The following is a 72,089-nucleotide window of genomic DNA, read 5'->3' on the forward strand; positions in this document are numbered from 1 at the left end:
TCACTAGTCCTAGTCCTCACTTTCACCTCTTAATACTGGAAATAAATCTCATGTTTTAGGGAAGCAGTGATTTCCTTCTCATATAACCTGATCTTGATTCTTATAAAGGCAATACATTATATAATATCCCATAGCATTTCTTTCAAGACCTCTCAGTACATTAGTTAAGGTAGTAATCAATTAAGAACAATCTCCTAGATTCTTAAACTTGAGAAAAAAATCATTATGATGCCAAACTTTAGACAAAGAATGAAAGAAATTTCTAGCAGCGCAAACTTATAAGTGAGTTGTATGATATAACCAAAAAGCCGGGCAAACAAAATTGAAGTTGAAGATCAAGAATATTAACACAAACCTTTTCTATCTTCACTGTTTTCCTTCGCCATGGCAAGAAGCTCGTTCCGATTTTTACCAACAACATGAGACATGTCCTACAAGTAAAATGTGATCACTTCAATTATAGCAAACCACAATAGAAGAAGTACTACAAACGAACTGACTTTTATCCATTTCATAACCCCATACCGGGAGAGGGAAAAATGGCGAATTCAAGTATACACTTCTGTAATGGTTAATGCACTGCTCTTTATTCTTTGTGCCAACATGCTCTGCAACCTCCGCCCAGTTTCCAAGACCGTACATTTCAAGACCCTTTAAACAAAATATTCAAAGATAAGAAGATGCAATCACACTTGGTAATATCCTATTACCAAGGACTAATAGCTTCATCCTTAACAATTACAAATCAACAACTAAGAAACTCATCTAAAAAGGTATGAAAGCATTCAATACCTCCAAGAGCAATATCTCTTCATCTGCATTCCAATCAGGAGAAATCAACGGGAAGGATAAACTATCCTGTCATTTAGATAAGCAGCAGAAGTCACCAGCAGCCTCAACATCAAATTTTATGCTCAAGTAACAATCATAATATGTCATTTATATATTCTAACATACTAGAGGAATGAAAACTTCAGAATATCTGAATCATCTGATAACTAAAGAAGGAAGACTTTACTAACCATAACCCTGTAAGCATGATTACTTTTGTGAGGAGTCATTTCAGCTCCAACAGAAAAGCACTCTATGCATAAGTCGAAGTCCGGGCACATAGCACACTTGATACGAATTCGACCGGTAATATCTTTGTTGCAGTAGTTGCAATGGTATAAAGCCCTCTTTCCATCACCTATCCCTTGTCCTGACTCACCAGAAAACAAGCAACCAGCATAGTCAGTATACTCACATATTGTAACGTATAGCCTGATTTGTAAATGGATTGTTGGCATCTTTGTTATTGGATTTTAATGTGGCCAAAATACCAAAAAAAAAACAAAAAAATTGTTTGGCATTTCAATTTTCCAAAACGCTAACTTTTTGGCCAAAAAGGAAAAGGCCAGTAGCAGCTTTCAACTAAATATCTGTTTAGCGCAAAAGTTGGCTATAGCTTATAAATTGTAGATTTTACCAAACAATTATTCGAACAACCAATGCTATCAACGGAATAAAGAGTTGGTACATTAGCAACTATCAAACAAGCCAAGTGAAGCCATCACCTGAGGTTGTGGAGATCATTATTATATTTTCCTGTACAGATTCAGGTTTTACCATCTAAGAATGATATGATCATACGATTCTATATATCTCATTCAAAACATGCTTATTCAGATGTCTTGGGGAAAAGTAAATACCTCCTAGAGCTGATTCTATGCTTTCTCCACTAGAGGCATTCTTTTTCCTTCTTGATCTGCAAAGAAACTACAGATAAGTAATACAAATTTCCAGGCCAACCACAAACAAAAAATGTCGTAGTTAATTAATTCGCAGTGATAGAACCACAAAAATCTACACCCCCCTTTTCATAGCCATTCGATTTTAATATGCAAGTTTAAAAGGTTAAAGGAATCATTTTACAATTGCTTACCAAGTTACTAGCAACAAACCCTTGACATGAAGGTATACTAAGACAGACATCATTACAAGTTACCAACAAATTTCATTAAGTCCACTGAAATTGTAATAACGTAGGAAGTAGCTTCTAAACTTAACTGATCAAGAGCCATTCATTTCGCCAGAAACCAATACACATAATCAAGCAAGATAAACAAATCTCAATAACAAAAATTACAAACTCTACTGATTTTTTCTCATAATCTATTGCCAAATTCAATCAAAACTCAACAGAATATAACCAAGCAAGATAATAAATCTCAATAAGCTAACTAATGTTGCTAGAACAAACAGAAATATGATAATTATATTCATATTATAATCTTAAATTAATCAAAGATCGCTTCTTTCATATCAAATTAAAAATAGGCTAAAAATTACGCAAATAATTAGTTGAACAAAAAGGGAAAAGATTAAACCTTTGAGTTGGGTCTTCATCAGAATGAAAAACACGAGAACGACCCATTTGATTGCTTCTTTTAGTTGAAGCTCGCCGCCAACAATAATGTATTGATGAAGAACCCTAGAAATTCGAGAGGATAAAAGTCCAGGCTCAGCCAATTTAAATATTGTGCTTAAATTACAGGCATTTGGTGGATTGAATCTTCAATTGAAGCAGATAAGATTAGTTTTCAGGCAAAAATGGAAACAAATCACCGGTGACGCTTTTGCTGACTTAGATATGAATATGAGTAACATCATGCAACGCAAAACTCAGCAAGCACTGTTCATGAGTTTGATTATTGATGAACTACTGTGTTCGGTGAGGAAACATGGCTGATTTGTGTTATTTTATTTTCCTATGGTCGAGGAGCGAAAACAAAGTCACATGAGTTGATGATTCATGAATCATGTATGTTCCAGTGTTCAACATTAAGTTTCCATTTTACTAATTGGAAAAATTAGACTAGCATCTCAAGGGGACAAGTAGGGGTGTAAATGAGCCGAGCCGGTCAATAAACTACTCGGGCTCGGGCTCCTTTAAAGCTCGTTCATGTTCGTTCATTTATTAAACGAGCCGAGCTTGAACAACTTTTGAAGCTCGCTTAATAAACGAGCTTGAACATGAACATAGGTATGCTCGTTCATTTAAGTTCATGAACAACTCGTTCATTTATGTTCATGAACAACTCGTTCATTTATGTTCGTGAACAAGTTCGTCTAGTTATGTTATGTATCATATTTTACCATATATACGTTTTTCAAATATAAATAAAAATCATGTTTTTGACTTTTGAAATCTATAATAGAATAAAAATATTTTGAAATAAAATTTTAATTGCTAAATTAGTGCTCTTTGACTCTTTTTCAATTATTAGTTTGTTTATCAAATAAAGTAATGTACTTTAATCTTTATTATTAGATATGATTATAATTTGTTAGATTTTCAAGTGGTTATACTCTAAAGCTCGTTTAAGAATGCTCGTTCATGAAAAAAGCTCGTTTATAAACTCGGCTCGATTAATAAATGAGTCGTTCACGAACAGTTCGCGAACACAAAATCTTTTAAACGAACCGAGCTTGAACAGATTTTTGAGCTCGGTTAAAAGCTCGGGCTCGGGCTCGAGCTCGCATAAGTTAAATGAACATGAACAGGGTAAAGCTCGGCTCGGCTCGGCTCGTTTACACCCCTAGGGACAAGAAAGGAGCAATTTTGATGGTGCAGGTGTGTGCACGTAGCTCTAGGTGTACCGGGATCAAAACGACCAACATTAAACACAAAAATGCTGCGTTTTTATTAAATCCCGAGAAAAAAAGAACAGTTCCCTTGAACAAAAGAATACTAAAGGCTCTTTTCTTTTCAGCTATTTTTTTCGCGTTTTTATTTGATTCACTGTTATTTTTGCGATATATATTCTTCTGGGTTTTATGTTTTGAATTCAAACTGTGAAGAGGAGAGAGAAAGTGTGAACTAGGTTTTCTTAAATGGTTTTTAGAGAGAGAAATTTATTAAAATTCCCAAAAATTCGTTGATTTTTCTGCTTCAACATCAAATTAAATTGATTCTTCTTCTTCAAATCTGAATTCTGCAACCGATAATCAGATTTAGGGAGGTAATTTTTCAAATTTGTAATAATAAATGGTATGTTTTGATGATTTTGATTTTGTAATAATCGTGTTTTTTGATGATTTTGATTTTGTAACAATCGTGATTTTTGATGATTTTGATTTTGTGATAATCGTGTTTTGATGAATTTGATGATTTTAATGAATCAAATTATGTAACAACACGTTGATTTCATTGAAATCGCTGATTTTGATTATGTAATTACGAATTTTTTTCCCAGAAAATAATAGTTTAACGTATTTAAAGAACATATGCTTGTATTAAAAGAACAATTTCATTATAATACAAAAAATAGACCATTTGCGTTTCATAATTTGTTCTTTTATTTTATTGTGTTCTTCTTTTTTATTATTTTCAATTTCATTTTAGTTTCATAATTTGTTCTTTTTATTTTATTGTGCTAATTTTCGTGTTACTTTTTTATTTATCCTTTGTTCTTTTGATTGCGTTCTTTTTCTGTTATTATACATGCTAACTTATTATTTTTTCAGATATTATGAATATTCTGCTTGATAATTCATAACACAATGATGCTAATGATGATTCAAAATCATACTTTATTGTGGGACAAAGTAATTGACTTGTTCTTTTAGTCTCTATATTTGTTCTTTTAGTATTTTCATTTGTTCTTTTTATAATACTCTGTTAAAAGAACAAAATAAAAACACGTGCACGGTTCTCATTATGCACTCTTAAAGAATTTTTCCTTTCTCCTTCTCTGTTTTTCTTTGATTCTACTTCCTATTTTTTCATTTTCTATTTTTCAGCAACTATATATATAATAATTGTACTTATGAATCATAACCATTAGTCATTTTAGAATTTTAGAATACGTTTTAGAGAGAGAAAGAGGAGAGGATTTATATTCTCTCAACATAATAGAGATCTTTTGAGAGAGAAAGAGTGAGATGGTGAGTGAAAGAGTAAAAAGTATATTTTCTCCTTATTCTCTCTCTAAAATTCCTTCTGAATGTTTCTCTTTTGTTGAAAATGAGTGAAGTTAGAAAAACACTAGTTCAATTTGGCTAGTTTTCGAAGCAAGAGAATCTCTGGAGAGCGTGATATTTTCCGAGGATTGAGATCAGTTTTTGAAGATTTATTTAAAAGATATTGTTGCTCCTGATAAATGTTGATCAAGTGTTTAAGGTATGTTTCCTTGTTCTTTCCTCTATATTCTTTTAAAATTGTAATGTTCTTTTCACAACTTTACTTTACTGTGTCATCAACATAGTTTGTTCTTTTATATCAACGTACATAGATTGTTAAAAAAAACATATAATGGTTTGAAAAGAACAAATAACACTCAAAAAAGAACATTGTCTGATTTGTGGTAAAAGAACAAAAATACTTTAAAAAATATATATAGATTTAGTTTTAAGTGCGTCAAAAAATCCTTGTCTCGTCTTTTTAATTAGAACATAAAATCGTTTGAATAGAACATATAACACTGAATAAAAGAACATAGATCGATGCGTGGGATAAGAACAAAAATACATTTAAATAAAAATATAGATCTAGTTTTAAGTGCATCAAAATATCGTTGTTTTCGTCTTTTTAATTAGAACACTAAGTGGTTTGAAAAGAACAAATACAACTAATAAAAGAACATAGATTTGTTGTTCCTTTCGTCCCTTTCATTATGTTCTTTTGTTTGATAAGGAAAAAGAAAATGTTGTTCTTTTTCATGTGTTTTGTTCTTTTTTTTTTGTCATTTTTTTTTTAATTTTGAGTTTTTGTTATTTTCTTTTGATTTTGTTTTTAAGCGATTTCCTTCAATATTGCTTAAATAACGTCAAATTCCCAAAATGCGCCACTTTCTAACTTAATTCCCACCATACCGTCCACGTCAACCTTAAAACCGGTCTATTTTTTTAAAAAAAAGCGGCACTAAACCGCTATCTCAAGTAGTGGTTGACATAAGTAAACCGCTATCTCAGATAACGGTTTAGATATTCCCTAAATCAAAACTTACAGTGAGCTTCCAAAATAAAAACTTACAGTACCACCGTTATGTTTTAAAGCAACCCGCCATCTGAGATAGCGGTTTTGTTTTAAAGCAAACCGCTATCTCATATAGCGGTTTATAACATTGAACCGCCATCTGCGATGGCGGTTTGCTTTAAAACGAAACCGCTATCTCAGATGGCGGTTCAACGCTGAACCGGGAAAAAACTTCTCTTTCTCCCTTGCTAACGTGGACGGTATGGTGGGAATTAACTTAGAAAGTAAAGTATTTTGGGAATTATTGGATCTTTATGCAATATTGAAGGAAATCGCTCTTTGTTCTTTGTGTTTTGTAGAAAAGTTGTTCTTTTTACCGTTTTTTTTTATTTTTTATAATATTATCGATAATATGTTTTTTTGTTGTTTTTCTGTTGCATTTTTCACATGATGTTCTTTCTGAAAAATAGTTGTTCTTTTTATAGTTTATCAGGAGAGAGAATAAGTTCTTTTCATTTTTGTACCTTTTCTTTAGTTTTTTTATCATTAGTGTTCTTTTCAGGCTTTTGGTTAATGTTCTTTTCGTTTACTCTATTATGTTCTTTCTGTTTAGTTTCTTATGTTCTTTTTTGTTTTATTTTTTGTTTTTGTGTTCTCTTTTAATGTTTTTGCGTTTTGGTGGAGTGATGAATTAAAAAGTGATACCGCAAGTGCACGACGTCTGTTGTTAGCAGATACTTAGCAAATACGGGTCGATCGCACAGGGAGACAAATTCTATTAGTTTTTCCCCAATTATTGTAAACTATTTCAATAAACGAAGTGTAAATTTTGGTTTATAAACTAATGAAACTAAAACAATAATATAAATGTATAATTATCAATGAATTAAAGGTCTAGGGCGTATGTTCGGTTCACCATGCTTATACCAATCCAAGAACACAAATAAATCCGGGAATAAATAAACTAGGCCGAGTAATTAAAGTACATGTTAATCCTACGGTCGGGTCTTAACACTTTCAATCCAACATATGCAGTACGGTCGCTAACATAATCAAAATTGCCAGTTGTACCAAACCTCTTAGAATACGATCTTTCAATTCTAATTCATTTTAGCTAGATAATCAATTCACGATATTGGTCAATTACATAAATCAACAATTAAGAACAAATCAATTGGAATTACTCAAGCATAATCTATAAATTAACAAACTTTAATGCATAATGATTATGGTATAAACATGGCTTCCCTTACTTAGCCCTATAAAATGACTACTCGCTCATAATTAAATTAACAAGCATGAAATAAATAATAAGAATGAATTTCATAATCAAAGGACAAATTAATCTAAGGAACGAAAATAATAAGAATGAATTAAAGCAAGAGAAATTTTGAAATTACCTTAGATTGATGAATGAAATAAATCAGAAAAATAGCGTTCAACAATGGAAGAGAGAAAAGTAGTAATAAGGGTTTAAAAGAATTCTAAGGAAAAAATAACATGAGAAAAATAAATTAATTCTCTTGAGTATTTATATGCTCCCTATTTTCTAAAATAAAATAAATAAATAAGAAAATAAAAATAAAAGTCGTCAATGATTGGTCAATGGAGCGATGACGTGGCAATGAAACCCGAGCACGACCGAACCGTCCAAGAAATGCATAAGGGCGTGTGTGTGAGGAGCAACGAAGCGGAAAGCAAGATCTCTCGCTAGCTACATCGAGCCAGCGCTCGCTGGGAGAGTGCGCGACGAGGAGCTGTAGCAAGCGTGCATAGGCGAGGCATCGAGTAGCAAGGCCAGGTGCATAGGCGCGAGATCTCTCGCTGGTCCATCCCTCGCTGGGAGAGAGATCCCTCGCTGACCCGAGAAGCATCCTTCGCTGGGATTTGTGCGCGACGAAGCATGGTTGGCGGCAACTCCAGCGCCTACGCTGGATAGCCAGCGGGCGAGGTAGAGACTTTCCGTGCAAGGGATGGCGAGAGATCTCTCATTGGCTGTTTCAGCGTTTTGTCTATGTCATAACTCTCGTTCTACAATACCCCTAGGGACGTGTAACCTATCGTTGGAAAGCTCTTTAAGCCTGCTTTCTAGACCAATCAAAATCGTCTCATTCGATACGTAGAACTTGAGATATCATCAAAAGAGTGAACGCTTGTACGCTTTGATGCTTAGAAAAATAACGTTTAGCTTCGTTGTTGACTCAAAAGCTATCCCGAGAGACATGTAATGATCCTCGAGTCAACATCTCATTCGTTCATCATCCAAATCAACTTTGAACACTTCGAAAGCATCCAAATGACCGTAAAATCACCTGAAATATTAAAGAAAGCACGAACGGGACGTAATAGAGTACAATAACGACAACTTATGCAAATGCGACTCTAAATGCAACTAATATGAGAGGAATGCCTAGAAATGCAACCTAAATTCTCCTAAAATACCCTATACAAATATGATTCATCATGCAGGTGCACTTAGATCTATGTGCAGGCCCCTGCACCATGCGCGTTGCAAGAAAGGGGCTAAATTCTAAGGAGGCTAATTAAAAATGATTGGGCTACTAAAACTTTTTAGATGCAAATGAGTCATAAGTGCAATACTTTGTATCTTAATCCTAAACCCTTTTATAAGAAAAGAAGCTCTTTCTTGGAACAGTGAATTAACCGCCTTACCCCTCAAATCTTTCTTTGAAAAAATCAAAATTTTCTTAATAATAGTGTATTGGCGGATTAGCCTTTACACATTCCAATTACAATTAAACTCTTTGTTTAGACACATCCCTTGCCACTTTTGTTTAGTCACCTAATTTTTTCTACCCTCCCACTCTCTTCACATTAAGTTTCTCTTTTACTCATAAAGAACACAAATACATCATCAATATGTTTATTAATGGTGTACCTGATTTCGTTTACTCAAATGCTATAATTTTCATATGAATGGTAATATCACTCACTACTTCACAAAAACATATATTGTTCATTCACTTTGTCAATGTCATATAAATATAATCAAGAAATTAAAACAATAATACAATAATCACCAAAAAAAAAAGCTAATCTAAGTCATGCTGCATGGGAAGAAGATAGCAACGACAATACCAAGGGAAACAAAAATCCAGTAAATGGCGCAAACAATACATCAAGGTTAAAGGGTTTAATATACAACTAAAAAGTAATAAAAAATTTTTTATAGAAAAAGTAGCAGAAAAAAAAAAGTCCATGTAACACATTTCCAAGCTCATACGAATTTGCTATTACTTTACTCGGCAAAATCGAATTTGAAATGAGCCATGTTGATTTGATACAGTATTTCCTTTGGGTTTAAGAATTTAGATTTGTTGTTTGTTTCTTCCTCATAAACCAAGGTTGGTTGGTTGTACTATACTCCGTAATTCATAAAGGTGTCATGTGCTAATATTAGGACAAGAATGTGTGTTTCTACTCAAAACAAGGTCAAATGAAATTGTTTTTGATAATAGCACTATACTTTTGGATCCAAAAAATTACTACCTTTAAAACACGCGCGCGATAAAGAAACATTAGTAAATTATAAAAACACGACTACTAAAAGTTGAGGTATATTGTAACCAGTGACTATTGAAAGTTGAGGTGTACCATTGTTGAATTGCTTATAAGGATGATAGTGTGGGAGAACTAAAAATATACTTGCAATCTAATCTTCATTAGTCATTGGTTGTCCACCTTTCAATGACCTGGATTAAGGATCCTTTGTGACTACAATATTCAAGTTCACTTATGGGTGTTTCTTTATCGAAGAATCCATCTTGACATCCCATTTGAATGTTTTGAATCACATGGACTTATCATTTAATACTAAACAAAAATTAAATGAATATGAAATAATAAATTTCATAAATATGAAATAGTTAAACCAATTGTTTTAAACACAAATCTAACAGATGTTCTAAAACAAAACTTAGAAAATCAAAGCCATCCTCCAATATGCTTGATTCCCATGGTTTCTACATGTGCGTTGTGCTTCGCTTGTGGAAACGGTTTAGTCAATGGATCCGCGACGTTGTCGTCAGTTGCAACCTTGCAAATCTCGATTTCTTTCCTTTCAACGATTTCTCGAAGTATATGAAATCGCCGCAGTACGTGCTTGGACTTCTGGTGGCTCCTAGGCTCCTTTGCCTGGGTAATGGCTCCGCTATTGTCGCAATACAAAGCCACTGGTCCGTTAATGGAGGGGACAACCCCAAGTTCTTCGATGAACTTCCGAATCCAAACAGCTTCCTTTGCTGCTTCTGAGGCAGCAATGTACTCGAATTCAGTTGTAGAATCCGCAACAGTGCTTTGCTTAGCACTTTTCCAGCTTACTGCTTTGCCATCGAGGAATAACACAAACCCAGACTGTGATCTGAAATTATCTATGTCGGTTTGAAAGCTTGCGTCTGTATAGCCCTTAACAATCAACTCATCTGTACCACCATAGACCAGAAACTGATCCTTAGTCCTTTTCAGGTACTTTAGGATATTCTTGGCAGCAGTCCAATGTGCCTCACCTGGTTCTGACTGGTGCCTGCTCGTTGCATTGAGTGTGAACGAAACATCCGGCCTTGTACAAATCATAGCATACATGATGGATCCAATAGCCGAAGCGTATGGAATTCAACTCATGTTTCTACGCTCATCAGATGTTTTGGGACAATGAGTCTTGCTTAGATATGTGCCATGTGACATGGGTAGATGGCCTCTCTTGGCTTCCATCATATTGAACCTAGCTAGCACCTTGTCAATGTAAGTGCTTTGGCTTAGTCCAATCATCCTCTTAGACCTATCCCTATAGATCTTGATGCCCAATATGTACTGTGCCTCTCCTAAGTCCTTCATTAAGAAACACTTTCCAAGCCAAGTCTTTACAGCCTCCAACATAGGAATGTCGTTTCCAATAAGTAGTATGTCATCTATATACATACAAGACTAGGAATGAAATTTTACTCCCACTGACCTTCTTGTATACACAAGATTCGTCCTAATTCTTGATGAATCCAAACTTATTGACTGCTTCATCAAATCGTTTATTCCAACTCCTTGATGCCTGCTTCAATCCATAAATGGATTTCTTAAGCTTGCATACCTTTCCTTGGTTCTTTTGATCGACAAAACCCTCCGCCTATGTCATAAACACAGTCTCTTCAAGAACACCATTCAAGAAGGCAGTTTTGACATCCATTTGCCATATTTCATAGTCATGAAACGCGGCAATCGCAAGGATTAAACTTAAGCATCGCGACTGGAGAAAAGGTTTCATCGTAGTCAACGCTGTGAACTTGCCTGTAACCTTTTGCTACCAATCTAGCTTTGTATATGTATACAATTCCATCTTTGTCTTTCTTCAATTTGAAGACCCATTTGCATCCGATAGGTGTAAACACATCCGGCAAATCTACCAAATCCCAGACTTGATTTTCAGACATGGAGTCTATCTCGGATTTCATGGCCTCTAACCATTTAGTGGAGCTTGGGCTCGTCATAGCTTGCTTGTAAGTCATAGATTCATCACTACCTATTATGAGAACGTCTAAGTTTTCAGTCAAGAGGACGCATGTCCATATGTCCGGCTGAACCTTAGTTCTATTTGACTTACAAGGGGCAACAACGTTTTGAGGAACTACTCCCACTGGCTCTTCTAAAGACCTTGGAGGTTCTTCGTCCTGAACTGGTTCTAAAGAGTTCTTGGTTCTTTGTTCGTCTCGAATCTCTTCAAGGTCTATTATTCTCCCACTTGTAAATTTGGAAATATGATTTCTTTCTAAAAAGACACCGTCACGAGCAATGAATACCTTGTTTTCTGACTTGTTGTAGAAGTAATACCCCTTTGTTTCTTTTGGATACCCAACGAAGAAACATTTGTCAGATTTTGGTTCGAGCTTGTCCGAAATTAATCGCTTGACATATTCTTCGTAACCCCAAATCTTTAGAAAAGACAACTTTGGAAGTTTCCCAGTCCATAATTCGTATGGAGTCTTTTCAATAGCTTTTTACGGAGCACGATTCAGTGTGAGTGCTGCTGTTTGTAACACATGTCCCCAGAATTGTAAAGGAAGTTCGGCTTGACCCATCATTGACCTGACTATATCGAGTAAGGTCCTGTTTCTCCGTTCCGACACTCCATTCCATTGAGGTGTCCCCGGAGCAGTCAATTCAGAAAGAATACCGCATTCTTTTAGATGGTCACCAAACTCGTGGCTAAGATATTTACCTCCTTGATCTGATCTTAGAGCTTTGATTTTCTTGCCATGTTGATTCTCTTCTTCATTTTGAAATTCTCGGAATTTCTCAAACGATTCAGACTTGTGTTTCATTAAGTAAATATAGCCATATCTACTGAAATCGTCCGTAAACGTTATGAAATAGCTGAAATCACCTATAGCTTTCGTACTCATAGGCCCACATACGTCCGTATGTATTAGCCCTAGTAGTTCTCTTGCTCTTTCTCCCACCTTTGAGAAAGGTTGCTTTGTCATTTTGCCAAGTAAACAAGATTCGCATTGATCAATCTTCTCTAAGTCGAATGATTCTAGAATTCCCTTCCGTTGAAGTAATTCCATGCGCTTTGTGTTTATATGGCCTAATCGACAATGCCACAGAAATGTGAGATCGGAATCACCAGTTTTAGCCTTTTTAGTATTTATGTTATAAATGTGTTTGCTCGTATCTAGCACATATAGACCATTTTCTTGTTGTGCTGAACCATAAAACATTCCATTCAAAGCAAAATAACAACTATTGTCTTTAAATTGAAAACTAAAACCTTTAGAATCCAAACTTGAAACGGAAATAATGTTTCTGGTGATACTAGGAACATAGTAACAATTTTCTAATTCCAAAACAAAACCACTAGGCAAAGAAATAAAATAAGATCCTGCGGCTAATGCAGCAATCCGTGCTCCATTTCCCACGCGTAGATCCATCTCGCCTTTATCAAGCCTTCTACTTCTCCTTAGTCCCTGCGAATTGGAACATAAGTGTGAGCCACAACCAGTATCTAATACCCAAGAAGTAGAATTAGCAAGATTACAATGTATAACATACATACCTGAAGGAGAAGCAACGTTTCCGTCCTTCTTCTCTTCCTTTAGTTTAGGGCAATTTCGTTTGTATTGACCAATTTCATTACAATTGAAGCATTGCGATGTTGAAGGAACCACCAAGTCTCTCAATTGTGAAAAATAATCCAGACATCATATGCTCATGAGACCGAATTGGTGTGGTTTTGTCCATCTTAATTGAGTAAATGCACTTTTGTGCCTCTAGAAGTTCGTTCTCTAGACACGAGCTGTGTGGGGTAATGAGTTTGAGATTGCTCATTGGATTAGCCAATTCATCAACCCTTTTTCCACCAGTTTGGCCCTTGGGTTGAAACCCCGCACGACATCTATCCCCAAGACGACTTATGAGAGTATGAGGCTCAAAAGTGATGAACCTCCCTCTCCAATTTTCGGGAATAGACTTTAGGATAAACTCCGTGACAAGGTACTTGTGAAGTGCCCAACTTCTGTACCTTTCTGGAGTCATACCCTGCGCATCATAGCTAGGAAAAGGTTGTTCAATGACATAGTGCATGTCATTAACTTTTAAAACTTCGATAAGTTTCCTTTCCCATTCAAGAAAGTTAGTCGAGTTTAACTCGGCATCCAGAATTTTCGATGATTTGATTGTTGTTATGTTTGCGGCCATTTGATTACTACATTTGAAAATAATTCGCAATAAATAACCATTCATAACTTAATAACTTTGAAATAAATGCTAGCATGCAATCATTAAAGATATTAATCATTTCATTCATGCAAAAGCAAAAACATGGTCCAAAATGAATGAAACGATTTAATTCCAAGACCCTAAAAGTCCTAAATCCTTAAGCAGCTTTGACATGTCTTAAGTAGTTTAAGATTCTAGGTAAGCAAAACCTATTGCTAGTAATCTCCAAATTACTCTTGGTTAATAAATTTATACCATAATTTATCTCATTGCCACAACATAATGTCATTGTTGTTTGAGTTGAAACCACAATCAACGTGCTCCTTTGGGACGCCTTACCATCTAAGTCAACTAATATAGCACCTCGCTTTGGCGTAAACTTACTACGTTAGATCCTTAGATTTTTGTAAGTGCTTGATTTGGAAGGCAATTTTTTTGAACTCAATATTTCTTTGGACCTAGTTGTTTCTATGTTGGTTCGATTATTTAGTGAACTAAATCTAATCGAGTCATGCAAACAACGCATTCATGCATAATATACATTCATTCAAGCATAATATATATAGTGCATAAATAAATTGGTGAACTAGTATGGCCCAAAACCCTTGTCTTGAAGCATCCAATCTTCTTCACCATGTTGTTAGCTTGGCATCGTCTTGAATCTTCATTCAACGCTAACTTAAAGTTCTAAACTAGAAATACTTGAAATAATAAAAATTACATCAAAATTTCAATGGTTCGCAGACCATATTTAAAACTTTACATTCAAAGATAAAACGATTCGCAGACCATATTTAACTATCCTAGAATGGCCATACTAGTCACTTGGAGTACCTGCATTACATAAAATATACATTCTATGCATTCACCCATTCGTATGCTAAAACGAATGGCCCATATTAATTATGCAAGTATTTACGTGAATTAATTAAAATTCACGTTCACATAAACGCGTCCTAAAAGATTAATTAATTTCCAAATTATTAATCCTTAGACTTTATTCTAATTAAAATTGAATTTAATTAAAATAATGCGACCTACGAAAATAATTAAAATAATTATTTCATTTTTAATTTTATTTAGCGGCTCCCACTCAAACCAATAATTATTCCGGATAATTAATTATTTAAATATTAAATTAAACTCACGGCTCGGCCCAAGTTAAATAAAATAATTATTAATTATCCTGTTAGCCAATTTTAATGCAAACATAAATGTCAAGCCCAACAAAACAAAAAAAAATTGTTCGAGTGCAATGCGGGCTAGGCTTGCGCCCAGCCCAGCAATGCGCGCTGTGTGGCCTACGAGGCACACGAGCAACTTCCCATGCCCCCGCATCCAACGCCCCACGTACCGCAGCTCTCGCTGCCCCGTGTGCTGCTTGATGTGCTCGACGCTGCGCGAGGCAAGGCAGCCCTTGCTTGCTCGCAGCTCGCAAGCCAAGGCGTGCCTGCCTTGCTTGCCCCTTTCCTCGCCCAGCGCGCGCGGCACGCAGCACGTTTGCTGCTGCCCGCGTCGCTGCTGCTCGGCACAGGCGTGGCAGCCCGCATGGCTCGACGAGCCACACGTCCACCCCAACCTTGTGTTCGTGCCTTTGGTTCGTGCCTACGACCAACTAATTAAAAAATATATATTAATTTCACGAACATTTGCATTAAGTTATTTTTCACAAAATTTACGATTTTTATTTTTCGAAAAATAACGACTTTACGATTTAATTAATTTTTAACAACAATCCAATTTCGTTAAAATTATTAAATTTAGGCTAAAATTATTCAAATTTTAAGAACGAACAATTTCAACTAAAAATTTGAACTTTTAAATAATCGAATCTAAAACTTTAAATCGTTCTAAACATATAAATTTCAGATATTTACGAATTTGGTTTAAGTGTTGATTAAAATTAACGAATCTAATCAAAATTTTAATCCAATAATTTTAAAAAACTGCCACTTTACATGAAATTATATCCCCTTTCCCAATTAACCAAATTACTAGATCCAAATTATTTAAAAAAACAATTAGCGATCTAAAATTTACGAATTTGGGGAGAGAAAAATAAGGGTTTATACTTCATAAAAACGGCTGAAATGTTTACCATAATTAAATAATATACCCAACAACATTGTGTCAAAATTTCAATCAATTCCGAGTAGTTTAGATTGACCAATTAATTGAAAAAATTTCCGAATTTATTAATTTTAACACGAAAATTAACAAAAGCGCCCAAAAGAACATACTTCGAGGCCTGTTTTGCAATTCCTTTCTCATGAGTTGATCTTAGAAAATCATTTTCAATCAGATTAGGGTCAGAAAAATCAAAATTTCAACAATTTTCGAATTCAGAACTGCTTCCTGTGATAAATCCAATAATCCAGAAACATTCGAAAAAATTCCGAAAAATACAAGAAAATTCGACAACAGCAAAAACAATAATTCATGCTAAAAAATTCTTTGAATACATAAGGCTCATGATACCACTGTAGGGGAATACAGTTAAGCATACATAACATGTGCGGAACATCCCTAAAGCCAGGAAACATGTATAAAACACAGTTTAAGCATACTTACATTTGAAGCGTGTTTTCCCGAGTATTGTATCAACGAACACGAACAAAGAACTCCACTTTTCGTTCCTCTATTTGGTTCACCGACACATTCAGATCCGTCTTGATTATTGTAGCTTAGACAACGCACAAAATTTTTGCTTTTCGGGATGAACAGTTTTTGCAGAGAGAAAAACCGAAGAACGTAATTTAGGAATTAGGTTTAGGTTACTTGGAAAACTGATTGTGTGAGTGTGGGAAAAAATATAATAACCTAATTATATTATTAATGTAACCGACCAAGACCAAAAGGCCTTGACCGGCCACATCCCACACGAGCACAAGCCCCGCGCCCAGCCAACACACTGCAGGCGGAAGCCCACAGCGCGCGCAACCGAGCAGCATGGGTCGTGGGCCTTGCGTGCTCGCTGTTGTGTTGTTGTATGGTTATGCGCGCTGCCACGCCCCGCGGGCTGGCTTGCTTGCTGCGTTGCGAGCTCGCTGGCTCGTTGGGCCTTGCGCGCTTGGGTCGACGGGCCGACAGCTCCGATGCGGCTCGTATTCGCGACGAACTCCTTACGGCTATTATTTATCGTATCGTATACGACGAATCACCGTCGTACGATACGATTATTCGTTTCGCTCAGCTTACGAATATTCGCGATACGATATACGATTCCGACGCAAGGTCGTATAGTATAATACGTTTTCCAAACTAATTTCCGAAAAGCTATTAAATGAATTTTCGATTCATTTAATTCGGTGATCTGTTACATGTCATTGGTGTGACCTTATAGGTGCAGTCAAGAGTAAGTTGTGAGATTAATATAGATTAGAACTCATTGATCGGAAGCATTGCTCCAGCTAGCTGTTCCGATCACTTGATTTTACTTAATTAATTGTTCGCAATTAATTTGAACCTTGGTATTAGACTTAATGCACCTTGGGTGAAGGACATATTTCCTTCAAGTATTTCATATGATATCTTGTTCACTTAATGACAAGAGTGTCCACCACAGAATTTAAAAAGCTAAACAATTATTACTTTTGGCGATATGCCGATATCATTAAAAACTTGTAATAAAGATTTCACAATGATTACATATTCTTATAGATAGCAGCTCCTAATGTGACCGACCAGCCAAATTCCAAGATCTCACTCTATTAGGAAAAAAAATCTTCCATGAAACTTGAAGATTAAAATGAATTTATAACATTCAATTGCAATATCATACGAAGTATGTGATAGACTGATAGCCTTTTTACTGATAGCCTCTTTACAAATGTTCTACTTAATGCAAATGAGATTCCACCATTTCCACACCCAGGAGCTCCTAAGTTTGAATCCTTAATCCTAGGAGCCGCTGTAGAGGGTGGAATGATGTTGGTCAATGTTGTTAGTGCCTCGTGAGGGGGTTATTAATTGGGAATTTGGGATCGGAGGAGCATCATGGTAGCGTAGTTGGTTTATAAGAATTAGTCCACATAGGCCATTAGGCCCCATCCACAAATAAGACATTTGAAAGGCCCAATTTAATGGGCCAACAAGGCAACAATTACAAAATCCAAAAAACTAAACTTAATCCAACGGTAAGAACTAAGCAGTGAGAGTGACAATAACATAATGATTGATTACATCCCGCCCTGTGAGAAATTTGAACTCAAAACCAACACCACCCGACAACAAACTGCTATTTGTCAAAAAGTCTCCTTCAAATTCCAAATATTAACACAAATTGTTGTTGTTTTCCATAATTCAATTTCAAATTTATTTCTAAGAACCCTAAATTTCCTCCTACTTTTTTAAAAAAATTCCCCTAATTACTTCATTTCTCATCAATCAAAATGTCATCTTACGGATTCCGAAAAGCAGCTTCTCGCTACAATTCATTCGATTCCCAAACTTCACCGTCATCATCCACTGAATTCAAATCAACTTCTTCAAACCCCAAATCATTCCTCAAAAATGAAGCTCCCAAAACCAATTCAATCGTTAAACTTAATTCTACCAATAATGTCAAAACCGAGCAGAATTTTGCTTCTATGGTGAAGAAATTCATGGAGAAGAGATCGGTTTCGAGCTCCAAGGTGAAAGCGACGAGAAACAATGGTGATCGAGCATTGCCATTGATCATTCCAGCTGATTTTATAGCAGAGGACTTGAAGAAATCTGCGAGGAAAGGATCAAATTTGAGTGCTCTTCCGAAGAAACTGTTTGGTAAAAGTTCGAGTTCGAGCTCGGGTGAAAAGAAAGTGAAGGCGTTGACGGAGGTGAAGGCGAATACGAGAACTTTAGCAATGGTGCTCAGGAGTGAGAGGGAGCTTCTGAATTTAAATAAAGATCAGGAGACTGAGATTTCTGAACTCCACTCTTTGCTCCAGGAACGCAATCTTGAAGTAATTATCCACCTCCTTTTTTTTTTGTTTAATTTTATTGAATGTGTAGGTAATTCTTGAAAATTTGCATGAAGAAAATTGGATTACATTTGTTGATTCCATGTTGTTGATGAGTTTCCTTTTAGGGTAGAGAAAAGCTGGAAAAAAATACCATAAAAAGTTTAACCTTTTTCTCTTTTCTTTTCTTTATGTTATACTTCATGTTACTTTTGGTGTATATCAAAATTAACCATAAAGGACAACGACATAAATGAGGTCGGTCTCATCCCGGACTTTAACCAACTAAGCTAAGCTAGCGTAACATTCATAAGACATGTTGTTACGGAGTAGTATGATTGTGTTTTTTGAGGCCTTTGATTTATGCAATTTTGATCTAAATAATGTCGGATTAAATCACACTCACTAGTAGGTCGGCATAGTGAATTTTGTGTAGTGGTATGTTCTGTTTGCAAAAAGTTAAGTGGTGTTTATTGGTTTGGTTCAATTTGAATAGGTGGAGAAGTTGAAGAATTTGTGTTTGAAGCAAAGGGAAGAGATAAAGGGTTTGAAAAGTGCCATCTTATTTCCGGATGAGATGAATTCTCAACTTCAAGAGCTTTTAGAGAAGCAAGGTTCCGAACTCAATCAAGCAAAGCAAGTCATTCCAACTCTTCAGAGGCAGATTTCTTCCCTCACGGGTCAGCTACATTGCCTTTCAGAAGATCTTGCAGAGGTATCATTTCGACAAACATAGCGAGTTGCTTTCAATTTTTTGTGTTTTCTTTTCTTGTTTCAAGGGCACCCGGAATCACAACAATCCTTATACCACCATTGTGTAAAGTTGCTTTTATAATTCAGATGTTTTATGTAACTTGCAACTGTTGCAAATTGGATTATGAGATATTCAAAGGAAGGGAATTCAACCAATGCAACTGTTGCAAATGCTTTCTAGTGAGTTGTTTAGATCCTAAAGGCTTAGCATACAATACCAGTTGAAGTGGAAAGTCTGCTTAGAAGCTCTAATTTAGAACTTTGTTTCTCATCCAGCAGTTATGCAGTTACAAGAATGTATATCTCAAATCATCTTTTTTGTCACTGTCTTCTTGTCATACCCTCATTAAGATCAGTAAATATATATTGTGGCGAATACAGGTGAAGGCAGTGAAGTTTACTGGCAAGTCGTGCATTGATGCCAATTTTGGCTCACCAAGGACACCAATATATGATCAAGAAGAGGCTGCAAATTCCTTGGTATGTAATTCACAGTTAATCTACATTTTTAAATTTGACACCAATATACATGCACTGTAGGTAAGTATACTGTCATTTCAAAAGTATGTGAGTAAGAATAGATATTATTAGCAAGATTCTTAGAGAAATTAGACCTTGACAACTTATTTTCATACAATTGAAACACTCTATTACAGGATTTTAGCGATGATGATCCAACAACTCCTGACAGTCCAGATGACATGTTGCTGAAGGATGTAAACCCATGCTTGACACCTTGCTATTCAAAGATGAAATCGAAGGTATGTATCACACTGTTACGTCAATTCAAGATGTGTTGTGTACATGTTTTGTTTCTGAAAGGGAAGATTTTTACATTTCCATGTTGATATTATTATAGGAATATGGGGTAATGAGGTGTGAATATATTGAAGAAGAGGTTTATCAAGTGAACCAGGAAGCTAGTAAACTGTCAAGAAGTTCTGATCATTTTAGAAGTTTGAGACCAGGGAGCATCACAACTCGTCCAAATTTTCGCAGGTCTGATGAAAATAAATTCAGATATGGAAATAGAATGGACCATCAAGTTCTCTGAAATTCTGAATTACTTCGCCTCCTAATATTTCCTTTTTCATCATAACTTTTTCTTATTATTTGCTGTCAGTTCTAAATGTTAAATGGTGGCTTGGACAGTTATCCTCTATGTATTAATCCGATTATCGTCGATCCTCTCCTCTATTTGTAATTAGTATTTCTCTTGCGACTCACTTGCGCACAAAAAATATTGAATATTTCAATCTTACGTATAAAACGAATTTCTTACCAAATAATATTATACTTTTAATATTATACTCTGCATAATAAGTATAAAACCAGCTTTTTACCAAATAGAAATACTTTTAGTTATGTAGTCACCTCTAACGTAATCAAATAGTTATATTCTAGTATTATAATTAAATATTAATTTTACGCATATGGCGGTCTCATGGAAGACATACTCCAAATATTATCCCCAGCTAACTCAAATACCTTCCTTTTTCAAGGGACAGTGACCTTCCTAATAAGAGTAGTACTGAATTTTAGGGTTTGAGGGATGAAAAACAAAAACAAATAATTCTTCACGGAAATATAAATCACCAATGGCTGTGTAGATCAGGATATTAATTTGCAAAATAAGGTTGACAATAAAAACCAAGAAAACAGAATTTTATTGTTGCAAATTACAGATCAACAATCTTCTGCATCAGTGTGGGAGGCTCGAAAAAGTACATATCAATTATGATTTATGAGGATGTAGAACGCACCCTTAAAGGAGGATGACCGGTGCATGTATTTTTTTGAGGGAAGGACTGCGCAACTTCCTAATACTACACAACTTCTATTACGGTTGTATACTTGGTTTGGAATACGGAGTATATAACCATATACCTATTCCGAACAAGAAAAGGGATAAGTAATTAAAGTAATCGGTCCGGTCCTATATAAGTATAGTGGATGGGTAAATTAGGGTTTGAGAGAAAAGGAAGCAAATTTTGAATTGAATTGAATTGAATTGAATTATATTATATTATGGCTGGTAATGGTAATGGTGATGATATTGATTTGCGCGAGAAATATGCGAAACAAATTGAAGAAATTAGATCTGAAAACAGAAAGAGAGAGAGAATCAGAGCATAATGATTATTTTTGCACGGTTTGCAAAGTGACTAAAGGTTGGAAAATCACGAATAATAATTTAGTAGACATGAAAGATGAGGATGGTAATCGTGAAGATGTTGGTGTTGTGGTTGTTAATCTGCATACCACCCATATGCAAGTGGTTATGACCTTGAATGCTCCAACAGGTTTGGACTTGTCACTTGATTTCCTGCCCTGCTTTCAGCCACCACCACCTGTATCTGAAACTGCAATCTGTATCTGTATCTGTATCTGAAACTGCAAATCAACCACCTGTATCTGGTTTTAAGGGTAAAGGTTTTAAGGTAAGCGTGGCGGCAGCGTGTGGATAGCATCAGGTTCATCTAGTGGATTATTGTTGTGCACCACCGCTCAAATCCAGCAATCTCAATACTACATCTGCAATCCCTTGACAAAGCAATGGATGGCCCTCCCTCCTGCCCCTCGTCAACACCATTATGTTCATCTTGGTTTTATAGTCGAACCCTGCAGGAATTTTAAGTCTCATCAACACCTTCACCCACTTTGCATTGACTGTAAATTCCAGGTAGTAAGGTTTCACGACGAGTATCAGTGCCATCAGATGCACCCCCATACCAAATATGAGGCAGAGATCTTCTCATCAACCTCTGCTCAATGGACCATTGAAACAGTCGAGAGCCTACGAGAGATGCGTTGGGCAGGAGATAACTTTCCATCTATATTCCACAACGGACGTCTTCATTGGTCTGCTGCTGATGCTACAACTGTCGTTTATGATCCATACCAAAAGAAACTTATTGGCCATCACAACGACAAACATGCCAGAATTCTATGATGGGAGGCATAAGCTTATCTGCTGGCTCCTTCTGGATTGGCCAATTTTCAGACTGTTCACTCGATCTTCGCTTCTGGCAACTCAAAGGATATGAAACGCAGACTGATAACCTCGATGCTTGCTACTGGAGACCAATGTATAAATTCAACATCACCGACCTCACAGGCGGCCCTAAATGGAAACCAAAACACTATAGCTGTTCCATTCTTGGTATGCATCCTTGTGATCCAACTATTGTTTACTTTAGGTTGCGTGGTACACATTATGTTGCCGGGTATTCTTTCCTTGTCGATTGCAACTTAAGAACTAAAACATTTCTGAAAACACTGGGTCCTCCAAAGGTGATGAAGTTACCCCTTTTGAGATATATGCATATCCTTGGTTCTCCGGATGATCCCACAACTTCACTCCCATCATCCTCCGATCCAATTCAATCAATGCCAATTGGATCAAATGTATAGACTTGAGTTTTTATCACCTTTGCTTTACTAGGGTAGTTGATTTTGTTACATCCAACTCAATGTAGCAGCTTATCATGTTTTAAACATCTTTGAATTGAATTTATATGAATTATTCTGTTTGTTTATTGGTATATTTTGTTTGTTTATTGGTACAAAAAGGGATACATAGAGAAAACTGTGTCAATTCTTCCCAAGGAGTTGCTTTAAACTTGTAAACTTGTAAACTTGTACTATGGACTAACTAACAGTTCTTCCGCCACGAGCAAACAATTACTTACATACACACTAAACTTTACCATAGCAACATCAACAAAATGCTTTTGAGACACAATTACACTGATAATGAAACAACTACATCAGAAACGAGCCATACTAAATATACATAAATATATGTAAGTATACACATTGCTATTCTACTCACCTACCATCTTGTGTCGCTCTTCCCTTTGTTCCCTCCATATAAGCGAAAGAGGCTGTAAGCGGAGATGCAAGAGAGAATAACTGTGCAAAGACTAACCACCACAGAACTTGCTATTCCTTGTGCAATTTGGTTACAGAACTTCTCATAGAAACCACAAGTCTTCATCCATTGCAGTTCTGTTTGTCCGAACTTTCCAATCACAGATGACTCTGCAGTTGTTGCTACTGCTGCAAGGATCAGATATGCCATCACCTGCATACAAACAATTAAGTTGTATTATTCAACCTGTTAAAAGTATCATACTCGTTGGGACTCTTAAAACACAAACATGGAAAAGCTTTTCAAATTTCATATTTAAGAATCATGCGTTCAGGACATGTTACATGTGTATGGCAAGGTAATTGCAGAATTGAATAATTAAGTATGCCAACATATGTCTAAGATTCTAATTCCTTGCAACTGCTCATTCTTCATAAAGTGAACAATTCTATGGGTCTCAGAAGTTTCTACTAACTTGCACAACTTCCAGTTTTGTGTAATCATAAAGGAAACAGGAAGATAGCATTGAGAGTTCGACCAGATTTCACTTCTAGAAGATATCAGAATCAAAGAGTTAGTAACAGTACTACGGAGTAACTAACTATCCAATGTGTACTTGCATGACAAACAAACTTCACTAAGTAATTTATACGGGGACATAGAGATTGGTTTTCCAGTCTCCTACTGTTTTGTTATGAAGTGAGTGGAGACCCTTCACCATTTGAACAGGTTCCTATGAAATGCAAATATGTACATGGAGGTAGAAGCATGCAGAATCTACGATCAAGGCCACAGAAAACTGTTGTTTTGAAAACCAGGCCAAAAATGCACAGAAGATCCTATAATTCTTTGAAGAATTAGAAACCTCAAATCGAGTACACTTTATTAGTTCATCATTGTTCATGTCATAGTTACTTATAACTATTCTCTAGTCCCCTCCTCCCTAAACAAAAGAAGAAAATCTAATCCTCTAGCAGCGTGTATAAGCGCGGTCTTATGAATGCAGCCTTGCCTCTTACGCATATTGTGATCCTGATCCATTGGTACGTTAACGGTACAAATCGTTGGGCCCAACCGTACTTTTTTTACCTACTTTGTCAACAAAATAATAACTTTAGGCCCAAGAACTCTTTACAAAGCAAACTTGTACCAATCCTTTGTTAAAAATGTAGAGGCTTTATTTTCTCCAAGGACCGTCAAATGGTACGTAATGGTAGGTGTCACAGTGTCAGTACAATTCATGATACTTCTTTAATGAAGATGAGTTTGCATAACATGAGAAACATAGGGACCATCAAGTAATACAACTATAAGGAGGTTATGAATTAATGCCAATGGACTTAATGTCTGACCCACTAAATCATAGGAGTAATTATTGATTAACAACACAAACATTTTGCATCATTTGAGGGTCACCGACCTAACAAGAGTATATTTTTGTTAACAATCAACTTGAAAAAAAGCTACATGTACACCTAGTGTACAAAATTCTATTATACACCATCATTAATTTGTTGACACATCAATACATCATCATACCCAATAAAAAATAAGAATGAAAGACAATAAATATGTCATTTCAACTAATAGAAAAGCATGGTGTACAAGATGCTTTGTACACTATGTGTACATGTATTAGGAATCAACTTATTTCTTCTTCCATATTCCCGGTCGCTCAAGATATCTACCCTCCCTGGTCAACTTAAAATATGGGGATTTGAACCTAATAGGGCAAATGTCGTACACCGTCCCTCAATCTTAACCAAGGCCAAAAGCTCGTCGGTATTTAAAATATCAATGTAATATTATTTGACCGGCATAAAATACATAATGCAACAATGAACAATTTCTTAATTTACACATTCATATCTTAATGTCACCAATTAAGGGCAGTAAAAGTCTCAAAGTATCAGTCCCACAGGGAAAATGTTCATGATTAGGAATAAATTTTAGAATAATTCAACTAATACCAACTATTTAAGAACTTAATAACTCAAAAAAAAAACGTAATTAAAATTTGAAGCAGAAATCAGTATGAGTAATTGAGTATGATATACCTGATCACCAGAAAAGATGAGCCAGGCTAGAGGTTTGCTAAAGAGAACACTTCCTCTTATCATTCCCAGAATACATCTCACTAATTGCAACATTGAATATGCAGCTACTATCCCATTAGCTACCACCAAGAACCTGGTTACCAAATCAAGATTACAAATTTAATACTTTACATTTTTTTTCTAAGGAAACCATGTTAATTACAAATTTGATCGGTTTAAAATGAGGAAAAAAACACCCTTGAGTAACACGGGAACAAGATAGATTTTGTAAGAAAGGGTTCGATTCTCATTGCCCTCGGGCAGTAAATCTAGAAATCAAAAAAGTTACAAAGGTAAAAAAGAAGCAAGATGTAAATCTTACACAAGGGACTTCATGTCAGTGAAAGTAGCCTTCTTAGTGATGGAGAAGATGACCTTGACCTCACTATCAAACCCAATAAGAGCAGCAGCAACAACACCCAATCCTAGAATCAAAACCCTTAACACCATTTCAGCAATTTTGACCCTCCTTTCAATAGCCACTTTAGCAGTGCAGCTCCCATGGTGCACAGCCACATTTCCAGGGCTTATTCCAAAACTCATCTCTTTTTTTCACAACAAACTTCAAAATTTTAAACCAAATTTTGTTAAAATTAAGACTTAAGAGAGAGAAAATGAAAGCCTCAAACTTTGCTCTTATAATAAACACAATCAACAGTTCTATACTTCTATGTATGGTGGACCCTTTAAAAAATTGGAAAATTGAATGAAATTACAAATCAATACTCACCACAAAAATGTTACTAATTAAGGGTGATAGTGGGAAGGAACAGGTGCAAGGCAAGAAGAAGTGACAAGTGGTAGTAGAGTTTATAAGTAACAATGGAGGACAAAATTGAATCTTTAATGAGTACGGAGTGGAAGAAAATGGGGTCAGGGCATTAAAGTGGGCTCAAATGAGTTGGAGCTTTCATATGGGGAAGGACAGTTCCTCGTCCCAAGAAGGAAGTGTGAATTCTGAGAAAGGAGAGAGAAAATCGAGGGTAGGAGAAAGTATTAATGAAGGCCCATTACTTCAACAAATGCAGATTGGCTAACAAGGTGAACTGCTCAAGTACTCCTCTGTGCTGTAGACTACTCACTACTGGTTCTCTAGGTTTTGATTCTTTTGTTTCATTGTTTAGGGAAGAAAGTTTAAAGAGGTTTCATCACACAGTTTAGATTGGGTTAGTTTTTTCGGATATTAGATATATGTGGCAACACATAAATAGTTACTCCGTAAAAGACAAAAAAAGAAGTAGCATTCATGTTAAAAAGAATTATGTTGTATTAGCTTTTCTTAAGGGGCCTGCCCCTCTCCAATCAACAAAAAAAAAATGTTAAAAAGAATCATTCTGTAAAAAAAAAAGGTACTCCCTTCGTTTATTTTTGTTTGTTACGTTTAGATTTTTGCGCGTTTATTAACTTATAATAAAGATTCTTTATCTTTTTTATTAAAAAAATAAACTCAAGGAATACTTCAATCCACTAATCATTACAAGTTTACAACAACCAATAAGATTGTTTTATTTATCAAAATGAACCAATAATGGAAAAGCACAAAGATTGCTAACTTAACATACTTGGGAAATTGTAAAGAAATTTAATGAGTTGAAAAAATTGGACCAATTAAAATTAAAAGATGGCACAAAAATCATAGTATAATAAGCTTATAAAAAGAAATATTCTCCCACGTAACAAAACATCGTGAAACACCCTAAAAAGAATACGTAACAAACTAAAAGAAACGGATGGAGTATCATTTTTGTTTAAAAAAGTATCATTCAATTTCTTTTTTGTCTTTTGCTATGATATGCATTTGCTAGCACATATCAGATATCCGAAAATACTTCCTCACTTAGATGGGTGGATAATTAAGGGTGCACAAACGTATAAATTTATAATCCCTCCGTCTCAAATTAGTCGTTAAATTGACCTTTGCACAAAGTTTAAGGTAATAAGTGGTTGTTTGGTTATCAATTGTTATTTTATTGAAAAAGGAGATGTGGTATGAGTTATTGGGTTATTCTTTTAATTGAATGAGAGAGGGTGTGAGGACAAAAAAAATATTAGTGGAAAGAGAGAGGCAATATAACAATTGTGAGGTCATTCCTAATTTAGAAGTATAACAACTGATCTGGGACAGACGAAAAAGAAAAGTGTAACAACTAATCTGGGACGGAGAGAGTACATGTAAATACTATTCTTTCATTCCCTAAAAGATTGTCCAAGTATTTTTCACTTTATTAAGAATGAATTATACAATTTGGTAATTCAAGTGTTACCGTAAATAGTACTCCCTAGCTAGTGAGGTTGTGAGGGTGAATTTATCCTTTAGACTCAACTCCAATTTCATACTCTATTACATCGATATTCTGTTAACTTTTACTTAGTTTTTCATTGTTTGGATTCACATAAAACTTACCTTATTTTTACATGTTATTCTCAAGCTCATCTCATAGTTATCTAAAAGTATGATAAAGTGTGATGACGTGACAAGATTTAATTTTGTTGGGAAAAAAAATTGGTTGCATGCTCATATGATTCTTCAACTGACAATCGAGTCTTGAGTGGAGTTTTGGATTCCAAAACCCACCTTAATTAACTCAATGAGATTAGAGACTAGTGCTTCTCTGGATTTTGATTGTGTTGTTTTCATTGTTTAGGTAGAAAGTATCAAAGGGTTGGTAAATGCTAAGTGTTAAGGAGTAACTAAAAGGAGTAAGTTATGGCCTAATGCTATAATTATTTCCAACCTAAACAATTTGGTAATTTTGACATTATACAGAGTATTTAGATGTAATATCGTTTTTACCAGAGCATAGATCACATTTGTAATGTCCTATCATGTGTCCTATCCCTTAGGTAATGGGACATGAATGAGAGGGACAATGAAATACGTAATGAAATTCTAGTGTAATTATTCTTGGTGTATCTAAAATTTCAATCATTATTATAGGTTCTCTTACTAGGCTGTTACATTAAAATGAAGTAGGGTAACACACTAACACCGTAACGGCGTAACCTATACTTTATGACAAGGTTTCATTCTCACAAATAGGCTTAGAGGTTATTTAGGAGTGACACTTGATACCAAGGATAGTCGGGTCCAATCTTGTGTATCCATTTTAGGCTAACAGTATTTAAATCTTGATACGCTTAATTTGCAGAAGTAATTCTAATAATGTAGAATTTTCATACATTTTGAAGATAATGCTAATGAAATGAGACGCTTTTAATGCATTCTCTACTAAAAGAAGTTGAAAGTGGAGAAGCACTACATATATCATATATGGTTGCATGAAATTATTACTTCCATCTAGTGTTTGTACGACTACCACTGTACTAGTGGAAATTGGTGGTTTGAATGAGTGTCTTTGGTGGGCACGTCTTAAGATGATCTATCTTGTAATCTTGAGACGTTGGATCAAACCATTCAGTCATTCACCAACCACAACTATCCCACATTAAAAGTGAAAGGAGGTATAAAAAAAACCAATTTTACATGCTGCGGCCCTTACCCTATCAACTAAAGGATCAAACAATGATTTACTTGGAGTTTAGTGTCCACAAAATAATTCGTTTGCAAATACAATGAATAATATCTTGGCTTAGTTATCCGATTCAAATCCCCGCCCACATTTGTAATTTAATTGTATTGTATTTGTGGTCCATTCGCATTCAAAATTTGCTTGCAAATTCAAAATTCAACTCTGTAAATAATTAACAACAACTTACACTCCTTGTTTAATAACGCTTGTTAAACTACTGGATAAACATATGTTAAGATATGTTAAGATATTAGATATTATTCTGTGAATATTCTGTAGAGTCCTAACTATGGTAAGTTACCTAATGTGTACCTAGGGTTTAGGTAACTGAGTTGTACTATATATACGTGTGTGATTAATGAGAATGATACGAGATTACACAATATTTGACATGGTATCAAGAGCCTAGGTTAAAAACCCTAGATTTTTTTTTCCGCACGAGTTTGAGAGAGTTTGAGAACAGCGAATTCCTTCGCTTGTTGAGTACTGCGTTCTGAGGAGTTACAAATTCCTAGGGCATAACAATGGGTAATGACGAGGAGCCACCACAAAAGACAATCGCCGCCGCCGTCGATCTGGACTACTATCTTGGGTCAGGTGACGGCCCCGGTATTGTCATCACCCCTGTAAAACTTCGAGGAGCGTCGAACTACGATGAGTGGGCCAAAGCGGTTCGTCGCTCGATGATTTCAAAATTCAAATTTAGTTTTCTTGATGGGTCTGTGAAGGAGCCCATTACGGACGAGACGAAGATGAAACATTGGATTGCGGTCAATTCGATGGTGGTGTCTTGGATCACAAACACCATTGACGAGAGTTTGCGTTCGAATCTGGAGGACTTTGATATTGCTCACGAGTTGTGGAGTCATTTGAGGACGCGGTACTGCGTCGTGTCGGGCACCAGGGTCTGCCATATTAAGATGGCTCTGAGTGGTTGCAAGCAGGGCGCGTCTGAGGGCGTCATGGAGTACTATGGCCGCTTGTCGAAGGTATGGAAGGAGTACGTACAGTATGCACGAGTTCCCAGGTGTGTATGTGCGGGTTGTACGTGTAATATAGCGAAGCAGGTGGGGGACATTCACGATGAAGATCGTCTGCACTATTTCCTAATTGGCCTGGATGATCACTATGAAGCCATTCGTGCACAACTGTTAGCACGATCGCCGTTGCCAGGACTCGACGAGGCGTACCAGACGGTTATGAATACCGAGACCATGCGCGCCAAGGCAGCGAGAGGTCCGGAGAGTGTCATGGCGTTCAAGGTCGAGACTAAGGCTCGGTCGAGGTCGGGAGATGTCAGTGGCAGATTTTGTGGTCATTGCAATCGTGAGGGTCATGAGGAAGAAACTTGTTATCAGCTGATTGGATTTCCTGAATGGTGGGATGAGAAGAAACGAGGTGGACGAGGGCCTGGTCGAGGAGGCAGGACGTCGATTAGAGGAGGCAGAGTAGCTCGTGGGGCAGCATCGTCGACCAGTGGTGTCGCTCGTGCCAATGTCGTGAGCAATGCCACAGGAGGGGCGACAACCACTGTGACGAGTGGAGACGACTCGCAGGGTGCAGTGACGACAACCAATCATGAGCTTGTTGGGGTGACGAAGGAGCAAGTCCAGCAAATAGTTGACATCTTGTCACGACCTTCAAACAAGTTGCAAGGTAATCTTGATTTACGATGGATTGTTGACAGTGGGGCATCACGTCATGTGACGGGTGATATTTCAATCCTGAGAAATATCAAGACATCAAGAAATTAATCAACAGGTTGTGTTGCCGGACGGTCAACCTGCAAATTCAAACCAATATGGTTCGGTGGTCTTGGAGGATGGTTTCGTGGTCGATAATGTTCTATTTGTGCCTAAATTGAACTGCAATTTAATTTCTGTAACTCAATTAAGTGACGAATTACATTGTGCTACTCAATTTACTAACAAAATGTGTGTTCTTCAGGACCGCTCGACGAGGATGGTGATTGGCGTAGGTGATCGACAGGAAGGACTATATTTTTTCCGTGGGGCTCCAAAGGTTCGTGTGCTAGCAGTGGAGTGTGTGGTCGACTTGTGGCATCAACGGATGGGGCATCCGTCGGAAAAAGTGTTGCAGTTACTTCCTCATGTGAGTCATAAGATTAGGAAGAATAAAACAATTTGTGATGTATGTCCGCGGGCAAGACAATGTAGGGAGATTTTTCCAGTTAGTGTTAGTCGTGCTAGTCGCACATTTGAATTGGTTCATCTTGATTTATGGGGACCCTACAAGACTCCCTCGTCTTGTGGGGCAAAGTATTTTTTTACCATTGTTGACGATTATTCTAGAGGTGTGTGGATTTATTTACTGAGTAATAAAATGGAAGTTGCATCGACATTTCTTAATTTTGTTGCCATGATTAAGTGTTAGTTTAATCGATCCCTTCGAGTAGTACGTAGTGATAATGATACTGAATTCAATTGCTTACAAAATTGTTTTCGTCAACATGGGATTCTGTTTGAGTCGTCGTGTGTTGGGACGCCTCAACAAAATGGGAGAGTCGAGAGAAAACACCAACATATTTTGAATGTTGGGAGGGCGTTACGTTTTCAAGGAAATCTTCCAATAAAATTTTGGGGGGAATGTATTTTGGCCGCCTGTTACTTGATAAACCGTACACCTACCCCGATCCTTGACAATAAAACACCTTATGAGATGTTGTTTGGTAAACCACCATCGTATGTGCCTATCCGCGTTTTTGGGTGTCTGTGTTATGCATATAATCTCCGGTGTAAAGGGGATAAGTTTGAGTCTCGGAGTCGCCGATGTGTGTTTTTGGGTTATCCGTTTGGCAGGAAGGGATGGCAACTTTATGATCTAGAGACACATGAGTTCTTCGTCTCACGGGATGTCAAGTTTCATGAAGGGACGTTTCCTTTTGTAGATGAATCGGATGTGTTGCCACTGGTGCATGATGGTCATGGGTGTCAGGTTATGATACATATGACAATTACATAGATCATGCGGAAAAACCATTAACCCAGGAAACATATTATTTACACATAATCATATAGCATAATTAGATGCATACTCTTTGTTGCGTGCCTTCCCTAGCTGCGCCCGAACCGAACAAGAACAAGTCTTTTTAGGACTCCAAGTGTCGTCCCTCCGTAGAAAGTCCACAGCACGTCCGGATCCGCCTTAAGATTGACCAACTAGAATCGCCCTTAAGGTACTCAGAAAATTCGGCACTTTTGAGCAAGATGTGTGTTTGATTTTCTCTCAAAAACTCACTTTTGAATACTTGAAAACTTGTATATAAATTATGAGCCCTAGGCCTTTATTTATAGAGTTATGGAAAAGGAATCGTAATCCTAGTAGGATGCGAATTAATTGGAATTAGAATTCTACATGAATTCTACTTAATCAATTTATCCAATAGGAATAGACATTTAATCATACACTGACTCTTGCAGATTCAGGAATCTCGCATGAGCTGAAACTCACACACACACGGCAGCCACAAGGGCTGCCCATGCGCGTGCGAGCAGCAGCCCGCGCAGCACGGCCCACGCATGCGCGGCCTTGTGCGCGCTGGGCTGTGGCGTGCGTGCTTGCTGGGCGATGGCCTGGCTTCGTGCTGGGCCTTCGTCCGGCAGGCCTCGTCCGATGCTAATTCGTACGATACGCTTCCGATTAAATTTCCATTTCCGGAATCTATTTCCGATACGAACAATATTTACGTTTCCGGCAATATTTCCGATTCTGGTAATATTTCCATTTCCAATAATATTTTCCGATACGTGCCATGTTTCCGTTTCCGGCAACATCTACGACTTGGATAATATTCATATTTCCGATACGATCCATATTTCCGTTTCCGGCAATATCATCGTTTCCGGAGTATTCATTTCTTGCCTGTGACGATCTTAGCTCCCACTGAAACCAAGATCCGTCGTTTCCGAATATTCATAGATGGAGTATTTAATGCCATTAAATACTTGATCCGTTTACGTACTATTTGTGTGACCCTACGGGTTCAGTCAAGAGTAAGTTGTGGATTAATATCATTAATTCCACTTGAACTGAAGCGGCCTCTAGCTAGGCATTCAGCTCACTTGATCTCACTGAATTATTAACTTGTTAATTAATACTGAACCGCATTTATTAGACTTAACATAGAATGCATACTTGGACCAAGGGCATTATTTCCTTCAGTCTCCCACTTGTCCTTAGGGACAAGTGTGCATTTCCTAATTCCTTTGTCGCTCGATGCTTGCTCTTGAACATAAGGTAAGAGTTGTCATCCTTATTATGTCCAGAGGTGTTCCTCGGTTTCAGAGTTCAACTGATCAAATAAACAGATAATCATAGCCTATGATTCATCCGAGCACGGCCATGCATTTCACAGTTTCTAGCTCTCCGAGTGGCCTTGTACAACTTTTAAGCATCTCATCCCGATTTATGGGAGGACAATCCCAATCTTGCGATCTTGAGATTAGACTTCGTTTGATAGGTGATTACCTGAGCGTTGCCTTTATAGCCTCCTTTTACGGTGCGACGGTTGGTCAACGTCAAAGCAACCAGTTCTCAAACAAGTAATCTCAAATCACTCAGGTATTGAGGATTTAGTGTCTAATAATTTAATGAAATTTACTTATGACAGACTTTCATCTCTTACAGTAAAGTTTCATAGGTCTTGTCCGATACTAGTCTTCCCAAAGTAAGTATCTATGCAAATGATTATGACATTGCCATGTCCACATAGTTCAAGAAACAGAACTACTAGTCATCTTGCATTCTAATCGTCTAACGTTTTCTATGCGTCCAATTTTATAGAAAGCTCCGATTAGGGACCATTTTCAACCTTTGACATTCAAGTTCACTTGATAGACATTTCTTAGTCACAGGACTGGTCCTGACAGTCTATCTTGAATATATCGTCAAGTTGAAGGGACTCATCATTTAATAAACCACAAATTAAATGGAAAAATGAATTCCTTTCATTTATTGTGAATGATTAACCAATAATGTTTTACAAAGATTTAAACTCTAAAACTTTAAAACATTAAACAGAGACATCAAAGCCATTCTCCAATATGCTTGATTCCCATAGCTGCAGTGTGCGAGTTGTGCTTCGCTTGCGGCAGAGGTTTAGTTAATGGATCTGATATGTTGTCATCAGTTCCAATTTTGCTTATCTCGACTTCTTTTCTTTCAACGAACTCTCGTAGAAGGTGAAATCTACGAAGTACATGCTTGACTCTCTGGTGGTGTCTAGGCTCTTTTGCCTGTGCAATAGCTCCGTTATTATCACAATACAGGGCTATTGGTCCTTTAATGGAGGGGACTACACCAAGTTCTCCTATGAACTTCCTTAGCCATATAGCTTCCTTTGCTGCTTCATGTGCAGCAATGTACTCCGCTTCAGTTGTAGAATCCGCAATGGTGCTTTGCTTAGCACTTTTCCAGCTTACTGCTCCTCCGTTGAGGCAGAAGACAAACCCAGACTGTGATCTGAAATCATCTTTGTCGGTTTGGAAACTTGCGTCCGTATAGCCTTTAACAATTAATTCATCATCTCCACCATAGACCAGGAAGTCATCTTTGTGCCTTTTCAGGTACTTCAGAATATTCTTGGCAGCAGTCCAATGCGCCTCTCCTGGGTCTGACTGGTATCTGCTCGTAGCACTGAGTGCGTACGCAACATCCGGGCGTGTACATATCATAGCATACATTATTGAACCAATCAATGATGCATATGGAATCCCATTCATTCGTCTACGCTCATCAAGTGTTTTTGGGCACTGAGTCTTGCTTAGAGTCATTCCATGAGACATGGGTAGGTAGCCTCGCTTGGAGTCCGCCATCTTGAACCTATCAAGCACTTTATTGATATAAGTGCTTTGACTAAGTCCAATCATCTTTTTAGATCTATCTCTGTAAATCTTGATGCCCAATATGTACTGTGCCTCTCCTAGATCCTTCATCGAAAAACATTTCCCAAGCCAAATCTTGACAGAGTTCAACATAGGAATGTCATTTCCGATAAGCAATATGTCGTCGACATATAATACTAGGAAAGCAATTTTGCTCCCACTGACCTTCTTGTATACACAAGATTCGTCCGCGTTCTTGATGAAACCAAAGTCACTGACTGCTTCATCAAAACGTATATTCCAGCTCCTGGATGCCTGCTTCAATCCGTAGATTGACTTCTTTAGCTTGCATACCTTTTTAGCATTCTTTGGATCCTCAAAACCTTCAGGCTGTGTCATAAACACAGTTTCTGTTAAAACGCCGTTTAAGAAAGCAGTTTTGACATCCATCTGCCATATTTCGTAATCGTAATATGCAGCGATTGCTAACATTATTCGAATAGACTTTAGCATTGCAACTGGTGAAAAGGTTTCATCGTAATCCACACCGTGGACTTGCCTGTAACCTTTTGCAACCAATCTAGCTTTGAAAACTTCAAGTTTCCCATCCTTGTCCTTTTTCAGTTTGAAAACCCATTTGCTTCCAATGGCTTGGTAGCCATCTGGCAAATCGACCAAATCCCATACTTGGTTTTCAGACATGGAGTCTAATTCAGATTGCATGGCTTCTTGCCACTGCTTGGAGCTAGGGCTCGTCATAGCTTGCTTGTAAGTCGCAGGTTCATCACTTTCGAGTAATAGAACGTCATAGCTCTCGTTCGTCAAAATACCTAAGTACCTTTCCGGTTGAGATCTATATCTTTGCGATCTACGCGGGGTAACATTTCTAGATTGACCATGATTCTCACCAGATTCTTCTAAAGATCTCTGAGTTTCATCCTGAATGTCATCTTGAGCATTCTCTAGAGTTTGTTGTTCGACTCGAATTTCTTCGAGGTCTACTTTTCTCCCACTTGTCATTTTGGAAATGTGATCTTTCTCCAAAAAGACACCATCTCGAGCAACAAACACTTTGTTCTCAGATGTATTGTAGAAGTAATACCCCTTTGTTTCCTTTGGATAGCCCACAAGGATACATTTGTCAGACTTTGGATGAAGTTTGTCTGAAATTAATCGTTTGACGTATACTTCACATCCCCAAATCTTAAGAAAAGACACATTTGGAGGCTTTCCAAACCATAATTCGTATGGAGTCTTTTCGACAGCTTTAGACGGAGCTCTATTTATAGTGAGTGCAGCTGTATTTAGTGCATGTCCCCAAAATTCTAATGGAAGTTCGGCCTGACCCATCATTGACCTGACCATGTCTAGCAAGGTTCTGTTCCTCCGTTCTGACACACCGTTCCATTGTGGTGTTCCAGGAGGAGTCAATTCTGATAGAATTCCACATTCTTTCAGATGGTCATCAAATTCATAGCTCAGATATTCACCGCCTCTATCAGACCGCAGTGCCTTAATCTTCTTGCCTAATTGATTCTCTACTTCACTCTGAAATTCCTTGAATTTGTCAAAGGATTCAGACTTATGCTTCATTAGGTAGACATAACCATACCTACTGAAGTCATCAGTGAAAGTGATAAAGTAGCTGAAACCACCTCTAGCATTTGTACTCATTGGTCCACATACATCTGTATGGATTAAACCCAATAGTTCATTTGCTCTTTCTCCAACTTTAGAGAAAGGTTGCTTTGTCATTTTGCCAAGTAAACATGATTCGCATTTACCATAATCCTCTAAGTCAAATGGTTCTAGAATTCCTTCCCTTTGAAGTCTTTCTAAGCGTTTCAAGTTTATATGGCCTAATCGACAATGCCACAGATAGGTGAGATCTGAATCATCCTTTTTGGCCTTTTTGGTATTTATGTTATATACTTGTTTGTCGTGATCTAATAAATAAAGTCCATTGACTAATCTAGCAGATCCATAAAACATCTCTTTAAAATAAAACGAACAACTATTGTCTTTTATTATAAAGGAAAATCCCTTAGCATCTAAGCAAGAAACTGAAATGATGTTTTTAGTAAGACTTGGAACATGGAAACATTCTTCCAGTTCCAAAACTAGCCCGGAGGGCAACGACAAATAGTAAGTTCCTACAGCTAATGCAGCAATCCGTGCTCCATTTCCCACTCGTAGGTCGACTTCACCCTTGCTTAACTTTCTACTTCTTCTTAGTCCCTGTGGATTGGAACATAAGTGTGAGCCACAACCAGTATCTAATACCCAAGAAGTTGAATTAGCAAGTATACAGTCTATAACGAAAATACCTGAAGATGGAACGACTGTTCCGTTCTTCTGATCTTCCTTTAGCTTCAAGCAATCTCTCTTCCAATGCCCCTTCTTCTTGCAGTAGAAGCATTCGGATTCAGAAGTGGGTTGACTGACCTTTCTCTTTGCAGATTTGGCGCCAGTTTGCTTAGTTGGGCTGGCCTTGTTGCCACCTTTCTTAGCATTCCTCTTCTTTCCAGATTTCTTGAACTTGCCCCCACGCACCATAAGCACATCCTGCTTATCACTTTTGAGCGTCTTTTCAGCGGTCTTCAGCATACCGTGAAGCTCAGTGAGCGTTTTGTCCAGACTATTCATACTGTAGTTCAGTTTGAACTGATCATACCCGCTATGAAGAGAATGGAGGATGGTGTCTATAGCCATTTCCTGAGAAAATTGCTGATCCAGCCGACTCATATTCTCAATGAGTCCAATCATTTTGAGAACATGTGGACTTACGGGCTCGCCTTTCTTAAGCTTGGTCTCAAGAATTTGCCTATGAGTCTCGAATCTTTCGACTCGAGCCAGATCTTGGAACATGTTCTTCAACTCACTGATGATTGTGAAAGCATCTGAGTTGATGAACGTTTTCTGCAGATCCGCACTCATAGTGGCGAGCATTAGACATTTCACATCCTTGTTGGCATCAATCCAACGATTGAGGGCTGCCTGAGTGATCCCGTCGCCTGGAGCTTCGGGCATCGCCTCATCTAGGACATACTCCTTTTCTTCCTGCATAAGAACTATTTGCAAGTTCCTTTGCCAGTCAAGGAAGTTTTTCCCGTTCAACTTCTCCTTTTCGAGAATTGATCGAATGTTGAATGAATTGTTGTTTGCCATATTAAAAACTACAATTGAAAAGAATAAACAAATAAATAACCATTCACAGTTTCTCTTAATAAACTTAAATTCTAGCATTTATGCATAATTCAATGTTTATTAAGCATTTTATTCAAGTTATGTGTTCCGGCAGGTGTGAATAAAATGATTCCAAGATCCTAAAATCATTGAAGAACTAAGCACAGTTTGTCGACTTAATCCTAGAACATCTTAGGTAAGCAAAAGCCTTTTGCTAATAGTCTAGAAACTATTCTTGGTTGATAGGTACGTCTAAGAACTTATTAGGTAAACCTATCGAATTTGCCACGACATAAAAGGACTCCTTACTTATATCGTTGAGTTTCACCAAAACTAACATGTACTCACAATTATTTGTGTACCTTGCCCCTTTAGGACCAATAAGTAACACCTCGCTGAGCGAAAACTATTACTAGATTGATGTAAAGGATATCCAAGCAAGTGTATATTTTGGCATGGCACCTTTTAACTCAATTTTTAAGTTTGGAACTTAAGGCTCTTACTATGTTGGTTAGATTTTAAGTGAACTAAAATCCTTAATCATGCAACATAATCAAGCTTTTGATCTCATGCATTTTAAGACATATTTAAAGCAATAAATAACTTAAAACATGCATAAGATATTTGTGATCTAGTATGGCCCGACTTCATCTTGAAGCTTTGACTTCAAAGTCCGTCTTGAAAATCTCCGTGGGAGGCACCATTTTCTTCAAATAGGATAAGCTATAACTAATTACAACTATTTGATGGTTCGCAGACCATATTTGAATTGAAAATTAACTTTGGTACTTTAGACCAATTACATTCAAATTAATGGTACGCAGACCATATTTTCTATCCTATTTGGGCCATACTAGTCACTTCATGACCTGCAAAACAGTACATATACAATATATACCATTCACCCATTCATTATCATGAATGGCCCACATAGCTGGTTAGTAAAACACATTATGCATCACGTAAACATTTGCAGCAATTAATCAAGGGCACCAATAATCTACCAATTATTCAGTCCTTATTAATTCTAATCGAGTTGTTTTAACCTTAAGGATTTGTAGACCTAATCAAGAGTTTATGACTAAAAAGCACTCCCACTCAAACCAATAAATTCATATGCTTTACTAATTTTAAACATAAAATTGTATTTCTAGTCTAACCGGAAACATACAAATTTAATTAAAATTTAAAGCTCATATAAATTTATAATTGAATCCAAAAATTTAATTTAATTCAGTCGCATTTAAATTAATTCATGATTTTAATTTTAGTAAAATAATTAGAATAAATTCCATTTATTATAATTATAATATTCAAAATTAAAATCCAAGAAATTAATTCAAATTATTAATTTTAAAATTAATTAAAATTACGTAAACTGAAACTTTCAAATTAAACATTCAAAACGATCTAATCGAAACGCAAACACCCTACGCGTTGCACGCCCATGGGCCGTACGCACACAGCCATTGCTGGCCATGTGCGCGCAGCCCATGCGCTCGTTGCATAGCTGCTGCTGTCCCATACGCAAGCCTCCGCACAGCGCCCACCGCACGCGAGCTATCGCTCGCAGCGCGCGCGCGTTACCGCGCTCGCTGGTGCGCGAGATCGCTCGCTGGTGCGCGCGAGCCATCGCTCGCTGGGGCGCTGCATCGCTCGCTGGTGCGCGCGAGCCATCGCTCGCTGGGGCGCTGCATCGCTCGCTGGTGCGCGCGAGCCATCGCTCGCTGGCGCGCGAGATCGCGCGCTGGTGCGCGCGAGCCATCGCTCGCTGGCGCGCGAGATCGCTCGCTGGTGCGCGCGAGTGATGCTGTGCGCAGCGCTCGTGGCACGCGAGCTTGCGCTCGCTGCGCACGAGGCTGCGCGCTGTTATGCGAGGCAGCGCGCGCTGTGGCGCAGCTCGCTTGCTGCCCACACGCGACTGCCTTGGCTCGCCCCTCGCCCATGCCCATCCGTTCATTGCTCGTGGCACACGACACAAGGCAGGGCTGCTGCCTTGCGCTCGTGCACTACGCCCTTGCTCATTGCATTCGTGCCGCACGGGCGACGAGCTCCCTTGCTCGTCGTCGCATGCCCGCATTATACAACACCCCTTAAGGGTAACACGAAGCGTCCACTGCTTCGTGCGTGCAAGTTATTTGAACGAATCGCATAAAATTTTAAATTTATATTTAAAATTAATGACAAATTAATAAATATTATTAATTTCATAATTTTAGGGCGAAAAAATCGAAAATTTATTATCCAATTGATTTCCGATTGATATGGATTCAAGTCTAGGTCATAAAAATTTAAAATTTATCGTAAATTTACAATTTTTATGGTGGTTTTTAATCATAGGTTTCTAATTAAATTACAATTAATTATGAAAATCAAATTAATTCTAAATTATTCTAATTTTCAACAAATTAATCATAATTACAAATTAGATTGCATAATTAACAAGACTAGGCATTCAAACTTGTTAAACATATGCAGTAGGTCAATCAAAAATTCAAGATTTATCAACAGGAATCGCAAATATTTAATTTAACATCTTAAATTTACGAAATTTTGCATCCGAAAAACTAAAACCTTCGAAAAGTCATAGTTAGGCTTCGAATTTGAGAATTCTGGGTTCGGCAGAAAAATACTATTTTTGTCAAAATTTTAGAATGCCTTTTACATGCGGAATTGACACAAAAATCACTCAATTCGGATGAGTAATGAAGAAACTGCCGAAAAACTGCGTACATATAATTAAATAAACGCAATTTGCAATTAATTAACAATTACGAAAATTAATCACCCCTTTTAATTCTTGCAAATTTGTAATATTTAACCATGTTCATGCAATTTAGATTATGAAAATAATAAGGGGCTCGTGATACCACTGTCAGGTTATGATACATATGACAATTACATAGATCATGCGGAAAAACCATTAACCCAGGAAACATATTATTTACACATAATCATATAGCATAATTAGATGCATACTCTTTGTTGCGTGCCTTCCCTAGCTGCGCCCGAACCGAACAAGAACAAGTCTTTTTAGGACTCCAAGTGTCGTCCCTCCGTAGAAAGTCCACAGCACGTCCGGATCCGCCTTAAGATTGACCAACTAGAATCGCCCTTAAGGTACTCAGAAAATTCGGCACTTTTGAGCAAGATGTGTGTTTGATTTTCTCTCAAAAACTCACTTTTGAATACTTGAAAACTTGTATATAAATTATGAGCCCTAGGCCTTTATTTATAGAGTTATGGAAAAGGAATCGTAATCCTAGTAGGATGCGAATTAATTGGAATTAGAATTCTACATGAATTCTACTTAATCAATTTATCCAATAGGAATAGACATTTAATCATACACTGACTCTTGCAGATTCAGGAATCTCGCATGAGCTGAAACTCACACACACACGGCAGCCACAAGGGCTGCCCATGCGCGTGCGAGCAGCAGCCCGCGCAGCACGGCCCACGCATGCGCGGCCTTGTGCGCGCTGGGCTGTGGCGTGCGTGCTTGCTGGGCGATGGCCTGGCTTCGTGCTGGGCCTTCGTCCGGCAGGCCTCGTCCGATGCTAATTCGTACGATACGCTTCCGATTAAATTTCCATTTCCGGAATCTATTTCCGATACGAACAATATTTACGTTTCCGGCAATATTTCCGATTCTGGTAATATTTCCATTTCCAATAATATTTTCCGATACGTGCCATGTTTCCGTTTCCGGCAACATCTACGACTTGGATAATATTCATATTTCCGATACGATCCATATTTCCGTTTCCGGCAATATCATCGTTTCCGGAGTATTCATTTCTTGCCTGTGACGATCTTAGCTCCCACTGAAACCAAGATCCGTCGTTTCCGAATATTCATAGATGGAGTATTTAATGCCATTAAATACTTGATCCGTTTACGTACTATTTGTGTGACCCTACGGGTTCAGTCAAGAGTAAGTTGTGGATTAATATCATTAATTCCACTTGAACTGAAGCGGCCTCTAGCTAGGCATTCAGCTCACTTGATCTCACTGAATTATTAACTTGTTAATTAATACTGAACCGCATTTATTAGACTTAACATAGAATGCATACTTGGACCAAGGGCATTATTTCCTTCAATGGGGGGCTTGACCATTGGAGTTTGGATGAGAGTGGGACTACGGGTCCTGAGACCGTGTCGTCGCCTGCAGGTGATACTACTGGGTTGTCGCCGCCTACAGGTGATACTGAGGGAGTGTTGTCGCATCCGGGAGCTGATGAGGGGGTGTCATTGACCAGTGGCGACGACAGGGGAGTGTCGTCGCCTGTGAGGGAGGAACAACAACATGAAACACCTAGTCGAGTGGATTCAGACGTCGTCTCCTCACAGACAGGTGTAGAGGAGACGACGGGTAGTGACGAGAGTGAGACAAGGCAGTGTGTGGAGGATACGGAGTTAGGAAGGGGGAAGCGTGCGAAGTTTCCTTCGACAAAGCTGAAAGACTGTGTGATACATACAATACGGGAAAAATATAGTACTTCCGACAAAACACCTACGGCGTCATCACTCTCAGGTACTCCTTATCCTATCACATATTTTGTTAATTATGAGCGTTTTTCGTCAAAGCACAGGCATTATATAGCAGCATTGCAAGAAGGGAAAGTTCCTAAGAGTTTTAAACAAGCGATGCAGCATGAGGGGTGGCGTCAGACAATGGCTGCTGAAATCGACGCGTTGGAGGAACAGGGGACATGGACGTTGGAAAATTTACCGGAAGGGAAGAAAGCACTGGGGAGTAAATGGGTGTATACTGAGAAGCGTGATGAGGATGGGAATTTGTTGAGACTGAAGGCTCGATTGGTATGTTTAGGGAATCATCAGGAGGAAGGGTTGGATTATAATGAGACATTTGCTCCCGTCGCGAAGATGGCGACAGTTCGAACTTTCCTAGCTGTCGCAGCTGTCAAACAGTGGGACGTGCATCAAATGGACGTCCACAATGCGTTCTTGCACGGTGACTTGGAGGAAGAGATCTATATGAAGATTCCTCCTGGATTCCATAAGAATCACTTTGACAAAGTGTGTCGAATGAGAAAGTCGTTGTATGGGTTGAAACAAGCACCTAGATGTTGGTTCCAAAAGTTGTCGACGGCATTGACGCACTATGGATTTCGACAGTCGCTGTCCGATTATTCGCTCTTTACTCTGTCTAAAGGTACGTTGCAGCTGAGTGTGCTCATTTATGTGGACGACATGATTATCGCAGGCAATAACAAGTTTGCGCTTGAGAGTTTTAAGGCATACTTGAAGGAGTGTTTTAAAATGAAAGACCTCAGGGCTCTGAAGTACTTCCTTGGGTTAGAGGTGGCACGAAGTAGTCAAGGGTTCTATGTATGTCAGAGAACATATGCCCTCGACATCATCTCAGAGGCCGGATTGTTGGGAAAAAAGCCTGTGGACTTTCCCATGGAACAGAATCATAGGTTGGCATTGGCAGACGGGCCAGACCTGTCGGACGGTGAGCAGTATAGGCGTCTGATCGGACGTCTGGTTTATTTGGCTGTCATGCGACCAGACGTTGCCTACTCTGTACATGTCCTATCTCAATTTATGCAAGCACCAAAGGAGGCACATTGGGAAGCAGCTTTGCGAGTAGTGAGATACCTGAAGAAGTGTCCGGGTCAAGGTATACTACTTCGGTCGGACAGTGCGTTGCAGTTGGAGGGGTGGTGCGACTCGGATTGGGCAGGGTGTCCAATGACGCGTCGGTCGGTGACTGGATGGTTTGTGTCACTTGGTATGTCGCCAGTTTCTTGGAAGACCAAGAAACAGCATACTGTTTCTCGGTCGTCTGCTGAGGCAGAATATCGATCGATGGCAGCTCTGACGTGTGAGTTGAAGTGGTTGAAACAACTACTACGCGACTTGGGGGTGACACACGACCAAGGCATGAGGATGTATTGCGACAGTCAGTCTGCGTTGCATATTGCACAGAATCCGGTGTTCCATGAAAGGACAAAACACATCGAGTCAGATTGTCATTTCATTCGAGATGCGATCAAGGAAAGGATCATCAGTCCGTCGTACGTGTCGACGAAGGTTCAGTTAGCAGATATCTTCACCAAAGCGTTGGGGAAGGCGCAATTTCAGTTTTTTTTTGAACAAGATGGGCATTCGAGATCTACATGCTCCACCTTGAGGGGGGATGTTAAGATATGTTATGATATTAGATATTATTCTGTGAATATTCTGTAGAGTCCTAACTATGGTAAGTTACCTAATGTGTACCTAGAGTTTAGGTAACTGAGTTGTACTATATATACGTGTGTGATTAATGAGAATGATACGAGATTACACAATATTTGACAACATATAATATGATATGATCTGAATAAACATATGTGGTCTAATTCCTAAAAAATGTGCGTTCATTGAAGTTGGGGACGGGGTAAAACTCAACCAATAAGTAGTAGGATATTCTGGTTTTTTAGATGCAAGTCATGCACTCGATCATGCAACACCTTGACTCTCCATTGTATATAATTTACCTACCAATTTTGACCAAATTGTGTACTCCGTAGTTAACTAATACGGAGTAGTACAACACCGCAAATTTTTGGCTATACCCGGGTATAGCCAAAGCTGGCTGTACCCCCATCCAAAACGATGTCGTTTTGTCTTGTTTAAAATGAACATTAATATACTGGTACAAAAATGAACATTTACTATTTTGGAAATGAACATTTATTTATTTATTTGGAATGAACATTTACTATTTTGGAAATGAACATTTTTTTATTTATTTGGAAATAAACTACAAAAACGAACATTTACTATTTCGGAAATGAACATTTATTTATTTATTTGGAATGAATATTTACTATTTTGGAAATGAACATTTATTTATTTATTTGGAAATAAACAATATAGGCGCTTGTAAAAACATAAAAGACCAATGAAGTGAACAATTTCATTATGAACATTAACCATATATTTATTGTGAACAAACAAATAAACAAAAAAGAACAAATAATTCAACAAAAAAGAACAAACAATATAAAAAAGAACATAAAATTCCAGAAAAAAGAACAACCAATACAACAATTATGAACAATTTTATGATGAATTTTAAAGCCAACATGAAAGAACAAACAATAGAACAAGAAAGAACAAATACTGGTACAAAAATGAACATTTACTATTTCGGAAATGAACATTTATTTATTTATTTGGAATGAATATTTACTATTTTGGAAATGAATATTTATTTATTTATTTGGAAATAAACTACAGAAATGAACATTTACTATTTTGGAAATGAACATTTATTTATTTATTTGGAATGAACATTTACTATTTTGGAAATGAACATTTATTTATTTATTTGGAAATAAACAATATAGGCGCTTGTAAAAACATAAAATAACAATGAAGTGAACAATTTCATTATGAACATTAACCATATATTTATTGTGAACAAACAAATAAACAAGAAAGAACAAATAATTCAACAAAAAAGAACAAACAATATAAAAAAGAACATAAAATTCCAGAAAAAAGAACAAAAAATACAACAATTATGAACAATTTTATGATGAATTTTAAATCCAACATGAAAGAACAAACAATCCAACAAGAAAGAACAAACAATAAAGCAGATAATTATTATGAACAAACAAATAAACAAGAAAGAACAAACAATTCAACAAAAAAGAACAAACAATATAAAAAAGAACATAAATTCCAGAAAAAAGAACAAACAATACAACAATTATGAACAATTTTATGATGAATTTTAAAGCCAACATGAAAGAACAAAAAATACAACAATAAGTTTGATGAATGAATTTAAAAAACAACAAGAAATAACAAACAGTACAACAAGAAAGAACAAACAATACAAAAAGAAAGAATAAAAGATTAATGAAGAGTTTAATTATGAACATTAACCATATGCTTATTATAAACAAACAAATAAACAAGAAAGAACAAACAATATAAAAAAGAACATAAAATTCCAGAAGAAAGAACAAAAAAATACAACAATTATGAAAATTTGATGATGAATTTAAAAAACAACATGAAAGAACAAACAGTATAACAAGAAAGAACAAACAGTACAATAAGAATGAACAAACAGTACAACAAAAAAGAACAAACAGTCGACAAGAATGAACAAACAATATGAGCGCGTCGTTTTTGGGGTACAGCCAGAGCTGGCTGTACCCGGGTATAGCAGTTAGCGATTGGTACAACACTACAAGTCTACAACATATAAAAAGCCAAATGTTATTTTTAATTATTCCTACATGGGCCATGAATAATGTCCTTCTAGATGGTAAAATGGGATTATGAATGCTCTTTACTTCATCGAATAGGTACATGGACAAAAAAAAAGTCTCTATTGTATTACTCCCTCTGTCCCTTAATACTCGCACCGTTTTGACTTTTTGCATTATTCACATAATTCACTTTGACCATAATTTATTGCTAGTATATGAAAACAAATGTTAGTATATAATATATTGTTGGCTTCATCTTAATATATATTTTCAAAATATTAATATTTTTACAAGTTTTTATAATATGTAGTTAAAGATATTGGTGGTCAAAATTGTGCATTGACAAGCGTATCCAGTCAAAACGGTGCGAGTATTAAGGGACGGAGGGAGTATACACAAGGAATGATCAATACATACTAACTCATTCTAGCTAGATTGCTACCATATCCGTATGGCAAGATTATACTCTGAATAGCCCACAAAATATCTTCATGAAAAAGACAAGCCTTCGAAGAGCATTGATGAAAGTATGAAGCAAGGTTTAAATGAAATGCGGCTTGTATTATTATTATTAATTGTGTGGGCATTTGTATTAAATTGTTGATCATCAATAACAAATTAAATACTTGGTATGAAATGAATGTGCAATTTGCATTACATTCTTCCATTCCTTGTGAGTTGTGGCCCTCATATATATAATGTCTTCCGATTATCCATTTATACTTTCGATGCAAATTCGATCATCAAATCTATTCATTTACGAACTGCAAATGCAAATTGTGTTATACGAAGTAAGTGTGTTAACACTTAATTGTTGGTGTCCCAATTCTAGCTAGCTACTAGGCCTACCATCTATCTATCTATACTATATATTAAAAAGCGTTGTGAAAAATTTCTATGTGCCACGCAGTACTCTTCCTCTTTACGCCACACCATCCACTCACCAATTGTTATGTCATGGACAATTAAAAATTATTACAATGAGGTTCGAACACAAGACCTTAAGCATAGATGATAACTCTCATTACCATCTTAACCAACCACTATTGTTGTTTAACTCTTCATATTAATTTATAAATAAATGTTAACGTGTAAAACAACTAAATTTTTATGTAACATTTTATTTTCTATGGACTATTTTGATAATAAAAAATTAATAATTAAAGCATTAGGACAACAATGAAGAAATATGATGTCGTAAGTCTCATAAGCATCAACTATAGAAACATCCTACATAGTTGCATATATATCTAATTTGGTGTTTATTAATTTGAAGCACTTAGGCTATGTTTGGCAAAACTAAATTAAATAGAGCTGAAACTGATAAGTTAGCTGAAATTGGAAAAGATTGTAGATGAAACTGATAATGTGCTGAAACTAATAAGGTACCTGATTAGATGAGTTGTTTGGTAGAATTAAGGGTTCAAGGAGCTGAAATTTATAAAATAATTATTTTAAATAAAAATTTGAAGCTAAAATACATGAAAATTGAAGGACCTTAAATTGAAAGGTTACTTTGAATAACGTATCAATTTAAGTCAATTTCAAAACCTTATATTCTATTTAAGGTCCTTGACAAACAACTTTAATAATTTGAGGTGACTTAAAATTTCAGCACCTTATTATTTAAGATGCCTGAAATGCGCGTGTCAAATAGAGCCTTGGTTCCACTAGAACACGAATTATACAAATTGTAAGATGATCTAATTAAACAATTACTTGGCATGATAAATGACGTAGTGTATCTGTGTACTTGATGAACTTAATGGATGTTTATCACTTTGTGAAGTACATGTATTTTGGTCAAATATTAAGCTCAAGAAAAACCTAAATTATAACTATTTAATGTAGCAACCAGGGCATCGCCCGGGCCACACACTAGTTGTACTTTAATTAAGGAACGAGGTCGCGAGGGGTTGTTCCTTTTCATTAACACTAGCACTTTTTTTTTTATATAAACAAATTAATTCATTGATAAAAAGTCATACGACATCTACATAAATATTTAAATCTAACAAATACATAACAATCAAATCAAATGAAAGCTTTCTTTCACCATAGCTACGATCGTAGTGTATCAAACATTCCGTATACCCTCTTTTATATCGCTGTGATTTACAGCCTTCATTGACGAGAGGGTCTATAGATCTGTTGTAGCCGTGACAAATATGATTTTGATTCGTTTGATTGTAGTCGAAAGATTGACATCCTCTTCGATCCCGCATACATCTTTACCAAACAAACAACCTGAACTAAACTAAACACACAAAACTAAACTAAACGCACAAAACTTAACTAGAATCAAACCCACCCAAGGGTACTTACTACACTGAAACTATGTAGTTTTATTGAGATCTAAAGCAAAAAAACAGAACATAATTGAAAGAGGAGGGGTGGAAATAACCAAATTTCCGAAGAAAATTGATTATTTCCGCCCTAGAAAACCTAATTTTTGTAAACCCTAAAAAAAGAGAGAAAAGAGGGAGAGAGGGGGAGGCAGGACAGTGTATCCGTTTTATTTTACACTAGCTCTTTTTATTTCACCTTATTTCTCCTCGTTGGATTTGGCCTAGACTTATTTTTATTTTTTCCTAATATGATTATTCATAATTGAGATTTAAATAAAAACTACGACTTTATTAATAGGTCAAAAGATTAATATCATAATCAATATTATCCGTAGAATAGCTTTTTATTCATTTTTATAATATTGTTATTGTAAATTACAAATTATTGATTTGACTTTACTCATAATAATATAACTACCACTACTTTTACATCGTATTTGATAGACCTTGGTTAAGGAGAAAAAATAAATGATTCTTTCCCTCTCCCATCCTTCAAACCCTAGCCTCTATTGGTAATTCTGAGGGGCTTTCATAGGTTTTACGGGTGGAAAGCCCCATGCAAATTACTTTTCATTAACACTAGTTCCTTTTATTTCACCTTATTTCTCCTTATTGGATTTGACCTGGACTTATTTTTATCTTTTCCTAATACGATTATTCATAATTGAGATTTAAATAAAAACTACTTCATACCAGTTTATTAATAGATTAAAAGATTAATATCATAATCAATCCGCAGAATAGCTTTTTATTTAATTTTATAATATTGTTATTGTAAATTACACATTATTGATTGGACTTTAATTACTCATAATATAACTACCACTACTTTTACATCGTATTTGATCGACCTTGAATAAGGAGAAAAATCAATACTATATACTAAAAGACACACCAGGAATAACACGTGTCATCTCCTGGTGTGTCCTTAGATTTTTTTTTTTAAAATAAAATTTTAATTAACGAATCTTTAAAAATATTTAATTTCTTGAATTTTTTTCTAAAATTACGATTTCATGTGTATTATGGCAATAATCTAACATAATATATTAATAAAATTTGAAAAATAATTGCCAGGAATGGAAAATCATAATTTTTGTGATATTATTGTACGTTTTTATAATATATGTAGTGAGTTGCTACTCCGTAATAGCAAGATAATGATTTGATTTTCATAAACTTTTTCAAAACATTTAATTATACTCTTAGCCTACATGCAATAGTTTTAAAAAAATGTGTTATTATATGTCTATATCCAAACAAGCATTATTTTATTATTATTTTCTTCCATTTTATGTAGCGGGTACGGGTATGGTTACAACTATGGATATCATTCAATTTTAAAAGAAACGGTTACCTGATAAAGGTATGATAAGTTTTTTTTGCCCAACTTAAGTATTTTTGTCGAAACCCTAAACACCTAAGATTGCACTAATCACTTTAAATTAATAAATAATAATTTTCTCTAATTTTCCAACAACCCATGATAAAGTTTGATATGATTTTGTTTTATTAAAAATTATTTTAAATAAATTAGTCAGAATAGAGAAAAAAATTATTTAGTCTCATCCGTGCATTGCACGGGACCTAACCTAGTAAGCGATTATTTCCCTCTCCCATCCCCCAAACCCTAGCCTCTATTGGTAATTTTTGAGGGGCTTCCATCGATTTTACTGGTGGAAAGCCCAATTACTTTATTTTCTTGTATTTTTCCCCTTAATTTTTGTTTTTGTAGGTTTTAATGTTCTCCCTTGAAAGACAAGTTTTTCTTTTCTCCTTTCTTTTTGAAGGGTTTTCTGCTTTCGTGTTTGTATAGAGTCGAGGGGTGTTGTTTGTGTATTTCGTTGTTGAAATTGTGTTGTTTTTATAATATATGCACTTTGAAGAACAAGATCAATCCGAGATATGAAGCAGATTTAGTTTTCAAGATAACTATAACTTTTGTAACGAGGTGCTCCATACAACGAAAAGATGCTTTGACATCGAAGTTATTTCATGGGTACACATATGATTTTCAGAGTCGTTCTTCAGTATTCGCTCATTTAGTTATTTAGAAAAAAGAAACTGTTATTATATTTTAGATTTGTTCTTGTTCTTGTTTTAGTGAAGATTTGTTCTTGTTCATGTTTGGAAAAAAAATTGATTGTAGATGTCTTATGGCTTTATTTTAATGAAATTTTCCTTTATCCGCCAAAACAAAAAGTTTGACCTTTGATTTTTATCACATTTTTAACATATAATAATAACCTAATATCTCATTTTACATCTACTTTTATAGGAAAATAATACGGAGTACGTATTTGATAACCAAACAACTTATCTTCTAAAAGTGTGTGTGTGATAATTGATACGTTTAAAGTCTAATCTAGCACGAAGGATTAATATATATGAATTAGTACTATTTTCCATGTTCCTTAAATATTGCACCATGTTGACTTTACGTTTCTCAACACACAAGTTTAAATCTTAATCTCGTGCATAAGTAAATATAATAAAAATTTGACATTTAGAAAATATATATTAATATCAATACGAATCTAACAAGATTTTACATGATTACATTATTTCTTACGTATATACTACTCCCTCCGTTCCGGAATACTCGCAACGTTTTGACTGGACACGCTTACCAATGCACAACTTTGACCATCAATATCTTTAACTACATATTATAAAAACTTATAAAATATTAATATTTTGAAAATATATATTAAGATGAAGCCAACAATATATTATATACTAATATTTGTTTTCATATAATTGAAATAAAATAGGGTCAAAGTGAATTATGTGAATAGTGCAAAAAGTCAAACCGTTTCGAGTATTCCGGGACGGAGGGAGTACAAAAGATGGTTAAAAAAATAACGTGAATAGCGTCAACGTTAAAATTCTGCGTTATTTTTGAAACAGAAGAAGAATTGATATTAATAATAACAAAATAATGAGTTAAGCTAATAAATGGGGTCTAACCTTTTGAACTTTTCACTGTTTAGGACCTATACCTTTTTTTTTTCACCTTTGGGACCTCATTCCCCTTTTCCGGCCAAATTTAACTAGAGTCATTAAAAGGTTAGGTCCTTGGGTTAAAAGGTTAAAGTAAATCAAAAGTTTGAGGACTAACCTTTTCGTTTTTTCACATTTCAGGACCTGAACTTTCTTTTTTCACCTTTTGAGACCTCATTCAAGTTTTCATGTAATTCCAGTTCAATTATTAAAGTTTCTAACCATTAACATACAATAAGCTCAAATTAAAATAATATGTAACGTAATTCATAAACTTAGCCCATATATAAACTGATTTGGGTATCAAATAATTTAATGAATAAAGAAGCAAATAATTATTTACAAGCTAGCTGATCATATGTTATACATTCGGTTATGGTGTCCAATGACAATAGAAGAATTAAGCAATTTATATAGTAGAGTACGATATTCATACAATTATACTCAAAGGTTTACGGGGATGGTGGAACTAAAAATACACTACGGAATTTTCCGCCCGGGACCCAAGTTGTTAGGAAGATCTGTCATTGATGGTATATCCTCACAATTGTTTGTGGTTTGTTTGAAGAATATTAATAATGTCCACACAAAAACGTAAAATTAATAAAAATAGGTTAATTTTAAACGAATTTTGATTTTGATCACAAGTTAATATATCATACTAGTTCTTGATTGTTTTATGACAGTAAAGACAATTGGTTTATTTATGCTCATATTTGATGAGGTACTTAAATGATTTATGCTTAACTCGATCAAAATTAATCAGCAATCTCCGAATTAAAATTTACGACCTCAAATTTTCTATAAACATATTTAAATAAGTTGTTATTGGATTACGTAAATTAATTTTCAACTATTAAAGGTCTTATGAATGAGTAAAGATTATCTATGATGTTTGGAGAAGAGTACTATGTAGTTTTAATTGTATGATGGGGTTTGGAAAAGATGAATTAATATTATTATTGTTAAATATATTAATAACAATTATTACATAATAATTAATAAAAATAAAAATATTAATAACTATTATTATAATGATTAATTTGAGCGCTAACTTTTTTTTTTTTTTTGGCATTTTCTGATTTTTTTTATAGTAAATAACGTTGGTATACAAAATATGGATATGAGGTCCCAAAAGGTGAAAAAAAATATTCGGGTCCTAAACGGTGAAAAATCAAAAAGTTGGACCCTAACCTTTGTCTTAATTTATTATTTGAGTGATAGTATGGTTAACGGTGAGTTAAACTATGGTTAACTGGCCGGAAAATGAATATGAGTCCCCAAAAGGTGAAAAAAAAAGGTTGAGGTGCTAAAGGATGAAAAAACCAAAAGGTTGGACCCAGGCCCGGTCCTGACATTTTAGGGGCCCGGGGCGAAACATAAGTAAAGAGCCCCCTTATGTACAGTAAACTTTTAATGTATAAAGATTTTCTATGCTTTAAAAAATAGATTGTATAACATTTGGGCGGTTGGGCCTTGAATATATTATTTTCCTTTTTAAAAAATACGCAAAAAAAATCATTTAAAGAAAGAGGAAGTGGGTTAATAAAGAGAAACACAAACAACCAAACTAAAACAATACTCCATAATTATTTTTTCTAGGTTGTTTGTATCCCGAATATAGAATACTGTTATAAAAATTCAATAAAACATAGAATTAAGGCATGTAAATTAATTGAAAAACAGGTTAAAAAATTAAATAAAACATAGAATTAAGGCATGTAAATTAATTGAAAAACAGGTTAAAAAATTCAAATTAAGGCATGTAAATTAATTGAAAAACAGGTTAAAAAATCAAATAAAACATAGAATTAAGGCATGTAAATTAATTGAAAAACAGTTAAAAAATTCAATGGCAAGATTCGAACCCGGTTACTCGTATTGCGTTAGGCTACAAACATTACCCACTTAACCAACTAAGCCACTACTACTTTTGATTACTATTGCAGTTTTTATTTAATTAACAAATAGTAATTTCGAGGCCCTCCCCAATAGGGGGCCCAGGGCGGCCGCCCCTCGTTTCACCCCTCAGGGCCGGGGCTGGTTGGACCCCAACCTTTAGCTTAACTCCAAAATAATAGAAAATAAAATAAAATAATGTAAGCATATATCATGATGATGGGACCGAATTGAAGTTGGCTTAAATGAAAAAAGATAAACGATGTTGGAGATATGAGGCATGTCAGCATGTGAGAACTGAGAACTGGCAAGCTAACTGAGTATAGATAATGAGTTAATGACATTAGAACTTTAGAAGGGATGGTAAATGGTAATCTAATGCAACATGGAGTCATGGACCAGAGTATGAACGTACTTGGGGGCTTGAAGTGAATGAAGCCAAAATTATAATGTGTACTCCTTCCGTCCCGGATTACTTGACCTGTTTTCCTTATCGGACCGTCTCTTAATACTTGATCTGTTTCTAAAAATGGAAATATTCTAACAATATTATATTATTTCTCACTCCACCCTTATTAACCCACCTACCCCCTACTCCATACAAAAAATAATTAAAAATTCACCCCTACTCTCCCCCAACCCCACCTCTTAACCCACCTCCCACTAACTACATTAAAATAATACCCCACTATCAACTACTACCTATTAAATTAAATAAGTCAATTCAAGTCCCTTAAACTCTGTGCCGGTCAAATCGGGTCGAGTATTCCGGGACGGAGGGAGTAGCTAAGATGTCGGACAAGGTGACAAAGACAACCTAAAATGAGGATTAACAAAAAGATGCTTCATGGAAGAGGAATCAATTTTTGGGCCTTGGCCTTTTGGTCCTTTAATGGCTAGAGCTGGGCATGGGTCATTCTAGGGCCATATATCCCCATGCTTTAACGGGCCGTGCCCTAGAAGCGGCCTATTGTTTCTCTTGCCTATCTTCTATAAATGGGCTTATGCACTCATAGAGATATATTCCCTCCACGGTGACTTACAAAGTTACAGGAGATCGTTTATGTTGTGGGATCTTTTACGGTGATGACGTGTCACGCGTTCCTCGAAGGTATCAAGTATTAGCTGGCACGAACCTCTGGCAACCTGCAAAACAAGAATATTCCCGTAGGAATATTCCCTCCGATGCTTAAGTAAGTATAAGCTAGAGAGAGAACTAATTTGTAGAGAGAAGGCAAAGCAAAGATAGTTTTAGGTTGGTGGGTATGAATTGAATGCCCTTTTTCCTAGGGATCTGCACTATTTATTGTGCTAGGGTTTCTTGGGAACTGGTCCTGCATGAGTGGATGTTTTGCAAGATCAGGACACGTGTCCTGCTATATTTGGGGACTTGATTTAGACCTGATGGGCCTCTTAGGCATTTGGGCTTCTTGGGAAATAGCGGAATGGGCTCCTCCTGAGCAAATGGGTCTCATGACCTATTGATGGGTCTTGGCCCTGCGTGTGCATGCGATTTTATGAGACAATTCGAGGTGTGCCTGCTGATGGGCCTTTGGGCCTTCTTTCTGGGCTTTCATGGTACATCCAGGTGGCGTTCTTTTAGGCCACATCATTTGCCCCTCGAGGAGGATGCCCCTCGCCCATGTGGGGTATGCTGCTTGACCAGATGGAGTGCCACGTGTGGTTGCTTTCCAGAGCTTAGTTTCCCCCTTTAAAACCTTCAGAAATCTCTCATTTTCCTTTTGTTATTTCAAAGCAATTTTTGTAGAGAGAGAAAGCGAATTCTGTTTGCCAAAGGTCTGTCTGCGCTTGCATTGGGTGTTCTTGGATTCTTGTTCAGTGTTCTTGGAGCTTTGGACGATTTGCCTAGACTTTCCATCAGTTTGATCATTCTTTGTGTTGATTCCTGGTTTTGATGATGACAAACTTACCTTCTACTAATAGTTTGTTTTGGAGAATGTCAGGAACAGGTTAATATTTAAAAGAAGGACAAATGCAACAACTGAAGCAAGCAAGGGAGCTTTGAAGTAATTAAGTTCAAAGTACGTGGCAAGATTAAATCAAGGATCAAGTCAAGCAAATTCTATAAGGGTCAAAAGGTATAAGACCAATGTAATTTAGTACATGCTTAGTATGGGAACAGAGTATTTTGAAGAGTCCTAGTTATATCGTGAAACGAAATAAATCAGTTTTACTTTTACAAAAAGATAAACATTAAATGTTTTAAACTGATTTTACAAAACCGTTTGAAGTTATACTCTTGAATTTGAGTTAACATATAACTCTCAAAATACGAAAAGATTGATTTTCCTAAATGCGTTTGAAGTCAGATTTGCGAAAATCTATCTATTAAAAAGAGTCCTAAACTGGGTTGGATTTGAATCTAGGTTAAACACTTGGATTCGTATAAATACAACATTTGTTCTTTGCGAAACTTTTTATCAGACTTATTTACATCAACCGGAAGCTTTCAGGTATCACCCTTAAAGTCTTAATCTTTGAAGAAGTCTGTTCCTGTTCCCATATAGAGCAGTATTTGTTACTTGGTCTTATATCGTATGTTAAGTAGTTAATTAATTCTTATACGTTTGATTAAAGTGTTGAGTTATTGTATGTTAAGCCTGAGTCAGGCTTACTTGAGCAAGAGAGAAGATCTCACGAGAGATCAGTGAGTTGGAACAGTTGAGGGACTGTTTCCATAAGGGAAGGAACAAATAGGGTTGTTCCTAGTCATCTGCAATCAGAGGCGATTGGCAGATTGTGGCCCGAGTAGATTAGGTTTGTAAAGAAACTAAGTTGTTTTGCCTAATTAGTGAAAGTGTTTAAGTCCCCAAAGGGGCCGTGGTTTTTTCCTCTCTATTGGGCCTAGAGAGTTTTCCACGCTAAATCTTGCTTGCATATTTTACTATTTCTGTTCCTTGTAGTTTAATTTTTATAAATACGTAAAATATCAATTCACCCCCCCTCTTGAGGAACTATGTAAAACTAACAATTGGTATCAGAGCCAGAACCCTTTAAACTGCAGGTAACGCTGACGGGAAAAACGATTCTGAAGCTATGAACACTACGGAGAAACTAGAAGAGGGATACTCAACACAACGACCTCCAATGTTTAGCGGCAAATACTATTCCTACTGGAGAAACAGGATGGAGATTTTCATTAAGGCTGAAAATTATCAAGTACGGAGAGTGATTGAAGTTGGAGACTTCCAAGTCACTAAGCTGAACTCCTTTGGAGAAACTGTTCCCAAACCTGTTGATGAATTTGACAAAGCCGACTATGAAAAGCATGAACTCAATGCCATGGCCGTCAAAATCCTTCATTGTGGACTAGGTCCAAATGAACACAACAGAGTTATGGGCTGCAAGAACGCAAAGCAGATTTGGGATCTGCTCCAGGTTACTCATGAAGGAACAAACGAAGTTAAAAGATCGAAGATTGATCTCTTAATGCACCAATACGAGCTGTTCACCATGAAGACATCTGAAACGATTCAAGACATGATTACTCGCTTCACAAACATTATCAATGAACTAAACTCTCTTGGCAAAATCATAACTCCTGAGGAACAAGTCAGGAAGGTTCTAAGAAGTCTACCACAAGATCCCTGGATGGCTAAAGTCACAGCCCTCCAGGAAACTAAAGACTTCACAAAGTTTAACCTGGAACAACTGGCTGGATCTCTCCTAACTCATGAACTTCAATTAAACGCGCGACCTTCAGAGAACACCAAAAATAGAGCTCTTGCTCTAAAAACCGAAAATGATGAAGACTCTGAAGAAGATGAAGAGACAGCTCTGTTTGCTAGGAGGTTCAGAAGAATGTTTAGGAACTACAAAGATGTGGAACACAGAAGCAAACCAAATAGAAAGTTTCCTAAAACTGACACTGGATGCCATAAGTGTGGAAACTTGGAACATCGCATTAGGGAATGTCCTCTATGGGATCAAGAACGAGGAAAGGGAAAGGAAACAACAAAAGATAGATTCAAAGACAACAGAAACTCCTTTTCCAAAACAGAGGTAAGGAAAGCCATGATTGCTGCATGGGGAGATACTTCTTCTGATGAGGAACAAGAACAACCCAACGAAGAAATTGCTCACCTGTGTCTTGTAGCTGAACATGAAGATGAAGAATCCGACTCAGAATCTGATAAATTCCAGGCAAGTCTTGTTCATATTAAAAGTAGGCTTGAATCCATGTCTAAAGTAGAACTGTTTGACTTACTTTCTTGTCTCACTAGTGATTATGAGGATCTCCTAAAAGAAAAACTAGACTCAGACAGAAAACACCAAGACATTGTCAATAAACTCACAGAGGAGTTGGAATGGACCAGAAACTCAAACTTAGATATTGACAATCGTTTCTTTAAACTCTTTGATCAAAACCTTCATATAAAAGAAATGTGTGAAGCCTTACGCAATGAAAACTCCTGGCTAAAACAAGATATGATTGACCTAAAAATAGCCAAAACCAAGAAACTCTATAAAGAAGAACTAGAAAAAGCTCAGTTAGAACTAGTGAAAATTCACCAAGAAAAGACCCATCTAGAAAGTGAATTGACTAAAAGGACCAGACACAAAATAGAGGGAACACCAAAGTGGATAGAAGAAGCTAGAACCAAACGCACAGAAGGTTTAGGTTTCAACCACAAAAAGCATCATCCTAGAAAAACCAGAGTAGATTTATACAGTGACATAGTATGCACCTTCTGTGGTCAAATCGGTCACTATAGAGTTTCTTGCCCTAAAAACCAAAGGTACTTGGAAAAGAACATCGAATTCACCAAAACTAAATGGGTAAAGAAAAGTGATTTGATTCCAAGTAAGGAACCCAAGCTATGCTGGGTTCCTAAAAACTCTAACTAAAAACTTCATGCAGGTCGAAGTGAGGGGGAACAACACATGGTACCTAGACAGTGGTTGTTCCAAGCACATGACTGGAGACAGAAATAGATTTCTCTCACTCACGACCTACGAAGGTGGAACTGTGACTTTTGGCGACAATAAGAAAGGTAACATCATTGGCATTGGTAAGGTTGGTAAGTCAAAGTCTCATTCCATCGATAATGTGTTTTTGGTTGAGGGACTAGGTCATAGCTTATTAAGTATTTCTCAATTCTGTGACAAAGGCAATTATGCAAAATTCTTCTCAAATAAATGTCTAATCATCAATAGTAACACAGAGACAGTGATCCTAGAGGGACAGAGGAAAGGGAACACATATGTGGTTAACCTCAACTCGGTCCCTCACTCCAATCTAACCTGTCTCAGTGTTATTGAAGATGATCCTTTGTTATGGCACAAAAGATTTGGTCATGCTAGCTTTTCTCTAATGAACAAATTAAAATTGAAAAATTTAGTCACAGGTCTCCCAAATACAAAGTTTGCAAAACAATCAGTCTGTGATGCTTGTATCAAAGGAAAGCAAGTAAGAACGTCCTTTAAATCAAAAGGGGTAATCAGCACAACAAGACCACTGGAGCTGATCCACATGGATCTGTGTGGACCAATGAGGACACAAAGCAGAAGCGGAAAGAAGTACGTACTCGTAATTGTAGACGACTTCTCAAGATACACATGGGTGATCTTCCTATCCAACAAGGAAGAGACGTTTGAAGAATTTCTGTCTTTCGCCACAAAGGTTCAACGACAAAGCAATCATAAGCTGGTCCACATCAGATCAGATCATGGTACAGAATTTCAAAATAAAAGATTTGATGATCTATGTAAAGATTCAGGAATAGATCACAACTTCTCTGCTCCCAGAACACCTCAACAAAACGGTGTTGTAGAAAGAAAGAACCGAACTCTTGAAGACATGACAAGGACTATGTTGATTGCTAGTGGACTTCCAAAAAGTTTCTGGGCCGAAGCTCTAAATACGGCATGCTATGTACTCAATCGAGTGCTAATTAGAGCTATCAAAAACAAAACTCCATATGAACTGTACAAAGGAAGAAAACCCTCTATAACCCATCTTAGAATCTTTGGTTGCAAGTGTTTCGTTCACAACAATGGAAAGGATCAACTGGGAAAATTTGATGCACGAAGTGATGAAGCAATATTCCTAGGATATGCCTCAAACAGCAAAGCGTATAGAGTATTCAACAAAAGGACCATGTGCATGGAAGAAAGCATACATATTATATTTGATGAAACTGACTCCCAAAACTATGTTGCAGGTACAACTTCTGATGGAAACTTCGAACTAGGACTCACTAGAGAAACAGAAGACGAAGAGATAAGGAAAAGTTCCCAAACAGAAGAACAAACCCAAGTCGAAGAAACTTCTGAAAATAACATAGTTGAAGAGGAACCAGCACAGGCCGAAGATCAAGCAGAAACAAATGAGCAAGTTGAACAGTCTGTTGTGGAAACAAACACACCTTTCCAACCCAGACCTTGGAAACATCAAAGCTCACATCCCCTTGACCAAATAATCAGTGATCTTGGACGTGGAACCACGACCAGATCCCAACTCAAAAACTTTTGTGCTTTCTATGCTTATTTATCCATGATTGAACCTAAAAATTACAAAGAAGCACTAACTGATTCTGATTGGATCATTGCTATGCAGGAGGAGCTTAATGAATTCGAAAGAAATAAAGTATGGCATCTTGAGCCTATACCATTGAACAATCGAGTAATAGGTCTCAAGTGGGTATTTCGAAATAAACAAGATGAGCATGCTACGATTACCAGGAACAAGGCCAGACTAGTTGTCAAGGGATACAACCAACAAGAGGGAATAGACTTTGAAGAAACCTTTGCTCCAGTTGCCAGAATGGAGGCAATACGCATACTAATAGAATTTGCATCATATATGGGATTCAAACTCTATCAAATGGATGTAAAATGTGCCTTCCTAAACGGAAATCTCAAGGAAGAAGTCTATGTGGAACAACCTCCAGGCTTTGAAGATCCAGAATACCCCGCACATGTCTACAAACTAGATAAGGCACTGTATGGACTGAAACAAGCACCAAGAGCCTGGTATGAACGTCTCTCACACTTTTTGCTAGACAATAAGTTCAATCGAGGTAAGGTTGATAAAACTCTGTTCCTTAAATCAAGAAATACAGACATACTGATTGTTCAAATCTATGTTGATGATATTATATTTGGAGCAACTAACGAAGATCTATGCAAGGAATTCTCTGACCTAATGCAGCAAGAATTTCAAATGAGTATGATGGGAGAACTCAACTTCTTCCTAGGTCTCCAAATCAAGCAAACGGAACAAGGGATCATGATACATCAACAGAAATACATAAAAGATCTCATCAAGAAATATGGAATGGAGTCCGCTAAGAGCAACCACACTCCAATGGGAACAACCACGAGACTGGATGAGGATCAAGAAGGTAAGAGTGTAGACCAAACAAGGTACAGAGGTATGATAGGCTCCCTACTTTATCTTACAGCAAGCAGACCAGACATTGCATTCAGTGTAGGTGTCTGTGCCCGCTTCCAATCAAATCCAAAAGAATCTCACCTTACAGCTGTCAAAAGAATTCTAAGATATCTAAAAGGAACAGACGATTTGTGCCTATGGTACCCTAACTATGATCACTTTGATCTCAAAGGATATACAGATGCTGACTATGCAGGTGACCTAGTAAACAGAAAGAGCACATCAGGAATGGTTCAATTCCTAGGAGCATGTGCAGTCTCCTGGGCTTCAAAGAAACAAAACACAGTGGCTTTATCCACAACAGAAGCTGAATATGTAGCTGCGGCTTCATGCTGTTCCCAAATGCTATGGATCAAACAACAACTTAGAGATTTTGGTATGAAATTAAAATGTGTTCCTATTCTATGCGACAACACAAGTGCAATCTGCATATCAAAAGACCCAGTGCACCACTCAAGGGTCAAACACATTCACATTCGACATCACTTTTTAAAAGATTATGTGGAAAAGGAACTAGTCAAACTTGAGTTCTGTCCCACAGAAGATCAAGTAGCTGACATCTTGACCAAACCACTTAACAGGGACAGGCACGACAAGCTCAGGTTAGAACTCGGTATGATACGAATACAATAATACCGGTTAACCTCAACATTTTCTAACCTCACTGGAAAATATCAAAAAAAAAAAAAAAAAAAAAAAAAAAAAATGTTCTTCATTATTATTTTGTTATGCACCATATTTTCTGAATGGACTAACAACCAGGTTCGGATTGCAAAAACCAGCTGTGCATTACCACAACCACGTCTGCACATTATTAAGGTAATCGCACTTTTTCCCAATACTTGCATTCAATTCGAGGTCTAAGTGGGAATTCTAAAAATGAATGGAAAGCAATTAATTTGATTCATCGAATCTTACAAAATCTGGTGCATGCATTACTATTCCATATTTACTCTCTCAAACACGCTTCCCACACTCCGATTCCCAACACCGAAACTCTTCCCATTCTAATCATTCCGCCTATAAAAATCTCGGAACATCCCCTCCTTCTTATCAAATTCCCAATTTTAAAATTCAAAATTCACCTATCTCTCCTAGTAAATCGCAACAGCCCTGCCTATAAAATCATGACCCTCTACAAACTCCAATTCCCAAACCCTACAAATTCATCTTCTCCTTCTACACCCATCATCACCGTCATACCTCTTCAAGCCATTTATCCGGAAACGATGCCTCCCAAACAACCCACACCAAAACCACCAGCCACAAAATCAACTACAAAACTCGCCACCAAACGGAAACTGGTCTTGAAGAAGGAAGTTGCTGCTTTGACTCAGGGGGAACCTCATCTTCCAGCTGAGAAGAAGGGTTTGTAGAATTGTTGGAGACGATCGAGTCTCAAGGTTGGACCTATCTTTTTGAGGTTTGTTCTAAAGCTTGCATGTATCCAGAAGCAATGGGGGAATTTTGCTCAAACTTTGTCAATCAAAAGGGAATTTGTAGTTCTGAAGTCAATGGGAAACAATTTAGCTTCGATTCTGAAAAATTAGGGTCTTGGTTCAAAGTCCCAGTGTTAGGGGAGGAGGTCTATCACAAGGGAAAGGGTCCAATTGAGCTCGGGGGTGCAACAATGAAGGAAGTTTACTCATATTTCGGTGGTCAAGGGAAACACCCAAAAGCTCTCAACCAGTCTGTCCTCACTCCTTTTCAAAAGGTCCTTTTTAATGTGGTACGACGAGGTATTGTTCCGCGTCATGACAAGCGTGCTTTGGCAAGCAGGTTAGATCTGATCTACATCTTTCTCCTCGAATCTCAGCGTCAAATAAATTTTCCTGTCGTTTTTATCTCCCATCTCACTCACTCCATCTCCCAGAACAATATGATTGGGTATGGGTCTCTTCTCACCTTCATCATGAGAAAGGTTGGGGTTGACCTTACTCGTTACTCAGCTGAACCTCTTACTCCTGCCCATATCCTTAACAAAGCTTGCTTGAATGGGATTAGCCTGAGTGTAGTGGATGGAGTCGTCTGTGTTGGTAAGACGAATGTGGGAGATACTACACCTCAGGAGGAAGAGGGAGAAGAAGATGTCGATGAGGAGGAGGATGATTTAGAAGGAGTAGAAGAAGAGCTTGATGAGGGAGATGAACTATCAGCTGCGGAAGAGGAGGCACCACTTCCTTGCCATGAGGCAGAGGGTCAGACAGAGGGTGTTCCTGTTAACCTATGTCCAAAGGAGGCAAGTCCAATCAAAGCCACCTCCTCTCCCAAGAACATTCCAACCACATCATCTCATCAGCCTATCCGTCGCAGTAGCCGTCTAGCCAGCTCTTCCAAAGGAATTCCTCCGGTCTACAGGGTCGAGGATTCAGAATCAGACAAAGATGGTGAAACCCAATCTGCTGCTCCCTCACCAGACGGTTCAGTGCAGCTCTTGGTGGCTAAAGTGGATCAACTGCAGCTGGACAATGTGGTTCTGTTGTCAGCTGTTACTTCTTTGCAGGAGCTCATTCACAAGATGCAGCAGGACCAGGCAGAGTTCTTCAATGACATGACAGAACGCCTTGCTGACATGATCGTCGAGGAGGTGACACATGCTGAGGATGCTGCTCCTGGATCTCCCCAAACCTGACCCTGCTACAAAATCTTTGCTTATCCTACCCCATATAATCTGCTGTCCATCAAACATTTTATTTTGCTTTGCTGGCTCTTTAAACAATTTTTTTGGTTTGGTTTTTGGATGCGCCAAGTTTATGACTAATGCTCATTAGTGCGCTTTTCCTACGTTCTGATAGTTGCCCCACTCTGACTTGTAGAATTTTTGCTTGTATTGTGCTATATGTTGCGTTTATCTTGTTCTGCTTGCAGGGGTGCGGTCAAAATCGTTGACCGACTTGAGCTGTATGATGACTATCTGCTTGCTAGGGTAATATGATTCCTATATCCTCCTTCTTCTTCTTCTCCTTTGGTTCCGCGTTTTTCCCTACTCCCTTTTTGATAATTCCAAAGGGGGAAGATATTGAGAGGACAACTTGTGTTCCATTATATTTGTTTTTATACTTGGGTTCACCACCTAAGCGACTCATCTGTTCCTGGTTAAGTTTTTGACTCTGGATTGTCAGGTTACATATCTCATTCCTTAAGTTATTTACTCCTATCAAGTTGTAAGGTTGTCATCATCAAAAAGGGGGAAATTGTTGATTCCTGGTTTTGATGATGACAAACTTACCTTCTACTAATAGTTTGTTTTGGAGAATGTCAGGAACAGGTTAATATTTAAAAGAAGGACAAATGCAACAACCGAAGCAAGCAAGGGAGCTTTGAAGTAATTAAGTTCAAAGTACGTGGCAAGATTAAATCAAGGATCAAGTCAAGCAAATTCTATAAGGGTCAAAAGGTATAAGACCAATGTAATTTAGTACATGCTTAGTATGGGAACAGAGTATTTTGAAGAGTCCTAGTTATATCGTGAAACGAAATAAATCAGTTTTACTTTTACAAAAAGATAAACATTAAATGTTTTAAACTGATTTTACAAAACCGTTTGAAGTTATACTCTTGAATTTGAGTTAACATATAACTCTCAAAATACGAAAAGATTGATTTTCCTAAATGCGTTTGAAGTCAGATTTGCGAAAATCTATCTATTAAAAAGAGTCCTAAACTGGGTTGGATTTGAATCTAGGTTAAACACTTGGATTCGTATAAATACAACCTTTGTTCTTTGCAAAACTTTTTATCAGACTTATTTACTGTAAGGTTATGATTCATATGACAGTTCATAAATCATGCGGAAAAACCATAAAGCCAGGAAACATATTATTTACACATAATCATTTAGCATAGTTTAGATGCATACTCTTTGTTGCGTGCCTTCCCTAGCTGCGCCCGAACCGAACAAGAACAAGTCTTTTAGGACTCCAAGTGTCGTCCCTCCGTAGATAGTCCACAGCACGTCCGTATCCGCCTTAAGATTGACCAACTAGAATCGCCCTTAAGGTTCTAATATTTTCGGTTAGGTAGGCAAGAATATTGGCTGATTTTTCTGCTTAAAAATCTTAGTTTTGAATACTTAAAACTTGTGTATAAATAATGACCCCTAGGCCTTTATTTATAGAGTTATGGAAAAGGAATCGTAATCCTAGTAGGATACGAATTAATTGAAATTAGAATCCTACATGAATTCTATTTAATTAATTTATCCAATTAGGAATAGGAATTTAATCATACACTAACTCTTGTAGATTTAGGAATTACGCATGAGCACAAACTCACACACACACGGCAGCCACAAGGGCTGCCCATGCGCGTGCGAGCAGCAGCCCACGCAGCGCGGCCCACGCATCCGTGGCCTTGGCGCGCGCTGGGCCTGCCTTGCGGTAGGCCTGGGCGCTGCCTTGGCTGGGCTTGTGGCGCGCGTGCTTGCTGGGCGATGGCCCGGCTTCGTGCTGGGCCTTCGTCCGGCAGGCCTCGTCCGATGCTAATTCGTACGATACGCTTCCGATTAAATTTCCAGTTCCGGAATTTATTTCCGATACGAACAATATTTAACATTTCCGATTCCGGAATTAATTTCCGTTTCGAACAAATATTTAATATTTCCGTTTCCGGAATTATTTTCCGATTCCGGTAATATTTCCGATTCTGACAATATTTCCGTTTCCGGCAATATTTCCGATTCTGGTAATATTTCCATTTCCAATAATATTTTCCGATACGTACCATGTTTCCGTTTCCGGCAACATCTACGACTTGGATAATATTCATATTTCCGATACGATCCATATTTCCGTTTCCGGCAATATCATCGTTTCCGGAGTATTCATTTCTTGCCTGTGACGATCTTAGCTCCCACTGAAACCAAGATCCGTCGGTTCCGAATATTCATAGATGGAGTATTTAATGCCATTAAATACTTGATCCGTTTACGTACTATTTGTGTGACCCTACGGGTTCAGTCAAGAGTAAGCTGTGGATTAATATCATTAATTCCACTTGAACTGAAGCGGCCTCTAGCTAGGCATTCAGCTCACTTGATCTCACTGAATTATTAACTTGTTAATTAATACTGAACCGCATTTATTAGACTTAACATAGAATGCATACTTGGACCAAGGGCATTATTTCCTTCAGTCTCCCACTTGTCCTTAGGGACAAGTGTGCATTTCCTAATTCCTTTGTCGCTCGATGCTTGCTCTTGAACATAAGGTAAGAGTTGTCATCCTTATTATGTCCAGAGGTGTTCCTCGGTTTCAGAGTTCAACTGATCAAATAAACAGATAATCATAGCCTATGATTCATCCGAGCACGGCCATGCATTTCACAGTTTCTAGCTCTCCGAGTGGCCTTGTACAACTTTTAAGCATCTCATCCCGATTTATGGGAGGACAATCCCAATCTTGCGATCTTGAGATTAGACTTCGTTTGATAGGTGATTACCTGAGCGTTGCCTTTATAGCCTCCTTTTACGGTGCGACGGTTGGTCAACGTCAAAGCAACCAGTTCTCAAACAAGTAATCTCAAATCACTCAGGTATTGAGGATTTAGTGTCTAATAATTTAATGAAATTTACTTATGACAGACTTTCATCTCTTACAGTAAAGTTTCATAGGTCTTGTCCGATACTAGTCTTCCCAAAGTAAGTATCTATGCAAATGATTATGACATTGCCATGTCCACATAGTTCAAGAAACAGAACTACTAGTCATCTTGCATTCTAATCGTCTAACGTTTTCTATGCGTCCAATTTTATAGAAAACTCCGATTAGGGACCATTTTCAACCTTTTGACATTCAAGTTCACTTGATAGACATTTCTTAGTCACAGGACTGGTCCTGACAGTCTATCTTGAATATATCGTCAAGTTGAAGGGACTCATCATTTAATAAACCACAAATTAAATGGAAAAATGAATTCCTTTCATTTATTGTGAATGATTAACCAATAATGTTTTACAAAGATTTAAACTCTAAAACTTTAAAACATTAAACAGAGACATCAAAGCCATTCTCCAATATGCTTGATTCCCATAGCTGCAGTGTGCGAGTTGTGCTTCGCTTGCGGCAGAGGTTTAGTTAATGGATCTGATATGTTGTCATCAGTTCCAATTTTGCTTATCTCGACTTCTTTTCTTTCAACGAACTCTCGTAGAAGGTGAAATCTACGAAGTACATGCTTGACTCTCTGGTGGTGTCTAGGCTCTTTTGCCTGTGCAATAGCTCCGTTATTATCACAATACAGGGCTATTGGTCCTTTAATGGAGGGGACTACACCAAGTTCTCCTATGAACTTCCTTAGCCATATAGCTTCCTTTGCTGCTTCATGTGCAGCAATGTACTCCGCTTCAGTTGTAGAATCCGCAATGGTGCTTTGCTTAGCACTTTTCCAGCTTACTGCTCCTCCGTTGAGGCAGAAGACAAACCCAGACTGTGATCTGAAATCATCTTTGTCGGTTTGGAAACTTGCGTCCGTATAGCCTTTAACAATTAATTCATCATCTCCACCATAGACCAGGAAGTCATCTTTGTGCCTTTTCAGGTACTTCAGAATGTTCTTGGCAGCAGTCCAATGCGCCTCTCCTGGGTCTGACTGGTATCTCCTCGTAGCACTGAGTGCGTACGCAACATCCGGGCGTGTACATATCATAGCATACATTATTGAACCAATCAATGATGCATATGGAATCCCATTCATTCGTCTACGCTCATCAAGTGTTTTTGGGCACTGAGTCTTGCTTAGAGTCATTCCATGAGACATGGGTAGGTAGCCTCGCTTGGAGTCCGCCATCTTGAACCTATCAAGCACCTTATTGATATAAGTGCTTTGACTAAGTCCAATCATCTTTTTAGATCTATCTCTGTAAATCTTGATGCCCAATATGTACTGTGCTTCTCCTAGATCCTTCATCGAAAAACATTTCCCAAGCCAAATCTTGACAGAGTTCAACATAGGAATGTCATTTCCGATAAGCAATATGTCGTCGACATATAATACTAGGAAAGCAATTTTGCTCCCACTGACCTTCTTGTATACACAAGATTCGTCCGCGTTCTTGATGAAACCAAAGTCACTGACTGCTTCATCAAAACGTATATTCCAGCTCCTGGATGCCTGCTTCAATCCGTAGATCGACTTCTTTAGCTTGCATACCTTTTTAGCATTCTTTGGATCCTCAAAACCTTCAGGCTGTGTCATAAACACAGTTTCTGTTAAAACGCCGTTTAAGAAAGCAGTTTTGACATCCATCTGCCATATTTCGTAATCGTAATATGCAGCGATTGCTAACATTATTCGAATAGACTTTAGCATTGCAACTGGTGAAAAGGTTTCATCGTAATCCACACCGTGGACTTGCCTGTAACCTTTTGCAACCAATCTAGCTTTGAAAACTTCAAGTTTCCCATCCTTGTCCTTTTTCAGTTTGAAAACCCATTTGCTTCCAATGGCTTGGTAGCCATCTGGCAAATCGACCAAATCCCATACTTGGTTTTCAGACATGGAGTCTAATTCAGATTGCATGGCTTCTTGCCATTGCTTGGAGCTAGGGCTCGTCATAGCTTGCTTGTAAGTCGCAGGTTCATCACTTTCAAGTAATAGAACGTCATAGCTCTCGTTCGTCAAAATACCCAAGTACCTTTCCGGTTGAGATCTATATCTTTGCGATCTACGCGGGGTAACATTTCTAGATTGACCATGATTCTCACCAGATTCTTCTAAAGATCTCTGAGTTTCATCTTGAATGTCATCTTGAGCATTCTCTAGAGTTTGTTGTTCGACTCGAATTTCTTCGAGGTCTACTTTTCTCCCACTTGTCATTTTGGAAATGTGATCCTTCTCCAAAAAGACACCATCTCGAGCAACAAACACTTTGTTCTCAGATGTATTGTAGAAGTAATACCCCTTTGTTTCCTTTGGATAGCCCACAAGGATACATTTGTCAGATTTTGGATGAAGTTTGTCTGAAATTAATCGTTTGACGTATACTTCACATCCCCAAATCTTAAGAAAAGACACATTTGGAGGCTTTCCAAACCATAATTCGTATGGAGTCTTTTCGACAGCTTTAGACGGAGCTCTATTTATAGTGAGTGCAGCTGTATTTAGTGCATGTCCCCAAAATTCTAATGGAAGTTCGGCCTGACCCATCATTGACCTGACCATGTCTAGCAAGGTTCTGTTCCTCCGTTCTGACACACCGTTCCATTGTGGTGTTCCAGGAGGAGTCAATTCTGATAGAATTCCACATTCTTTCAGATGGTCATCAAATTCATAGCTCAGATATTCACCGCCTCTATCAGACCGCAGTGCCTTGATCTTCTTGCCTAATTGATTCTCTACTTCACTCTGAAATTCCTTGAATTTGTCAAAGGATTCAGACTTATGCTTCATTAGGTAGACATAACCATACCTACTGAAGTCATCAGTGAAAGTGATAAAGTAGCTGAAACCACCTCTAGCATTTGTACTCATTGGTCCACATACATCTGTATGGATTAAACCCAATAGTTCATTTGCTCTTTCTCCAACTTTAGAGAAAGGTTGCTTTGTCATTTTGCCAAGTAAACATGATTCGCATTTACCATAATCCTCTAAGTCAAATGGTTCTAGAATTCCTTCCCTTTGAAGTCTTTCTAAGCGTTTCAAGTTTATATGGCCTAATCGACAATGCCACAGATAGGTGAGATCTGAATCATCCTTTTTGGCCTTTTTGGTATTAATGTTATATACTTGTTTGTCGTGATCTAATAAATAAAGTCCATTGACTAATCTAGCAGATCCATAAAACATCTCTTTAAAATAAAACGAACAACTATTGTCTTTTATTAAAAAGGAAAATCCCTTAGCATCTAAGCAAGAAACTGAAATGATGTTTTTAGTAAGACTTGGAACATGGAAACATTCTTCCAGTTCCAAAACTAGCCCGGAGGGCAACGACAAATAGTAAGTTCCTACAGCTAATGCAGCAATCCGTGCTCCATTTCCCACTCGTAGGTCGACTTCACCCTTGCTTAACTTTCTACTTCTTCTTAGTCCCTGTGGATTGGAACATAAGTGTGAGCCACAACCTGTATCTAATACCCAAGAAGTTGAATTAGCAAGTATACAGTCTATAACGAAAATACCTGAAGATGGAACGACTGTTCCGTTCTTCTGATCTTCCTTTAGCTTTGGACATTCTCTTTTGTAATGGCCTATTCCATCACAATAAAGACAGCTTGATGTGGACTTGTCCTGCTTTGATTTAGCATTGCCCTTGGACTTTCCACCTTTCTTGAATGGTCTCTTTCTAGCCTTGAGTAAATCTTTGGCTTCACAGTCCAGTACTATTTCAGCCTTTTTGACAAGGTGAATAAATTCTGCAACTGTTTCTTCTCTTGGTTCACTTAGGTATAGTTGCTTGAAGCGACCAAACCCACTGTGTAGTGAATTGAGCAAGACAGAGACTGCCATCCTTTCGCTTATTGGTGTTCCTAGTAGACTTAGGCGATCAAAATATGAACACATAAGATCCACATGGAACCTCAGTGGGACGCCTACCCTCTGTTTAGTGCGAAGGAGCTGAACATGTGTTTCTTGGACCTCCATCCTATAACACCTGTTGGGAGAACTAACCTTTAGACCAGACATTGATTCAATCAACTCATGGACGTTCAGGTCCCTGTCCTCCGTACTTCCACGACAGATATCCCTCAGATTCTTGATGAGCGTAAAAGGTTCATAGGCTACAAACCTTCTAGCCCAATCATCAGGGATATTGTTCAGCATGAGACTCATAACCTTTTTGAGATCCGCATCCCAGGCGTAAAATCTCTCAGGGGTCATGTCTCTGGCACAGTAGCTTGGCATGGGATGTGACAGTACATACTCAAGTCCATTGAGTTTGACTATTTCAACTAGCTTAGCTTCCCATTCAAGAAAATTTGTCAGGTTCAGCTTGACCATAAGCTCAGAACCCATGATGATGTTTTGATTGTTGTTTGCCATATTAAAAACTACAATTGAAAAGAATAAACAAATAAATAACCATTCACAGTTTCTCTTAATAAACTTAAATTCTAGCATACATGCATAATTCAATGTTTATTAAGCATTTTATTCAAATTATGTGTTCCGGCAGGTGTGAATAAAATGATTCCAAGATCCTAAAATCATTGAAGAACTAAGCACAGTTTGTCGACTTAATCCTAGAACATCTTAGGTAAGCAAAAGCCTTTTGCTAATAGTCTAGAAACTATTCTTGGTTGATAGGTACGTCTAAGAACTTATTAGGTAAACCTATCGAATTTGCCACGACATAAAAGGACTCCTTACTTATATCGTTGAGTTTCACCAAAACTAACATGTACTCACAATTATTTGTGTACCTTGCCCCTTTAGGACCAATAAGTAACACCTCGCTGAGCGAAAACTATTACTAGATTGATGTAAAGGATATCCAAGCAAGTGTATATTTTGGCATGGCACCTTTTAACTCAATTTTTAAGTTTGGAACTTAAGGCTCTTACTATGTTGGTTAGATTTTAAGTGAACTAAAATCCTTAATCATGCAACATAATCAAGCTTTTGATCTCATGCATTTTAAGACATATTTAAAACAATAAATAACCTAAAACATGCATAAGATATTTGTGATCTAGTATGGCCCGACTTCATCTTGAAGCTTTGACTTCAAAGTCCGTCTTGAAAATCTCCGTGGGAGGCACCATTTTCTTCAAATAGGATAAGCTATAACTAATTACAACTATTTGATGGTTCGCAGACCATATTTGAATTGAAAAATAACTTTGGTACTTTAGACCAATTACATTCAAATTAATGGTACGCAGACCATATTTTCTATCCTATTTGGGCCATACTAGTCACTTCATAACCTGCAAAACAGTACATATACAATATATACCATTCACCCATTCATTATCATGAATGGCCCACATAGCTGGTTAGTAAAACACATTATGCATCACGTAAACATTTGCAGCAATTAATCAAGGGCACCAATAATCTACCAATTATTCAGTCCTTATTAATTCTAATCAAGTTGTTTTAACCTTAAGGATTTGTAGACCTAATCAAGAGTTTATGACTAAAAAGCGCTCCCACTTAAACCAATAAATTCATATGCTTTACCAATTTTAAACATAAAAATGTATTTCTAGTCCAACCGGAAACATACAAATTTAATTAAAATTTAAAGCTCATATCAATTTATAATTGAATCCAAAAATTTAATTTAATTTCAGTCGTATTTAAATTAATTCATGATTTTA

At 37.1% G+C, this 72,089-nt stretch overlaps 4 protein-coding genes across 5 annotated transcripts in view; 2 read left to right on the forward strand and 2 right to left on the reverse strand.

Moving 5' to 3' along the window:
- LOC110804080 (transcriptional adapter ADA2b) overlaps positions 1-2,810 on the reverse strand; it is a 7,914-nt gene extending 5,104 nt beyond the window's left edge. Inside the window, exons 1-6 of the mRNA XM_022009643.2 lie at positions 2,370-2,810; positions 1,692-1,747; positions 1,023-1,201; positions 793-858; positions 526-651; positions 356-431 (exon numbers count right to left, since the gene is read on the reverse strand). Coding sequence (XP_021865335.1) covers positions 356-431; positions 526-651; positions 793-858; positions 1,023-1,201; positions 1,692-1,747; positions 2,370-2,416 — 550 coding nt within the window. The 5' untranslated portion in view covers positions 2,417-2,810. The remainder of the gene's footprint in view (positions 1-355; positions 432-525; positions 652-792; positions 859-1,022; positions 1,202-1,691; positions 1,748-2,369) is intronic.
- Positions 2,811-17,864: 15,054 nt separating this feature from the next.
- LOC110804088 (uncharacterized) lies at positions 17,865-20,562 on the forward strand. The gene is made up of 5 exons (XM_022009652.2): positions 17,865-18,627; positions 19,121-19,339; positions 19,759-19,857; positions 20,034-20,138; positions 20,237-20,562. Exons 1-5 carry the CDS (start codon positions 18,076-18,078, stop codon positions 20,429-20,431), a joined length of 1,170 nt encoding a protein of 389 aa, XP_021865344.2. The 5' UTR covers positions 17,865-18,075; the 3' UTR covers positions 20,432-20,562.
- A 2,427-nt stretch (positions 20,563-22,989) lies between these two features.
- Positions 22,990-26,428, reverse strand: LOC110804087 (CASP-like protein 2B1). 2 transcript variants are annotated; one of them, XM_022009650.2, is made up of 4 exons: positions 26,078-26,428; positions 25,670-25,909; positions 25,309-25,441; positions 22,990-23,464 (listed from the first exon to the last, which is right to left on the reverse strand). In XM_022009650.2, exons 2-4 carry the CDS (start codon positions 25,888-25,890, stop codon positions 23,213-23,215), a joined length of 606 nt encoding a protein of 201 aa, XP_021865342.1. In that variant the 5' UTR covers positions 25,891-25,909; positions 26,078-26,428; the 3' UTR covers positions 22,990-23,212. The 2 variants fall into 2 exon arrangements, with proteins under 2 accessions (XP_021865342.1, XP_056684162.1); XM_056828184.1 differs by lacking the exon at positions 26,078-26,428 and having other exon boundaries at positions 25,670-26,058.
- A 2,973-nt stretch (positions 26,429-29,401) lies between these two features.
- LOC130461657 (uncharacterized) lies at positions 29,402-58,297 on the forward strand. The gene is made up of 4 exons (XM_056829817.1): positions 29,402-29,486; positions 56,431-56,759; positions 56,805-58,165; positions 58,288-58,297. Exons 1-4 carry the CDS (start codon positions 29,402-29,404, stop codon positions 58,295-58,297), a joined length of 1,785 nt encoding a protein of 594 aa, XP_056685795.1.
- The last annotated feature ends 13,792 nt before the right edge of the window (positions 58,298-72,089 follow it).

The sequence above is a fragment of the Spinacia oleracea genome, chromosome 5 (genome assembly GCF_020520425.1).
Source record: "Spinacia oleracea cultivar Varoflay chromosome 5, BTI_SOV_V1, whole genome shotgun sequence".
Taxonomy (NCBI): domain Eukaryota; kingdom Viridiplantae; phylum Streptophyta; class Magnoliopsida; order Caryophyllales; family Amaranthaceae; genus Spinacia; species Spinacia oleracea.

What these genes read in the sequence shown, in the direction of transcription:
- LOC110804088 (XM_022009652.2), top strand. Translation starts at nt 18,076, where the DNA reads ATGTCATCTTACGGATTCCGAAAAGCAGCTTCTCGCTACAATTCATTC. An exon ending in TCCAGGAACGCAATCTTGAA is followed by an intron (nt 18,628 to 19,120) that starts GTAATTATCCAC and finishes CAATTTGAATAG; the next exon opens with GTGGAGAAGTTGAAGAATTT. An exon ending in TTTCAGAAGATCTTGCAGAG is followed by an intron (nt 19,340 to 19,758) that starts GTATCATTTCGA and finishes TGGCGAATACAG; the next exon opens with GTGAAGGCAGTGAAGTTTAC.
- LOC110804087 (XM_022009650.2), bottom strand. Translation starts at nt 25,890, where the DNA reads ATGAGTTTTGGAATAAGCCCTGGAAATGTGGCTGTGCACCATGGGAGC. An exon ending in ACTGACATGAAGTCCCTTGT is followed by an intron (nt 25,442 to 25,669) that starts GTAAGATTTACA and finishes TTTGGTAACCAG; the next exon opens with GTTCTTGGTGGTAGCTAATG. An exon ending in TCATCTTTTCTGGTGATCAG is followed by an intron (nt 23,465 to 25,308) that starts GTATATCATACT and finishes GTTTGTATGCAG; the next exon opens with GTGATGGCATATCTGATCCT.
- LOC130461657 (XM_056829817.1), top strand. Translation starts at nt 29,402, where the DNA reads ATGGGTAATGACGAGGAGCCACCACAAAAGACAATCGCCGCCGCCGTC. An exon ending in TGGGTCAGGTGACGGCCCCG is followed by an intron (nt 29,487 to 56,430) that starts GTATTGTCATCA and finishes TTTAAACTGCAG; the next exon opens with GTAACGCTGACGGGAAAAAC. An exon ending in GTCCAAATGAACACAACAGA is followed by an intron (nt 56,760 to 56,804) that starts GTTATGGGCTGC and finishes GATCTGCTCCAG; the next exon opens with GTTACTCATGAAGGAACAAA.